The sequence below is a fragment of the Papaver somniferum genome, chromosome 2, assembly GCF_003573695.1.
Source record: "Papaver somniferum cultivar HN1 chromosome 2, ASM357369v1, whole genome shotgun sequence".
NCBI classification, from domain to species: domain Eukaryota; kingdom Viridiplantae; phylum Streptophyta; class Magnoliopsida; order Ranunculales; family Papaveraceae; genus Papaver; species Papaver somniferum.
Genome location: NC_039359.1, coordinates 18340074 through 18412162, shown reverse-complemented (window position 1 = coordinate 18412162; position 72089 = coordinate 18340074). Strand labels below are relative to the sequence as shown.

Below are 72089 nucleotides of genomic sequence, written 5' to 3'. Positions count from 1 at the left end.
GCCTAAAAATCCTTGTTCGCGATATGCATACATTCCTGATGGCAATTTGTGTTTGCCGCCAAAGAACCCAACTTATGGTACTCCAAGAGATGGATGGGAGGTATTGTTTGGATACAAAAACTCATGGGATGCCAAGATATTTGCGACAAAGGTATTGAATCTTAACTATCAAGATTTTTCAGTCATTTTATTACATTTTGACATATATTTATCACAAACTATTAGTATATAATATATGATGTTGTTTTGTAGGATCATAATAATACGGTTCGTGTTTTGAAACGTCAGAAGAACAAGATATGAGATATAGAGGACGAGTGTGACGAGGTCCGGTTGGAGAGGATTTATCCAGAGACGGATACCTTTCATCTACCGTTTGGCGACATGGCAATAACTTCGGATGATTGTCATCGAATCACAGACCGGCCAATTATGGGAACAAGTGTTCGTGAAGGCTATGATCCCTCGATAAATTATGAATTTCTTGAAAAGTTGGTCTAAAAGTGTCTAGGATGGGTCCAGGACAAGGCATAATGTGAGTTTATACGAACTGTTAAAGAGCCTAAGAAAGGTGATGAGTATAATGAGTTTGAGGAAGACCGCACGTTGAAGAAGAAGTTGAAAAAGTTCAAGATCAAAGTATTGAAAGAGGAGTTTGTAGGGACAAAAAAATTGGTTGCTCAAGGAAAGTTGGTGATGACACCGGAGAAGATTAATCACCATGTGACTGCTTATTTGTTATATCAACTAGGAACCATTTTCTTCCCCGACACTTCAGGTCACTTGGTAAATGCCCATCACCTGCAGCTATTGGACCCCCTTAATGAGGTGAACAACTACTCTTGGGGAACGACGGTTTTTTCGTTCGTTCAAGAGGAGCTCTGAAAAGATTCAAGGTTTAAGACTTGTCAAATTGGAGGCTTATACACCCTTATTCAGGTACCCCGTCAAATTATCCTTTGTGTGTTTCAAGATATATTTGCGAACAAAATGAACTTTGTTGTTGATAAGTGAATGAATGTGTATTGTTACTAATCATACTGCAAATGTACCATTTGTGGCTCCTTCTCATAGGTTTGGGTGTACGACCACTTCCCTAAACTGAAATTGTCTCATGCTAAGACTCATTGGCTTTATTGGAAGCCTACAGCTGGTAAATACGAATTTTTGAACTCACAAGATAAGGGTAAGCAAAAAAAAGGTATTGAAGTTGAGGGAGGCAGTGGATAATGCAACGCTTGAATATGTGGTTTTCCATCCATACACCATTCCATCGGATGAAGAGGAAGATGTTGAGGTTGTTGATTTCTCACCTATCGCGGGTTATAATGGACCGTTGTTTCATCCTGGCGGTTTTCCAATGTATAATCCTCGAAGAGTATTGAGACAACTTTCTTGTGTCCAAAGTGTCTCACAAGTGGAAAATTTCAAGGTGAAGAAGCGGGGAACTAAGAACACCGTCAAGTATTTTACCCCAAAATATGAACCTGCTCCATCAGTGGACCACTGGAACAACTTTGAGAATTATCTTCTTCCAGGCGAAGAGTGTAAAGACTCGTATGATGATCCAAACGCCGCTGACGAGGGATATACGGAAGGGTATGAAAATATTTCTCATCCTCGTGTAATAAACAGAGTCCAACAAGCCCCTGCTGAGAAAGCGAAAGCGAAGGCAGTGAAGAAAGAGCTCAGAAAATTCAGAAGCATATGCCTACCTGTGGTGATGAGGCCTTGAACTTATGGATTTCGGAGGTAAGATATTTACTATTATTTTTGCTTTTCAAATTGTTATAAAATATTAAAAAATAATAGTTATTTATGCTTTTGATTGAGAAAAGTTGAAGGCAAGTACTTAATTGTTGAAGAAAATGATGGAAAAAATTCGGAGTGGAGAACCGATGAACACAGGTGAACAAACAGACCTCTACAACCAATGGACTAAGGTTTTTTCAGCTAACATTGTTGATCCAAGCCATACCATGCCGGTGAAGAGGAGTCGCCGAGAAGGGGAAGGTTCAAGTCGGATGGTTGAACAACAAAGCAGTGGAGAGGACACTTCTAGTGACGAAGGACAAGCTAAATCTCCTAAACGCAAGAATAAAAGAATTTCTCGTTGTGGTCGTCGTGAATGAGTGATTGCAACAATTAATAGTTTGGTTTCTTATGTTTAGAAAAAAAAATTATTGCGGATTTGGTAGTTTGTTTCTTATATTCGTGTGTTTCCAATAATTATTTATGGTATTGTGGATTAATAAAGGAATTTGATAATTTGGTTTTTAATTTGTTAGGATTAGTTTGTCTATTAGACTAATTTGTATTTCATTACACTAATTTTTTTTAGATATAATAAGGTAGTTCGGTTAGTAGGCCAAATATCGTAAGCAACCGAACTCTGTAGTTTCATAGTTCAGTTTGTTCGCAAATTTGCGATACAACCAAACTCAATAATAACAAAAATCAGAAGTTACAGAGTGGTGTTCGGTTACCTGGTAAAAAGTGACAGGTAACCGAACTTAACAAACGAAAAAAAATTCAGAAGTTACAGAAAGATATTCGGTTACCTGGTAAAAAATGACAGGTAACCGAACTTATTTGTTCGGTTACCTGAAAAAAATGACAGGTAACCGAACCTTGGGGTTCCAAAACTAGTCCTAATTTATTAAAATTTCGGTTATCTGAGCAATTTTAGCAGGTAACCGAATGAACAAGACAGTTGATCTAAAATTGTTAAGTATAATGTTCGGTTGCCTTCCATTTTTTATCAGGTAAACGAATATCTCTCTATAACTTTTGATTTTTTGTTTGTTTGTAAAGTTCGGTTACATCCGAAATTTTTATGCAAACCGAACTTTTGGAAAATGAAGTTCGGTTACCTTAACAATTTTAGCAGGTAACCGAACTTTTAATTGCCAAAGATTTAGGCTGCTTGGAAACCAGGAGAAATAGATCCGTTAAGATTGATTTTTTTTTGAAATGCAACAAAGTTTGGATGCCACGAAAAATCACACTGCAAACCGAACTTTAGATGCATTGCACATTGTTAACACACCACAATTTTATTTTGAAAAAAATAGTCGTTCCCTGCCCTCCTCTGTTATATATACTGATAAACTTCCTCACTTTCCATATCAAACCTTTTAAAAATGGCAGTGTGACGTCCCAAATTTACTCTCGATAAAAATCTTTCTCTTTGTAGGAATTATGTAATGTACTATTCTAAGAGGGGTGAAAAACGACGAATGAATATGAGTCAGAGTTATTGGGGAAAGATTCATGAGAAATTCTGCTCCGAAACCGGAAACCCCCATAACCGTTATCGTGCATCCTTGTTTATTCAATTTGCAAAGATAAGAGATAGGGTCAAAGAATTCATTGGTTTAGTTCGAATTGTGAAGCGGTATCGACTTAAAGGTGAAACATAGAAATATCTCAAAACAAATGATGAAGAAGAAAAAGAAAAAATTTCAAATAAGAAGCTCATTTCTATGTTCTTAGGAAGTTTTTTTGTGTTCGTTTCGTATATTAAGTATGTTATGCTATCAATATTTATATTGAGTGTTGCATTTTAATGAATTTTCAATTAAAATTGTTTGGTCTTTATTGTTTTTCAATTTTAACTAAATTACAAAACTTTTAATGACCCAAAACTAGTGTAATTGCTTTGTCCAGCTAAAAGTTTGGCTGTTTGTCCAAGTTATAGATCACACCGAACAGCGAGTTCGGTACGTTCATAAAATAGCGGGCCTAACCGAACATAAAGTTCGCTACGTTTTCAAACCTGAGAATTTGTACCAGGTACCTGAACCGCGTTGAATGACAGTCCATCGCTTGGTTCGGCTACCTACGAATTTGTACCAGGTAACCGAACTAGGTTGAAAGACAGTACAGCCTGCGAATTTGTACCAGGTAACCGAACTTTGGGGTTCGGTTACTATGTAAACTTTTTTCCTAATCGAATATATCACTGTAAATACTAAAGTAAAAGCAAATTATACAACTACACTGTAATACACCCAAAAATAAGACCGAATTCCAAAAAACTGAATCTTTAATTCATGATATGGTGTTCAAAGCATATTTAGTTTAATTTATGGTACATTTAATCATCCTCAAGGACAATTTCACCTTCGTGTATAATTTCCTCCGACTTCTTCAAAGATTTCCATATCTCAGTGTTATGTTCATACATTAGACACCAACCCAACATTATCTCGGGGTTAAATCCATGCCAATAAGAGGTTGCACATATCGGAGGCAATGGACAATCGGGTTCTAACCGGAGGCCTATAAAGTGGTTGTTCTTAATCAATGCGATCACCAATATCCTACGTTTAAGTTGCTCGACACATATACAGTAAAACTTTTTTAAAATAATACTCGATAATATAATAGTCTCGCTAAAATAATAATTTTTTCTAGTCCCGACTCGGGCACTTAGTGGTAAAATAATAAATTCGATAAAATTATAATATAATACATTTCAAAAGTTCCCCTTAAACATTAACATGTCTCAAATATTATATAAAATAATAACTCCATTAGAAAGTAAAAAATAATTTTCATACGCATTAAATTTTCTCAAGATATGATTCAAAACATTTCTCAAGATATCCTAGTGATTTAGAAGCTTGTATTGTTTGTGTCTAAATTGAATTGTATGTTAAATACAAAAATTTTCTGTATAAAAATCTTTTTTCATGGAAATTAATAAGATTTATTACTTTAAAAACAAATGCATGTCGTTCTAAAAATATTTCCGTCAATGTTTTTTTTTATCTTTTTCTATATATTCCACTTTTAAAAATATTTCGTTATTTATCCTAAGATACTTTATTTTTATTTTTTAAATATGGAAATTCTCGTTTTTTCCAAAGAAGTGTTTTAAATTAAGAATTATTTTTTTAAATTAATATATAACTATAAGTATAAAATAATAAATTATTATTTTATCGATTAAGTAATATCTCTTTAAATTAATAGGATTTGGGTGGTCCCAAGCCTATTATTTTATAGATGTTTTACTGTAGTTGTTTTTGGGGTGTAGATGAAACTAGCATCTTTTGAGAAATAATGAACCACGCAATTGAATGCGTTGGCGATTAAGTTCCCACATATCTGAATTCCCATCCAATGGTCCCTTGTGATTGGTTTTCCGCCGTTAAGATGACTTTGATACCTAACAAATTGCTCGTTGAGACTACAATCCCTATCGGACAACATTGTTTTGTAAAATTGTGGGTTCTCCTTGAGCTTCCCAATAACCTTTGGCGAACATAGATGATTGCACACCCTTGATATAGCTTGGCACCTTGAGTGAAAGGCCCTAGTTGTTGTACGACAACGTGGAAACTGCAATTACCATCCGGAGGGACGTCGTCGGTGGATATGACGTACTTTCTAATGTAAGGAGGTAGCTCTTCCAAGTAGCTTTTATCAATAAGAGATGGTGTATCATCAATTGGTCGACTCCTTTCTTGGATACGTCACATTGGAGCCTTAAGCTTCACGTCTCGTTGAGTTGGTTGGCTAGGTTCTGATGGAGTAGGTTGAGTTGGTGGCGCGTGTAACATCGGTCCTTTTTTATTCGTATCCCGTTCACTCGTTTCGATCTTTTCCATAATACTCTTAGCCCTTTTCTTAGAATCTTCTTTGTACTTTGCCGCGGTATTCTCATGCGCCGAAGGATCTCTAATAAAAGCGTTCATTTCACTTTGCTTCTTAGCCAACACCATTCCATATTCTCTTACTTGTTCTTTTGTTTATTTGGTGCTTGGCCTACCTTTGCCCTTGCCTTTTTCCGGTTCTTGGATGTTCTCCGAAGTGTGCGGATAAACGATGGGCCACATTTCATCCCAAAAGATTTGCCTTTCGAGTTTGTTCATGTTCTGGTACATCTCGATAATGATTCTTCCCATTTCATTATCACCAAACTCTTCTCCGACATCACCCTTTGGAGGAGGGACAAAACTTAATTGTTGCCAATATGGATCTATATCGCTTAAAGGGATTATGCCATGTTCATAGTTAATTATCATATGGCGACAAGGGGGTCCCATAGACTTCATCATATTGCAAACACACACCTCGCCCGGCATGGTTCCCCATATGTCAATCATATTCACCTCTACCATTAACCTCTTAATGCAAGTATGTGAAAAATTATAATGGAGTCCCTTGAACAACCGGAGGTCCTCTAATTTCTTGATGTTACCATATTTTTGTACAATCTTTTTGTACTTCATGATGCGTCTTTTTTGAAAATTCTTTTTAATTCTAAATATCGCGGTTGAATTAATTCTCCGTTGCGTTAAACACAATCACAAAGTTATCGACACATCCAAAAAGATTTTTCTTCAACCGGTGGTGAGCCGATTCTACCAAACTTGTCGCTTGATTCCCAAAATGTTTATGTTGGTTGGTAAATGCGTAAACGAAGCGCTCTTTGTGTGGTTCCAACCATTGCTCAACCACATACGTTACAATATCCTCGGGATATTTGGGGCTAGACCAATGTTCGATAAATGCGGCAAGATTTAGATTATACTCTTCTTCGGTGAGAGACCAAGTCAATGACTTCCATTCACAGGAGAAAGCAACCCATTTAGCGCGATTTATAGTGTATTGTTTATCGAATTCCTCTTTTACATCCGCGTGTTCATCTTCCGGTATTTTACTAATATCTTCAAATGCTTTCCTCTTTGGTGGAAAATTTTTAGGCTTGCACCTATTCATCACATTACACCATATATGGAACATAGAAAGCATATTATGTGCTAATGGGAATACTCTCTCTATTGCGTTCATTAATTCTACTTCATTGTCCGTCACTATAACCCCGGGGATATCATCATCTCAGTAGATGGCCTTCAATTGTTGTAGCGCCCAAGTGTAACTTAGTTCTTGCTCATCCTTCAGAAAACAAAAAGCACGGTAAACGGTGACTTCGTCGAGGTACGACCAACAATGTTCAACAATGGCATCTCGTATTTGTTAGTATTGTAAGTGCAATCCATTATAAGAACTTCATGGAAGCATTGATCCAATTGAACACTCTTCAGATGCGCAATGAAGAGATGTGTTATTTCTTCTTCCGGACCTACCTTCTTTTGAACCGCGTAGCCTCTTTCTTGAGACAAAAAAACAATTATTGCATCATTTTTTTATCCTTCCCTTCGTTCATTTTAATTGTCTCAATTGTATTGTAAATGGTGGACGACGATGATACGTTATCCTTGTTATCATCCTTTAGTAAGCGAAGCATATTAAGTGGTGAAATACCCATTCTCCTATATTTAGCTATTTTCTTCATTTCTTGAGGAGTGAGCCTTGCGACCATTGAATGTCCTTCAAGATGCTCCGGATGAGGGGTTATGATGACCTTCCACAGCATCCATAGATAGAACCCATCTCTTCATTTTTTGCATTTCTTAAATACTATCTTGAACGAACATTTTATTTTCTTTGAGCATGTTATATTCTCCCTCGTCGTCTTTCCTTTATACACATAACCCTTCCTCTTGTGACTAACATGCGGATCTCCACTTCTCTCACAAACTAAATCAAAACGAGTTTTGCTTTCTTTTCTATTCAAAACTAATACACACATGGCTTCTTGGCATGTTTTCTAGCCTAATTCTTCGCATCAATAGGTTATCCAAATACCAAATCATTGACATAGTGATGGGATGTATCTTCGAACAACATATCAACCGGAGAAAGTTGACCATCCGTTGGTATAGGTTGGCATTCAATCTACAAGAAATGGAACAACATCAATTGAAATGACAGACAAGTTCGGCAACAAGATAATTTTATCACAATAACCGAACACAAAGTTCGGTTGGTAAAGCAGTTTGAACATGTAACCGAACGAACAAGATGGACTCAAAGAAATTGTGAAGTATAAAGTTCGGTTACCTGCCATTTTATACTAGGTAACCAAATATCTCTCTATAACTTTTGATTTTTTTGTTTGTTTGTTAAGTTCGGTTAGATATGCCGTTGGGTTGAAGTTTGCGAATCAAACGAACTTCTTACACTTGGTATAATCTTATTTTTACGTAAAGTTCGGTTAGATATTTGGTTTATATGAAGTTTGCGAGCCAACCGAACTGCTAGACCCTAAAATTCGGCGACATTGCGGGCAAACCGAACTTGGCTCTGTAAATCCTATAAAAAAATTCTGCAACATGTCTGTTAATCAGGAGGATAATTTAGGTATTAATATAAATATCTAGATAAGGAATGACCTAGATTTATTTCTTATGCCTTACTCAAAATAAAATAATGGTCCCAAAAAAAGGTCGGTCCCTACAAAATGATTCTTAAAATGACTGTCTGGACGAGGATGCAACTTATATAATCCAACAGGCTTTTGATTGGGTTGGGTGTTGTACAAATAATTGTTGGCACCCACACCTGTTATGAATGGTGTTCTTCTTGAATGCCTCACGACTATTTTCGATGAATGATGTTTTGGCTTAGTTGCCGGAGTTTGTGTACTTATAATTCATGTACACATAAGGTTGCTTGAAAAGTAGCTTGTTGGCATCATATACTGCTTACTGGTTTAACGATCTAAGTAACATTTCGGTATTACTGGAAAAACCATGTTACTGTCATTACCCATGTGTTGTACGAGAAGAGGCGTATTCTTAGTGCGCACGTAATCATACTTGGAATGGAAGTAATATGTGTCATTATAGGTTTATTCTGTCACATGGGAATTTAACACACTTTTTCCCCAACTTTATCTCTCTATATAATTACAACAAAAAAGCATTGAAAATAATACGTATCTAATCCGTTCATTCGCACATTCATCGGATACCAACTTGACATTTGTCATGAATTGGTTTAGATACAAATGGGCTAAAACGAACCAATCCAACCCAGTTCATGCAAAGACCTACCAGTTTGGGCAACCAGACCTGGATTCTTTAAATGGTTTTCTGGGCACCATTCTATTTTGGAGAGGGACCATGATTTTCTTTTAGTAGGTCATTTGGAAGTAAATCCCTTATCCATATACTTATTTTAATATCAAAATTATCCTTTCTAATTAAGTTAGCGTAGTGATTAGTGAGATTAAATTAATAAGTTGATTTTTTTTAAAAGAAAAAACTATTGAGAGGGGGAAGAAGAAGATGAAGAAAAGGGTTTTGGAAAAAAAAATTAGATCTTTTTATTTACGAGCCACAACCAGAGTATGATGTTTTGGATACTCACAGATAGTTCAAATTTAGTTAATGGTGCTTGAATTTGCCAAAATATTCCTAAAAATGATCAATTTACAAATTGATTTCGGTTTGGTTAAAAATGTTCGACTATGATAGCTAAAGAACCGGTAGCCGAACTTATCTATGGATGTAGTTCGGCTAGTTTTTCAGTTTACGCAGGTAGCCGAACTTAGCTTTAATGGAGCTTTCAACACCTCAGTATAGTCCAGGTACCTCTTCCGTCCCGAACTTTGGAAGATATTTGTTCTGCGTGTTCGCAAAATTGCCTATATATATATTTAGTAGACAAAATATCGACTTAACCGAACTCAATATTTGCTTATACATACAAGAGTTCGGTTAAGAAAAAAAAAATCGTGACTTAACCGAACCCAACATTTACCTATACAGGGAGGAGTTCGGTTAAAAAAAAAAGTTTGCGAGTCGTCTGAACTCATGATTTCGATTAGGAACAAAAAAAAATTCTTAACCGAAGTGTTCTTCGTGTTCTTCTTCTACGAAAATTCGGTTAGCAAAACTAGGATTTTCTAATAAGTCTCTTAACCGAACTACTACCTTATCTTCCATATTCACCCTATTCTGATGATTACTACTCAAATTTTACAATCAAAATTGAACTAACAGTAATGGGTTTGTGGGAAAAGGGAAGAAGATGAAGAAAAAAAAATATTCAAATTTAGAAAATTGGCGATGACGAACGATTGAAAGAGAGAAGAAGATGATAAATTTTTGTTTTCAAACTCAAAAATTCGGCTAGGAAACCCCTTATATGTGTAACCAAGACAGCCTTAGTAATCATGGTCCCCTCCAAAACGGAGTGGTCCCTAAAATTCCTTTATTATGGACCGAGCGGGGATCAGAAGCCCATAAATCATCTGTATCCCGATGGGCTTCACACAATACCCGAGGGAGTAGGCCCGCTAGTCGTTAAGATTAAACTTTATTGACCACATTTGCATGGGCGATTAGTATTTCGCTCCAACATCAACATACCATACGGGAAAAATGTGAAATCATGAAATCATATTCAGACTCCAAATCGTATTGCTGACGCTCCCATATTTGATGCTAGAAATTCAATAATCTCTTATTTATGTCATGTTCATTTCCAATTCCTGAAGGGAATGCTCATTCTAATCTTCTTTGAAATAATTCAAAGATATATCATATATATGTGGATCCTCTTTTAACTGTTTTTTGTCTTCGTAATTCAAAGTCGTCTTTTATTATTCTTAATTATTTTGTTTAATGAAAGGTGAAAGATAGAAGATCGAACCGCATATAATTGCAAATTTAATCCATTCATGCATTGAACTGGTCACACTATAGATACAGATAGATCTTCTCGAATATAAATTGATAACATTTTATGCCCTATATATTCCTTTAAATCCATAAAATCACCTTATTGTTAGTTGTATATACAGCCTTTAATAATGCAACAGTCTATACTTTTGATAAAGTACTAGTATTGCCTTGTATAAATATACCTATAAATATACCTAAACAATAAAGGAAAACATATCTAAAGGATAGTTGTCAAATCTAAGTTTAGATGATGACAATCATGAAGCAGATCCAAATGTTATCAATTTAATGTATGTATTTAGATTGAAAGATATGGTGATCATATAGGTATCAATACCTAAAACCCCTTTGTTGTACATCTCACGACTATCCAATCCTTAAGTAATTTGTATGCTAGTTCCCTGTACTATGTTCCGGTCTGCCATTTAGAAACATTAATAGTAACGGAATGAAACCTAAAACTTGATACCTGTCTTTTAACCAAAAAGGTCGTAAAATGTATATATTTTGTGTGCATGTGAAAAGTTCAGAAAATCACTATGAATAGTGTGGATAATGTTCACCTATGAAAGTTGATATGGATAAAGTTGATGTTATAGGATTTTTTTTAACTCTATTATTGGGCTCGAAAATGATTGGCTTTTCGGGGCTTAATATGATAGTGATACCCAAGGATAAGGGGACCTAATCTATGTAAAAGTTCAAAACTACCCTCAATAAATTAAATTTATTCCTCTTTTACCTTTCCATTAACTAATTAATCTAATAAAAAAAAACCTGAAAATCATTAAACCGACCCGTCTGTTTCTTTTCTTTTTCTTCTCTTCTTCGTTTGAGACGATTAATCGTTGATTCAAAAATAATTCATCCTCGATTAAATTGATTGTATAAGATGATGGTGAAGACAATGGAAAAGACAGGATCGTCGAAAAAACCTCCTCCTGAACCCGATAAATCAAGTTCTGAAAGTGAAGATGAAACTGAAATTAAAGAAGAAGTGAGTAAAGGAGATGAACTAGCCGCCGAGACTCCTGATATGATTGCAATAAAGTACGAATCGAAAAACACACTCTTTATTTATGCGTTAAATGATTATTCAGTTGGTTTCGAAAAATTTAGGTCTGAAAAACAGTTTTTGAAACTTCTTATGGCTGGGAGTTCTGGTTTCCCAGCCATAAATACCGGTTTCGGTTTGGATCACTATGAACTCCCAACCGTAACGTAGGCGATGCGGACAAGAATTGAGAAATCCTAACCGCAACAATTTGTTTACGACTAGGTTATTCCTAGCCGTATCTTCTTATTTGTTCGAAATTTAATTCAACGGTACTGTTTACGTCTAGCTTATTCCTATCTGTAATTTGTTTCCTAGCAGTAAATTTTATTTTCTACCCGTTTCGTGTGTAACGTCTTGGTCGATTACTCCAAGTCCCATACGTAGTTGTCACGTCTAGGTTATTCCTAGCCGTATCTTCTACTATGTTAAAAATTAATCCAGCGTTAACGTTTATGGCCCGAATTTTCCTATTGTTAGAGCACTGCTCGGTCGAACTCGCAAGCGTTGCTATCTCAAGCTTGTTTTTCAATTATAGTCGATCAAAACTATATACTTAATTTCTAGTCTACTTATAGATATGTCTCAGATAGAAGTGTGTAGTTGAGCTTTGGACTTCACGACGTTTACCAATTGAAGAAGAAGATCTACTGAAGAGCTTGGAGGAACTTCGACGATAAAAGGTATGTGGAGACTAAAACTTATCTATCACTCAGAAGTCTATTCAATCCTATCTTCTAATTAGACTAAGCCGTATAACTATATATACTTTGTGTTATACATATTTAAAACTTCTAGTGGAGTTTATCTCGTTTATATATTTCTCGAAATATAGGTTTGAAGATTTCTTAGCTTTGGCTTAACTTCATCATGTACTTGACAAGTTTAGTTGGAAATTAAATATTAAGTCAAGATGATCATGTGAAAATTACCTTGAAATCTTACATGATTTGTGAGATACAATCATTTGGTGTTAACTTGGAAGTTTCATATTGATCAATTAATCGTCTGAAAGTAACTTGAAGCGATTGGTATGTGTAAGAATACCGTTGTTGTCTTCTAAGGATGTTTCAATGATTGAATGAGACTTTTAGAACTACTACCAATGTCTGGTTACAACACAGTATGCGTACCTAGTATGTAAACTGTGAAGTACTAGTTCAGGTCCGAAACTCTTTTTTTGCAAACTGTGTTTGAGAACGAGTTTACCTGTGATAGTTCCGGAACTTCTATTTGTGAATAGTGTTTGTGAACAAAAAGATTAGGTAAGGTATGGAACTGTGGTTCGCGTATTATGTTTGCGAACACAGTGGTTGGGTTCTAAAATCGGTCAGTATGACAACCCATACTCATTAACTCAGATTTATTTGCGAACTAAAGTCCCTGGAACTTAAATGAATTAAGGTATGCGAACTTGTTTTTCAAACCATGTCATTATGTTCATTAGTCGGTTCTTGTATAAGTACTTTGTACAATTACAGACCAAACCGAATATGGTTCAAATTGTTCATGGATATTTCTATGAGATAGTGAACATTTGAAAAACTCTCTTAAAGGATATTTAGATTCATTTGATTATCTATCATGATTGATTGATTATCATATTTGATCTAGAAGTGTTAGATGAATATGGCTAAGTTAAATGTGTTCATATGGCTAACTTCGGTTAACTGTTATCGAGCCAAATTGTTATACACGTTTATGTACGGTTCAACCATATCTAAATACAGGTATATTTCATTTGTGTGTATCAAGCTAATGCCATCTAGCGGTGGAGATTGATTGCTTGTTTTCTAAGCAAACTTAGCTTGAATCTTAAATCAGGAGTTTATATTACGGTGAATATTAATTGCTTTGTTACTAAGCTATCTTAGCTTTGATTGTAAGCAACCATGATTTTAAAGGCTATATAAGGAGGTACTTTAGCATCTGGGAAACATAATCCCGACACTCTCGTGTGTATTAACGGTCGATTCTCCATTAACCTAGGTTTCCAGTTCTTCTGAAAACCATTACTAGGTTTAACGACTGGAAGACTTCATTTGGGATTCGTGAAGCCAGGTCCAACTATTTTCTCTGTAGTTGCGTATCCTGATCTTAGTTTTTCTATGTTATTGAGTTTAATATTCTCTAAGGTTTTATCGAGATTTATATCCGATAGGTAAGATATAAAAAGTAATCACAACAGTTTCTTCGTCTCAGACTCTTGTGATTCAACAATAACTTCTTTTGTTAATTAGTTAGGTTATTGTGAGATGAGTAATATTCCTAGGGTGCTCTTCGGGAGTACATGACCGGATTATTAGTTAAGTTTCATGTTCACCTTGATATTTATCTTAACATGGAAACAACAAATAGAATAGACTTATCTGTGGGAGACAAATTTGTTTAAAAGTCTTCGACTTTGGGTCGTGGAAACTTCTAGGCTTTAAAGGACGTCATCTAGGGAAATCAAGTGCGTAGGATCTTGCGAGATTCAAGATGCATAAGGAACGCGACTATACCTTAATCGTTGTGAGACTTGGTTAGGGCTCAATTACATTCCAGTCCAAAGTTTACTTATAGTAGGCTAGTGTCTGTAGCGGCGTAATACAATGTGGTGTTCAAGTCTGGACTAGGTCCCGGGGTTTTTCTGCATTTGCGATTTCCTCGTTAACAAAATTTCTGGTGTCTGTATTATTTCTTGTCCGTATTATATATTCTTTATATAATTGAAATATCACAGGTTGTACGTAGATCAATCATAGTTGCTAAATCTGACCTTGTTTGTTGGATAAGACTTGATTAACACTCGACATTGGTTTGTGGTACTATCCGAGTTATTCTCATAACAATCAGGTTCATGGATTTCTATCTGTTTAGTTTATTGATTGTGATGAGAAAGATATAAAGCTCTTTGATATATTTTCTGATTGAGACTCAATAAATTGGCGCTCTCAGAGTTATATTGGAATTTAGTCCATACATATTTCCAAATGAAATAGTTGGGTGTGGTTGTTGTACCCCCGCATTTTCAATTGGTATCAGAGCAGGAAAACACGCTAAGACCTTATAAGTCTGTGTTTGTAGTAATCTGATAATATAAACACAAGTGCTATCTCTATAAACGTACCGCCAGTCTTCGATGGCTCGAATTACTTATGGTGGAAAATTGCTATGCGTGCCTTTCTTCAAGCGCGTGATTTTTAGTCATGGGTTCGTGTTGTAAATGGCTATGATCCTTCAACAGTTACAGTAGACGGTATAACTATTGCAAAGGATATTGGTAGATATAATGAAGTCGAGATTAGTGCTGCAAAGCAAAATTCTGACGGATTAAATGCTATTATCCATGTCATTACCCCAGATCTTCAGCACCATGTGACTATTTGCACTAAGTCTAAAGATGCTTTGGATATATTAGCAACCGTATTTGAAGGGAATACCTCTGAAGAAGAATCTAGGCTTCAAAACCTAAATTCTGATTGGGAAAACTTTCGTACGGCTGATGAAGATTCATTTGATGAGTTTAACCACAAAGTGTCTGAAATTATTAATGCATCACTTGCATTGGGTAAGACTATTCCTAAAACATGCTATCTTTGAGGGAAATAATCTTGAAATAATTTCCAGAAATACTCTTGTTGGAAAGTTAAAGATCTTTGTTCACGAACATCTATGCAAAGATGGAAAAGATATTGTGTTCAAAGCACGAAAGAACACTAATTTACTTGATAAAAGTATAAGTGTTGGCAACTCCGTGAATGATCATATTGAGACTGAATCATCAGATGAATATCTTGACAACTCAGTTTCTATGATCACAAGACAATTTAGAGATCTTCTTTTGAAGAGAAGTAAACGCTTTACTAGAGACAAATCCATATTATCAGTTAAGCCACATGATCGCGTTCCTCCTAAAAACAGGGATAATGTCGACACTGATGATGAGGATATGCCACAATGCTTTAAGTGTAAAGGTTTTTGACATTTTTCTAAAGAGTGTCCAAATCGTAGAAAATACACTGGCAACAAGCGTCTTGCTGCAACTATGATCACTATGATTCTACAGAGGATGAAAAATTAAGTGTAGCACCTTGGTGAAAATATCAATTTTGATAATTATAGCAATACTCATATCAACTTTGACATTTTCCTTGTTGATACATCATCAACCGCATTTGAGGATGTAATCAATTTTTCTCCGTCTAATGAAAACTCTACCTCTTATGTTTCAGGTACTTCGCTTTCCGTAGCGGCATGTTCATCCATGGTGTCTGAACCATCCTCCACATTGACATGTTCTTAATGTACTATTAAGGGTCGTGAACTCTCCAATTGTTTCAAGTACAAACATAAAGTAAGGTATGTCAACAAACTGCAACAGAGAGCCAGTCAATTAGCATACAAGCACAAACTTGTTCCATAGTCAAATCCATCCGAGGTATGTAAATTTAACTCCTCTCCTAAGAAGTTGATTTCTAAGGAAAAGGTTAGATATTTACAGAAAAGAACTTGGTCTAAATGACCTATAAAGAGGGATGTTCATAAATTATTGCAGGAACCTTGTGATGAAAAAATTATAGTTCACCCCAACATAATCTAATTGTGTTGAAAGTGCATCTTGTCTCATGTGCCCGTATATTGAAAAGAGACAAGAATTGTGCACAAGCGGGATCTAGGGTCAGAAACTGTTCTAGTTTGTATCTTGAATATTATTACTTGAATTTCCATCTTTTCTATTCATAAATTTCTATTTTTCAAGTAATGGTATTGAAAAGATTTCACCCTATTTTCTACCCTCTTAGGGTTATCTGTGTTGATTGTACGTGAACCCTACTTATTCTGTAAATAGGTTCTGTAATCTTGCAGTCTTTTTCTTTCCTTGAAGCTCTTTTCATCAAAAGGTTGCTTGTAGAGTTGTTCTAGTTGTGTTTTCACAAACCCGTATTTCAAAATATGGAGACTCTAAGCACCACTACTTCTGATGGAAAAGATGTCAGTATGATTGTCAAATCTTCAATCATGAAGGAAAAATAGAAATCTCACTCCTCTAATACAACTTTGAAGAGAAAAAGGAAGAATATGAAGAAACCAAGAGTTAAAAACTCAAATCAATAAAAATTTTCTGTTGTTCTTGAAGAGTTAAAACAAACCAGGATGGAGATTCAGGAAATAAAAGCTATTGTACTAAGATCTCTGGAGATTCAAAAGGCCCTGATTCGACAATAGTCAATAAGGTTTGTTGGAATTGATTGCTTTCTTCATGAACCTTATGTTCCAATGTTTGTTGACGATAAGGAGTTCGGGGACGATAAAGAATTTTTCAAGAATCTTAATGTCTAGGAAACTTCGTGTGAGATTTTATTCTTATGTTTAAGAAGGATAACTAGGATTTGGTATAAAAAAATATTGTAACTACACATAGATATTTACAACGTTTTTTATCTTGCAATGTTTTTATATTTATTTATTTGAATTCTAAGGCATTGGAAGATGAACTTGCAGTATTTAATCTTATTGGTTTTATATATTGCGAATGTCTTATAAGATATATATGCCTTTACGTTCGTGAATTGTGCTATTATCTCATATATACTCAAAAGTTAAGTCTATTATGCCTTTATACATATATTGATGAAAGATAGAATGAACTTTTTGATAAATTCCGCGGTATTGATCTTTCCCTGATCTACTATTATGTGAAAGTACTGTATCTACTCCGTAAGTTTTCTTATGTTGAGTGATTTCCATCTAAATTAATCAATAATATCTTCTTGTGGTTAATTTACTAGAGGTTTACTGGATACAAATCTATGTAATTTATTAATGTCCAAAGAAATCCTTCTTTTCTCGTAAAAGTAAGGTCGCTGATGTTGTTCTCTTTGGAATGACATCAATGGGGAAGAGTTCTTTAATGAACTTGTGCTTAATCGCCATATCTTTGTGGGGAGAGCGGTTGTGGAATTTGAAGGGGTTAACTTGTATCTTAATAAACGCTGTTGATGGTGGTTTTTAGTTCAAGGGCTAAAATCGTAAACCCTATATTTAATGCGCTGTCATCCTACAAATGAACAAAAGCCATTCAAAAGCAATGAGTTCTTAAGCCTCTTCGCTCACATATGTATTGAGAAATTCAATATATCTGTATATATGAAATTTACTCAGAATGGTGCGTGCAACAAAAATCCAAAAATATTATGTGAATTTTATCTTTCACCAGCATTATTCACTAATGCATGACTTTCCTAATATTTTCCTATGCTATGTTCTCAGACGAACTCTCAATATTGACATGACATGATGATTAAATGTTCACTCTCAGCAGAGTAGCATGAGTCTCCCGAAGTGTCAATATTGAGATCTGCATGGAAGTATTCACACAGGCTGTATCACTCTCTGACAAAGAGAATTTTGTATCGACGCACTTTTAAGTTAGCTCGATCGAACACACTTAAATTCCTTAGGGAAATCTACACTGTTAATATCAGTCTCAAAAATGATCGCGGCCACACGATTTGTCCGCGCGATTCAGCAAGCCAAGACTATTCCTGGCGGAACTAGGCGATCGCTGTATTGACCATCGGCAAGCCCACCAATGCCCTAGTCAACCGAGTCCCATCTAGTTCATTCACAAGCGCTTCAAACGTTAACCCAAACATGGGTGATCGTGCTGTTTAAGAGGAGTACTCAAACGAACTAAGACCGGCAAAAACGGTCTCAAAACCCATCACATCCGTCCAACTTAGCCAGCCTAGTTGGACGGTGTAGATCGCATCTCGAACGGTCAAAGTAGTATTGGCGTGTTTATTGGCGGCTTAATTTCTCCCTTAGTCGATCGACCTGCCCACGGAAAGCCCCGGGAGCGTTAAAACGTTTTCCCAAACTAGAGTGAACGCGCTATTCCAAAACCCTAATATGGGTTGCGACATCATACAACTATCGCAAGTTGATCGTGTAAGACCATCTTCGCCAGCCTGGTCGGACGACCTAGATCTAGTTTCAGGTGGCCAATGAGGTGTCTTTGAGTTCACTGTCGACCCAACTCCACCCTTGGTCGATCAACTTGCTCATGGAAAGCCAAGAGCGTATATAATCGTTCACCAAAAGTAGTATGAACGCGCTTCTTTGAAACCCTAATTGGTGTTTGCGGCAGTATGTTACTGCCGCAAATCGATCACGACCATCCATCTTCGCTAGCCGAATCGAGTGGTTTGGATATGATTTTAGATGGCCAAGGAGATGTTAGCATATTCACCAACGCCTCGTCTTTGCACATAGCCAATCGGCCTGTTCGAATCAGCGTCCAGTGCTTTGATTCGACTATCCAAAACCAGGGTTGGCCGCATGGCCCCTAAAGTTAAATCAACGGCAGTACGCAACTGCCGACAATCATCTCCGCCATCCAACTTTGCCATACGAGTTGACCGACCTAGATTTGATTTTAGGTGACCAACAAGATGTAGTTCTGATCACCATCCACTCTTCTTTCATGAGGGACAATCGTCCAAGCAACAATTAGCTCATAGAATCCCAAATGATCTCCCAAAGGTAACTAGTTGTGCCGCTTGCATGTAATTCAACAACAGTCATTAACTTCTGAAAATCATCTCATCCACTCATCTTGACTAGACGATTTAAGCGGCCCAGATCTAAATTGGATTTACCGATAGGATTTTAGAATGGCTACCAGTCGCCACTCTCATATATGGCATGAACGGCCACTCCCTGGGATGCGTGCATAGCTCCTACTAAACTACCTGAAAGAGGACGATCACACTCCTTTTAAGACACTAAGCTCCACAACTAACTTAGACGATCTTGGAAACAACGATGCTTTATATACATCGATTATAAACAATGTTTCATGAATATAGTTTCTACAAATAATTTTGACTTAAAAGCACTATGTGCTGATTTTAGCGGCAAGTCTCATGACTTGAACCATTTACTCGAGACATGAAACATGTCAAACTGGGGGATGCTCACTGGGGTATTGGTCTGGCAATTTACAGCGTGCGGCGTGCAACGCGCCATTACGAGAACGTGTCAGGAGGAACGGACGGTTAACAACAATGAGATAGTGGGTGAAAGCGTGATCAACTTTCCCTCATAATGGAAACGTGGTGATCACCAGTTTTACACAACTCCACTCCTCCACTGCTCAATCATCCCACTTCCTACGAGATCAGAGGGTGTTCGAACATGACTTGTATAAATAGGTTTTCAACCTATTTCAAAAAGAGGACAAGTGTTATCAACACAAGTATCCAGAAAACACAAAGAACTGATAGCTTACGTTCTGCAAGCCAGTTCGACATTATGATACAAGTCATAAAACAACCACACCTTCATAATTCAACATTATGATCTCAAACACCTTCTTCGCTTCCCTCCCTAAGATCAACCCTTCTTCCCACTTTGTGACCGAATTGAATCTGGAACGGCCATTTCTTGGTTTAGGCCAGAGTCTTACAGATTGATATCTCGAACTCAAAAGTACTCATGTGCAGTACATTTGTTTAGGGTTTGAATTCGTTTATCATCAACACACCCAAATTTACCAAAATCTGCAGAATCAGTTTTTACCCTCAAACAATTGGCGACCATAGTGGGAGATCGAACTCTCGGTTGCAAGATCAATTTTCAATTTCATTTCAATCCTATCAATTTCAAGATGGTGGATCTTAGGTCTGGGTCAGTTATCAATCTTGATGTTGCTGGCGCTGATAATACTCCTGGCGTCACTATCTGACACCAATGTACCGCTCGCCAGCACACTCGATGCATCTCATGGTGTTACATCCTCTACCACCAGCACCAGCGGCGCAGGAAACGTTCATTCCATCATAACACCTCCTATCACCAGAGCCAAAGCCGCTTCCACCTTTCTCAATGTTTCTTCGAGCGTAACGCCCCCATTGTTACCAAATCTACTGCCACTCCTCCATCAGAACGAGAGGTTGGTGGAGCCAGAGGAAGCCAACCCCATATTACCATTGTTGATTTGATGGAAAGAAAAGAAGTTCTCGATGGAGCTGACAAGGAATACTTTTAATACCCCTGACGCAAGCACTTCAGGGGGATACATAGATGAAGATGATCGCATTGCTCCTAAACAACAGTTGGTGGAATCCTGCATTAACGCACCAGCATTGCTGGAAAGAACCAGACCCGCCAAGAATGAAGATGCACGCGAGACTCGAGGGAACAGGCGTCTCATCAACGAACAAAATAATACCTGGCCCTCTGTAAGCGTTGTTGGTGAAGAAGAAAGCTCCAGCTGCAGAACAACAACCCAAACATGCTACACCAGTGCAGAAGACAACTCAAACTTGGAAAGCTGAGGCTAAGACGCCTGCACAACGACAAGAAACTGGAGGAGACGCTCTAAGCTTCCCGTATCCGATTGAAGAGGTAATCAAACTCCTAGAAGCATGGATGCAAGATGATAACATCAAACTACCGCCTCTCAAACGTTCACCAACTGAAAAGGAAGTGGCAGATCCCAAATATTTCCATTACCATAGGTCTGTCAATCACCCAACCAGTGACTGCAACAAATTGAAGCGCATTTCCAAGGAGAAGGCGGATGCAGGAGAACTTCAATTAGGAAATGAAGGAGTTCACAAAGATCCTCCTCCCGTTAGGAGATGCATGATTTCTGCGGACTCCGTCCACAAAACCGCACAGTCCATTATGGAACATTTATGTGAGATTCTGTATTTCTCCAAGGCGCAGCGTCAAGAAATATTTGCAGTCCTCAACCTTGCTGTATCAGGCCAGCAACAACAGAAGAGCCTCTGCATGCAGGGAATCAGGAAGGAGCTTCTTCACAGGAAATAATAGAAGAAGAAATAAACTCACTTATGTGAGTTATATGAAAGGAAGAAACTCATCCTTTGAGACATAACCGCCGGCCGAAGCCTTTTAATATTCGTGGTTGTGGCTGTAGCATCACCGCCTATGCTCGTCTAAATCTCATGGACGTATCTACTACTACTTATACCTCTCCGCTCGTCCATGATTCACGGTCGTGGTTACCAAAGCCCATGACCACCATTACCACGCCTCTCCCTGCCTTGTCCATAATCACCATTCCTCCTGTCAAGGATCGTGACACTAGTCATCCAAGCTCCAGCCAACCTGTTTTGTTCCCATGAAAACGCAGTCTCTCATAGTTGCTGCCAAGAATCGTTGCTACTCGTTTGTTGACACCAGCCAGAGCTTCATCATAGAAACAACCACTACGAACAGAGGTAATCCGAACTTCTGCATATTTTAGTTTTCCATGGAGAAGTAATAGAGTCACCAGTACGGAGAAAATATGGTGATACCTTTATCATGGTCAACCCACCGACCATACAAGAAAGAACTGTGTAAACTACACTTGGGGACTGAAGCTCGACACGAAATCCCTTCATTATCAATGACATCTTCAAATCAGAAGATACGGCCACACAAGAAGTCATAACCATGACAAGTTCACCACTTTTCAAAGATGTAGCGTGAGGGCATCACCACCTCCCTGTCTGAAAGGCGCCTGACCAACAAGCAGTATTTGACTCAGCGTTGTTGATGAAAAATCAAAGAGGAAAGTCGCGCCTCAGCAAGACACACATACCAACCGCATCATGTCTGCCACATCACCTACTCAGGACTCAGTACCGCCTATCCAAGGTCTACACGAAGCTGCACATGAACAACCACGTCAGTTTGCAAAGTCAGATTTGGTGTTTCTATATTTCCAATTTCCTATGGAAGGGGTGCATGCGCTGCCAGATGTTTGGATACAATACAGGTCTATAAAATGCGACTCCCCCCATTGATTAACAAATGAGGAATCCAAAAGATTACCGATTTCTTCAATTCGTCAACCGCTTCACCAGCAATGCAATGGAAGTACGTCTTTTAATAGAAAGTAGGCTCGGGATAACTACACATGGGGACTGCCAGCACAGGATGCCTTCACGTCCCTCAACCAGGTTATTTCTGATATCAGCATCACCACTGTCAAATCTTTACGAGTCGCAGGAATTTCTCAACACGAAGACGTACACAACATCAAAGACTCCAAAAGTATGGCGCATAAATATTTTCACATATCCGGCCACGACATCCGATCTGAAGTGTAATCGGGGACTGATCATCGTATCACATTCCATACAACAATCCAAGATTAAGAAGATGGTTCAAAGGATGTTGCTTGAAACGAAGTCCTTGAAGACTTGATAGCGACACGTCGACAACGGAACGCTTCTCAGCTTGTCTACTCACTTAACGGCTCCGGAAGATTGTTCCCATACAAGCATCTCCTGCATATCATCATCGCAATCAGAAAGAGCAAGATGACTGAAGGAAATCATCTAGCAGCCAGTACATACTTCTTAGGGTAAACTTCATTCGTACCCTGAAGTGCAGCTGCTTCACTGACGAAACAACCTCTCAATCACCATCTCATTGTTCCTAGATTCCAGAAAGAAGTTTCGCCATCTGTAATTTCATATTTTGGAAAATCCCTTCACGGAATCAAGAAGCAGCGAGCTAGTGCACGTGGTACTCCTAGATTGCAATTACTTCTTCAGATATATCCAACCACATCACACGCGCTATTAATTGGAGATAGAGCCTCCGCACCTAACAAATACGACTCTTGGATCTCCTGTTCACGGAAGCACAACACACGTGATATAATAAATGGAAGTTACAGGTTCGTGGCCGAATCCTCAATTTTCATCATTTCATCCCCTATTTCAAGCTGTTGTTATTAGGGTTACACATAACAAGTATCATCGTGGAAGCGGTATCCGGTCACATGAAAGGAAAACACATCAACACTTGTGGGTGTTGCCTTCCCATCGGCCGCATCACCTCGATAGAATGAAGAGATTCTATCGTGACCCTACTGGAGAGTGCTACATCTTGAGTTTCAAGATACTGCAATCTTTACAAGAATTTGGATTTCTCAGTCGGGAGATTTCATTCATTCATCCAATTGGAAACATAAAATTATCAAAGCAGCATGAATGAGGGATTATAATTCGATTAAGACCTAGATCCAACCTCGTGAAACAAATACTACTAAACATCAAAGAAGTGTCGTCAATGTCAGGGCCAATGGCGCCTTCACTAGAGTCCTCTCAAGGAGCTGCTTTAACATCCTCCCCGGAAGCCGCTTCAACATCCTCTCGAGACGCTTCAACACCCTTCTCGAGATGCATCAACGTTCTCTTTTGGAGCTGCTTCAATTGCTTCAGCATCCTTTTAAGGATATTTCTCATGATAGGGTTCGTCCACATTAGAGTCGAGGATTATGTCGTCGTCATGAATAAGGTATTCATGTTTATCCAGGAGTTCATGTTATGCTCCACCCTCCTTCACTTTAGCCGTGCACCAAACATTTCAGCCCTAGCACTTGTTAGCTGAGATGCTTCACGCCTCCACTTTTCTTCCATGTTAGCCGAAGCTAGGAAAGCTTGGACACACTCTCGAACGATACTCAGATATACAAGGGACTTGGAATACAGTTCGAGATCCCAACCAATCGTATGCCTAATCTACCTGGGGCCAACCGACATCATGCTAGGGGAACACTCACCTGGACGCCTCTTGAACTTGACATGTTCCAAGGACAAGCCGACCCATCTCTTTTGGTAACATCTAACTTTGTCTCATAAGCTTACTCTTTATTTGTCACCATCTAGTGCTTACCCCGAAACAATGTCATTGTTACGTACTAAGCAGGGGACTTAATGTTGATGGTGGTTTTTAGTTCAGGGGCTAAAATCGTAAACCCTGTATTTAACGCACTGTCATCCTGCAAAGGTACAAAAGCCATTCAAAAGCAATGAGTGCTTAACCTTCTTCGCTCACATATGTATTGAGCAATTCAATATATCTGTATATATGAAATTTACTCAGAATGGTGCGTGCAACAACAATCCCAAAGTATTATGTGAATTTTATCTTTCACCAGCATTATTCACTAATGCATGACTTGCCTAGTATTTTCCTATGTTATGTTCCCAGCTGAACTCTCAATATTGACATGACATGACGATTAAATGTTCACTCTCAGCATAGTAGCATGAATCTCCCAAGTGTCAGTATTGAGATCTGCATGGAAGTACTCACACATGATGCATCACTCTCTGACAAAGAGAATTTTGTACCGACGCACTTTTAAGTTAGCTCGATCGAACACACTTAAATTCCTTAGGGAAATCTAGACTGCTAATATCAGTCTCAAAAATGATCACAGACACACGATTTGGCCGCGCGATTCAGCAAGCGTATACTATTCCTGGCGGAACTAGGCGATCACCCTACTGACCACCGGCGGGCCCACCAGTTCCCTAGTCAACCGAGTCCCATTTAGTTCATTCAGAAGCGCTTCAAACGTTAACCCAAATATGGGTGATCGTGCTGTTTAAAAGGAGTACTCAAACGAACTAAGACCGGCAAAAACGGTCTCAAAACCCATCACATCCGTCCAACTTACCCATCCTAGTTGGACGGAGTAGATCGCATCTCGAACGATCAAAGAAGTATTGGCGTGTTTATTGCGGCTTAATTTCTCCCTTAGTCGATCGACCTGCCCACGGCAAGTCCCGGGAGTGTTAAAACGTTTTCCCAAACTAGAGCGAACGCGCTATTCCAAAACCCTAATATGGGTTGCGACATCATACAACTGCCGCAAGTTGATCGTGTACGTCCATCTTCGCCAGCCTGATCGGACGACCTAGATCCAGTTTCAGGTGGCCAATGAGGTATCGTCGTGTTCACCGTCAACCCAACTCCACCCTTGGTCGATCGACTTGCTCATGGAAAGCCAATAGCGTATATAATATTCACCAAAAGTAGGATGAACGCTCTGCTTTGAAACCCTAATTGGTGTTTGCGGAAGTATGTTGCTGCCACAAATCGCTCACGACTATCCATCTTCTCCAGCCGAATCGAGTGGTTTGGATCTAATTTTAGATGGCCAAGGAGATGTTAGCATATTCACCAACGCCTCGTCTTTGCACATGGACAATCGGCCTGTTCGAATCAACGTCCAGTGATTTGATTCGACTAGCCAAAACTAGGGTTGGCCGCGCGGCCCCTAAACCCTAAAATTAAATCAACGGCAGTATGCAATTGCCGCAAATCATCTCCTCCTTCCAACTTCTCCAGACGAGTTGACCGTCCTAGATTTGATTTTAGGTGACCAACAAGATGTAGCTGTGATCACCATCCACTCTTCTTTCATGAGGGACAATCGTCCAAGCAACAACTAGCTCATAGGATCCCAAACGATCATCCAAAGGTAACTAGTTGTGCTGCTTGCATGTAATTCAACAACAGTCATTAACTGCCGCAAATCATCTCAGCCACTCAACTTGGATAGGCGATTTAAGCGTCCCAGATCTAAATTGGATTGACCGATAGGATTTTAGAATGACTACCAGTCACCACTCTCCTATATGGCCTGAATGGCCACTCTTTGGGATGCGTGCGTAACTCCTACCAACTCCTTGAAAGAGGACGATCATACTCATTTTAATACACTAAGCTCCGCAACTTACTTAGACGAGCTTGGAAACAACGATGCTTTATATACATCGATTATAAACAATGTTTTATGAATATAGTTTCTATAAATAATTTTGACCTAAAAGCACTATGTGCTGATTTTAGCGGCAAGCTCATGACTTGACCCATTTACTCGAGACATCAAAAATGTCAAACTGGGGAATGCTCACTGGGGTATTGGTCTGGTGGTTTACAGCGTGCGGCGTGCAACGCGCCCATTACGAGAACGTGTCAGGAATAACGGACGGTTAACAACAATGAGATAGTGGGTGAAAGCGTGATCAGCATTCCCTCATAATGGAAACGTGGTGATCAACACTTTTACACAACTCCACTCCTTTACTTCTCAATCATCTCCACTTCCTACGATATCAGAGGGTGTTCGAACATGACTTGTATAAATAGCTTTTCAACCTATTTCAAAAAGAGGACAAGTGTTATCAACACAAGTATCCAAAAAAAAAACAAGAACTGATAGCTTACATTCTGCAAGCCAGTTCCACATTCTGATACAAGTCATAAAACCGCCACACTTTCATAATTCAACATTCTGATCTCAAACACCTTCTTCTCTTACCTCCCTAAGATCAACCCTTCTCCTTGACTTTGTGACCGAATTGAATCTGGAACGACCATTTCTTGGTTTAGGCCAGACTCTTACAGATTGATCTCTCGAACTCAAAAGTACTCATGTGCAGTACATTTTTTTAGGGTTTGAATTCTTTCTCATCAACACACACAAATTTACCAAAATCTGCAGAATCAGTTTTCACCCTCAAACAAACTCCTTGATGATTACACTAAGTTTCGACTATGTGGAATTAAGGTATGCGAACTTGTTTTGAAAACCGTGGAATCATGTTCATGAATTGGTTCTTGTATAAGTATTTTGTACAGTTACAAACCAAAAATATGATTCAAGTTGTTCATGGATATTACTATGAGATAGTGAATATTTGAACAACTCTCTTAAAGCACATTCAGATTCATTTGATTATATATGATTGATTGATTATCATATTTGATCTAGAAGTGTTAGATGGATATGTCTAAGCTAAAAATGTCTGCATGGCTAACTTCGGTTAACTGTTTTTGAGCCAACTTGTTATACACGTTTAGGTACGGTTCACCCATATCTAAATATAGGTATATTTCATTTGTGTTTATCAAGCTAATACCATCTAATGATAGAGACTGATTGCTTATTTCTAAGCAAACTTAGCTTGAATCTTAAATCAGGAGTTCATCTAATGGTGGATATTAATCGCTTTGTTACTTAGCTATCTTAGCTTTGATTGTAAGTAACCCTGATTTAAAAGACTATATAAGGAGGTACTCTAGCATATGGGAAACCTAATCCTGACACTCTCGTGTATCCTAGTTGCAAACTAGAGTCGATTCTCCATTAACCTAAGTTTCAAGTTCTTCTGAAAACCATTGCTAAGTCTAAAGACTTGAAGACTTCATTTGGGATTCGTGAAGCCAGGTTCAACTATTTTCTCTGTAGTTGCATATCCCGATTTTACCTTTTGAATCGTATTGAGTTTAATCTTCTCTAAGGTTTTCTCGAGATTTATCTCCGATAGGTAAGATATAAAAAGTAATCACAACAGTTAATTTATTCGTCTCAGATTCTTGTGATGCCGCGATAACTTCTTTTGTTAATTAGTTAGGTTATTGTGAGGTGGCTAATATTTTTAGGCTGCTCTTCGAGAGTATAACACCGGATTATTAGTTGAGTTTCATGTTCACCTTGATCTTTATCTTAAGACGGAAATAATAAATAGAATAGACTTATCTGTGGGAGATAAATTTGTTTATAAGTCTTCGACTTTGGGTCGTAGCAACTTATAGGCTGTAAAGGACGTCAACTAAGGGAATTAAATGCGCAGGGTCTTGCGAGATTCAAGAGGCGTAAGCAACGCGATTATACCTTAATCGGTGTGAGACTTGGTTAGGAATCAACTACATTCCAGTCCGAAGTTAACTTGTGGCTAGTGTCTGTAGTGGCTTAATACAATGTGGTGTTCAAGTATGAACTAGGTCCCGGGGTTTTTTTATATTTGCGGTTTCCTCGTTAACAAAATTTCTGGTGTCTGTGTTATTTCTTTTTTGCATTATGTTTTCTTTATATAATTGAAATATCACAGGTTGTGCGTAGTTCAATCATAGTTGATAAATCCGACCTTGTCTGTTGGATATGACTTGATTGACACTCAGATATTGGTCTTTGGTTTCATCCGAGTTATTCTCAAAATTCCAAAATTCACAGCAATTGATAATTATGCCAAGAGAATATGGAGAATGAGAGTTATCTCAAGAATCCAGATGTTCACTTGGAATCTTAAAAACCAATTTCCTTCCCCTCAGTGCTTACATGTCTACCAGCATACCTCATATTGACTAATCTATTCTCTATATAAAAAATTCCTTGAAATCAGAGAGCATCTGTTTATGAAATGTAATTTCACCAAGCTGTCTGGCTAGGGTAACATAAATCTGGAAAGAGCCACTCTTTCTGCAACCAACATCACTGAATGGAGAAGTAAATGATTCATGAAGTAGAATTCCCAAAATCACAGGGGGTCTTGGCAGATATATGTGCAACTATATGTTGGTTTGTGTGGAAAACTAAATGTCAAGTAATATTCTAAAAAATGAAATGAAATCAAATTGATACATGAACCCAATTTATGAACCACCTAGACTCCTTTGTGAAGAGTAAAGAGGCTAATGAAAAGTATGTAAGCAGAAATATTATGCATCAGGGCCCAACCAACACACTTCTCTCCGCTATCACTATTTATGATAATATAACTTAGTTAATAAGGATTGGTTCATAAGAAGCTCCGCAATCGGAGCTCTTTCAGAGATGAAGGGGACAATTTTGCTGTTCTAGAAGTTCTATAGTGGGTTACTATTTTGAAGTGCAAGAGCATCAATCTGGAGGGTGCAAACAGACAGCTTGCGAAAACAATTCAAGGAAATGAAAGATTTACAGTTTGGCAAGCAAACCACACTATGGACAATATCTTATCTTTCATGAGTAATTTTAGCAATATATTGTAAGGATATCTTGTATTGTATCCAAGAATAAACATTAAATCACTAATTAGCTAGGCATATTTACTCTAATCATGACCAGTGTTACTGGTTGGATGAACTGCATGCGTCTTGTTGCTTACTTGTAATTGGGCTCTGCTTTTTCTTATTATCAAAAAAAGTGCAGTTGTCTTGTGAAAAACCAGAAGATTAATGGTTGGATTCCATGCTTTACAGGTTCCTTCCATCTTTTTTCCTTATCCGTTCGAAATCTTAACGTGGCAAAAAAAAAATTTAACCCTTATACTAGCTTGTACAAAGCTAGAAATACAATGAAATTATAAAATACTCATTCATATTGATTCTTTTTAACTCGAAAAAAATATAAGTTGCTAATTAAGAAAACTAGCAGATCCCATGACTTCAGAATCCTGACTAAATTTTTTTATTGAATTTTCCATCATCGGATACACGTGTATGGGCAATAAAGATCAGAATGAGATTTCACCAAACAGAGTTATAATCAACCATCCATATATTCGCATCTGATGGTAGAGAAACTACATAAAAACTTAAGTCAAGAATTTTAAATTAAAGGATATGTTCCAATCAAAAAATTAGTTTCATATAAAAAAAAATCGACTTTATAGATAACCTGAAAATGATTAGGAAATTACTGCCACATAAATACACATTGAACAAGTAATATTACAACATGCCCTTGTTTCCATTGATTGAAATATTTTAAGCATGGATTGAAGTTAGTGACGAATTAATACGGTAAGACAACTACTTCTTATTTGGGTCTACCTCTTGGTGATAAAAGCAAAGGTGTAGGTAAGTGGGATAAGGTGATTGAAAAGTCAATTGTTAGATTGGCTGGATCGAAAAAAAACCTTACTTAAAAGAGATGGCAAGATCACTCTCATAAACAGTGTCTTAGCTAGTTTCCTTGTCTATTATATGAGTTTGTTTGAGATGCCTGTTTCTTTTTGTCAAAAACTAGAAAAGTTAATGAGAGATTTCTTATGGCATGAAAATAATGGACGAAAAAATTATATCTGGTGAAGTGAAGGGTTTTATGCAGAAGGAAAAAGTTTGGAGGCTTAGGCATCAAATATATGAAAAATATGAATCAAGCCCTGCTTTATAAATGGTCTCGGAGATTTGCTCTAGAAAAGGATGTCTTAAGGAGAAAGATTGTTGCAGAAAAATATGGAACTGTTAATGTGGATTGGCTTGCTAAAATTCCAAAATGCTCTTATGGAAGGTCTGTTTAGAGGGCCATTATGAATCAAATGGCTTGAGGAGGGAGGAGCAAATACATCTTTCTTTCATACTTCTATAAAGATCAGAAAAGCTCACAACAACATAGTAAAACTGGAGGATGATAATGGAAGTATGGTGACTAATCAAGACCAAATAGCAGATATTTTAGTTAATCATTTCCAAAAAAAAATTGAGTATCAACCTATGAGCTTTGATGAATTTTTTTTTTGAGGTGATCCCAAAAATGATATCTGAAGAAGACAATACCTTTCTGGATGCAATTCCTTCTACTGCAGAAATCAAAGAGGTTGTATATGGAATGGATGCAAATAGCTCTCCAGGTCCAGATGGATTTCCTGGAGTATTGTTGGACAAGATTTGAGTAATACTATTCAATATTGTTGGAGGTGTAAGTTTATTCCTAGAGGTATGAACTCAAACTTTTTATTTCTTCTTAGTTCAAGGTGCAAAAAAGGCAGCACAATTCAAACCTATTGGTCTTGCTAACTTTAGTTTCAAGATCATAACAAGAATTATAACATCAAGAATTAGTACTTTGATTGGAAATATAGTATCTTGTCAGCAAGGATCTTTTATCAAAGGCAGAAATATTCATGAGAAAATTATTTTAGCTTCTGAAATGGTGAATGAGTTGGATGTAAAGAGAAGAGGAGGGAATATAGGATTGAAACCGGAAATTACACAGGCATATGACTCATTAGGTTTGAATTTTATCTTTGAGACATTAAGACATTTTGGCTTTTCTGAAGCAGGAATTGGATGGCTTAGAATATTGGCTGAGTCAGCAAAACTTTCAGTATTAGTGAATGGAGGTCCTTGTGGGTTCTTTAATGTGGGAAGAGGACTTAGATAAGGTGACTCATTGTCTCCAATCCTATTTGTGATAGCTGGAGAAGTTTTAAGTAGAAATATTTCTAAACTTATACATGAAAGGAAGATTGTTCCAATGATTAATAGGAATGGGTGTCAGCCTTCACATATGCTATTTGCAGATGACATTTTTGTTTTCTTTAATGGATAAAAAAAAATCATTGGAGAATTTAATGGGGATGTTAATGGATTACCAGAATGCTTCAGGCCAAGTAATAAACAAGATGAAAAGTAAATGTTTTGTTGGTGGAGTTACTGAAAGCAGAAAAAGATTAATAGCTGAGAGCTTACAAATGGAACTTTCAGAATTTCCTGACAAATATTTGGGAGTGATTTTATGTCCTGACAGAGTAAAAAGCTATCAAGTATGGGGTATGATGGTGATAATGCACAAAATGTTAGATGGCTGGATGGGAAAATTGTTATCTTTTGCTGATAAATTAACCTTGGTGAAATCTGTGTTATGCAGTGTACCTGTCTACAACATGTCTGTGTATAAGTGGCCTAAGAATGTCATAAAAGAATGTGAAAAAATAGTAAGAAACTTATTATGGTCTGGAGATCCTGCAGTTAAGAAGCTTATCACAGTGAAATTTGAATAAATTTGTGCTCCAATAACCGAAGGTGGATTGAGAATTAGAAGATTTGAATAATTAATAAAGCACTCCTCATGAAGTTACTATGGAAGATGAAAACAAAAGAGGTTGAGTGGACAAATTTCATGAATGCCAAGTATAAAGGTAGAAATGGTGAATAGGTAACAAATTATAGAAAATCCTCAATATGGCCAGATTAAAAATGGGTTGTGAATGAAGTACAAGAAGGAAGCAAGTGGCTGGTTGGAGATGGGAAATAAATTTCAGTGTGGAGGGATAAGTGGATTAAGGAGTATGCTCTAGATGAAATGTAACCAAATAATTCATTCATTACAGATCACAATGATATGAAAGTCAGGGAGTTGATTACCAATGGAGAATGGAATATACCTGCAGAAATGTTTAGTTTCTTTCAGCTAGAAGATTTACCAAGTACTGGTTATGGAAAAGACAAACTCATATGGACTAATGATTTGGTTGGAAAATTCTCAGTGAAAGGTGCAGTACAACTAATTAGAAAAAGATATCCTTGCGTTACTTGGGAAAAACATGTATGGAATTCTCCTATTCATCCTAAGATTTCAACTAATGTATGGAAAATTCTTAGAGGAGCATGTACAACTGAGGAGAATTATAGAAAAAAAGGATTCCACACTGTTTCAAAATGATACTTATGTGGAAATGGGCAAGATATAATTGACCATATTTTGTGGTACTGTGACTTTAGTGAAAGAATCTGACATTGGCTTGGGGGTATATTTAAATTTTTGAAACCTCTCAACTTTATGGATGTATTGAAGTGTGTTCAGAAGAAAAGCTCTGCGGTAAGGGAAATTTGGTTTATATGTTCTTTCACTGTAATGGTGGAACTCTGGTTTACCAGAAACAGAGTATGTTATGATGATGAAGTTCCAAACTTGGTACAATTCAAATTGAGGATAATGCAGTTTACAAAAGAGAACATTGTAAGAATGAAGGGTAAAATAAATGGATCCATGTATGATATGAGCATCATGACAACTTTTGGCATCAGAGGTGTGAAGGTTAAAACAATAGTGATAAAATAATGTATTTTCAAGTTACTGTACTAAATCAAGTGCTCATTTTATGTGATGGAGCATCAAAAGGTAATCCTGGAAGTTCTGGGTATGGTTTTGTTGGAAGGAGCAGCATTGGAGGTTATCTTGAGGCAGTGGCTGGTGGACTGGGAATAGCCACTAATTTCATAGCAGAAGTGATGGCCTTAATATGTGCAGATGAATGGGATATAAGAAGACAGTACTGGAATGTTTGTTTTAGCCTGGATTCAAAAGAAGTACTGCAAGATTTTATCTCAGGCAAAGTACCTTGGATAGTAAAAAACGGATGGAAAAGAATAATGGATAAACTACACAGCATTTCCTTTAGACACTCTTATAGAGAAGTGAACTTTTCTGCAGATAAAATGGCAAAGAGAGGTTCAGCTTTAAAAAGAGGAGGAGTAATGATTTATGAAGAGAAACCTATATTCTTGGGAGCTCTGGAATCTGAAAATCAAGTCTACTTTAGATTCTGCTAAAATTTGTTGGTTCTGCTAAAGTTTGTTGGGCTTATTGTAAGTTGGGCTAAATTGTATAATTTTTTCTTTTTGGCTGTTTTAAGTTTATTCTGTTGTGGGCCTGTCCAATCAGAATTTTTGTAAACCTTTCGTGTTGTTTTAATAATAAAATACATATGATTTAGAAAGAAAAAAAAACTGCAGCAAATTCTTTATGAAGCATGTTAGATTCAAAATCAATTCTGGTCATACTACAAGATTCTAGAAAGACTCCTGATTTTATGATTCCCCTATTAAAGATTGTTATCCACATTTATTTGTTGTTGCTAGATAAAAATACATGATAATTGTATATTTCGGATCAACTGAAGCTGACAGAGTTTGGGATTTGAAAACTCCTACAAGACTATTTGGTGCAGCTGCAACTGAAATTCATATTCTTACTTGTGACTTGGTCTCCTATTTTTTGCGTGGTGTGGATGATGAGATACAGTGGACTTTATCTTCTAAGAAAGTGTTTTCTGTTAAGTCTCTTTATGACTTCATTACTGTAATTGATGATCAACAGGTTAATGAATCTATTTTTTCTCATATCTGGAAGTGGAAATATCCACCCAAAATTGGTTTTTTCCTTTGGACTATTTCCCATGGAAACCTACCTACAAGAGACTCTCTTAGAAGAAAAGGTATTGATGTTCCAGCTGATTGTCTCTTCTGCAATGACAGTGAATCAACTACTCATTTATTTTTACACTACAACTTTGCCAAGAAAATACGAAAGACCTTTTTGGAGAAGTTGAATTAGTTCTTCTGAATGCCTGGGGATCCTGCAACAACTATTAAATCTTGGCATCTGAATCAATCCTCTTCAGCTTTAACTATACTCTGGAATCTTATTCCATCAGGTATATTATGGTGCATTGGGAAGGAAAGGAATACAAGAGTCTTCATTGATAAGGTTTGCAATGAAGTTGCAGTAGTCAACAAGATAATTTACTACATATATTGTTGGTCTTTACTACATATATTCCCGCCTGAAGCTGTAGTTGAGGTTTCTACACCAACCCTGTGTGTTGAGTTATTGAACACAATGTTTCTATCTCAGATACCCACCATCTCGAGCATTCCAGCTAATTTGCACGGACCTTCAAGGATGTTTTGCAGAGAGTAGTTGCTATGACTGGTGAACTGGCATCTTGGATTCAACTCCTTCTTTTTCCTGTTTGTACCCTTCACATTGCTGAATCTGGTCAAGAAGAGAAAACAGAAAACTATCACGTGAAATAAGCTACAGATTAAGTATGTTAACCGTGCTCTGCGTCTTTGGACCGATCCCAATGGTTGTACTATTTTGGTTCAGGAAGTTTTTAATATGAATGACGAGAGGAAGAAAGCGCTCGAAGAAATAAGGAAGAAGGCTAAAAAGGAGAACCAAGAGGCCACCAATTTGCGTTTGTGTAGAGATAAACTCAGAAATGGGTTATATGCAGCCGCAATACGCACCCTTACCTCTAGTGGAGTCGCACCAAATAATGCGGCTACCTTAGCTGAACTTCGATGCAAGCATCCCCTTGCTGGTTTGCCGGTGACTCCATCTACTCCACCTTCCCAAACTGCCATGGTAGCTTCGACGGAGTTGGTGTTCGGAAGATTGAAGAGTTTCCCTAAAAGGACCTCATGTGGAAGAGATGGATTTAGTATGCAACACCTCCTCGATGCTCTCAGCGGATCTGATGTTGTTTTATCAGATGAATTAATCGCATCTATTACGGATGTGGTTAACTTATGGTTGTCAGGCTCTTGTCCATCTGCTTTGGGGGCTTTTATGGCTAATGCTCCTCTCACTCCACTTACCAAGCCTGGTTTGCGTCTGATTGCAGTGGGCACAATTTGGAGAAGGCTTGTATCTAAGTGTGCTTCTTCCTTCGTTGGCCAAGAGATGAGCTCTTACCTGGGTGATTTCCAGTTTGGAGTTGGTGCTAAATGTGGTGGAGAGGCAATTTTACATGCTGTAAATCATGTGCTGGAAGAGAAATGGAATCAGGATATTCTTTCCATGTTGTTGGTGTACTTTTTTAATGCATTCAATCTCATTGATAGAACTGCAATGATTGCCGAGGTACGTAATTTATGTCCCTATATATCTTGTCTGGTTGAGTTTTGCTATGCTTCGCCAGCACGCCTATATTACATGGATCATGTACTTTCTTCAGCCCAAGGGGTACAACAAGGTGATCCTCTGGGACCGCTTTTATTTGCTCTTACTCTCCACCCTCTAATCTTGAGTATTGTCAAATGATGTGAGCTAGAACTGCAAGCCTGGTACCTTGACGATGGTACAGTGATTAGTGACACTTTGATGGTCGCAAAAGCTCTTCAGATCATTCAAGATGAAGGTCTTGCTCGGGGGCTTTTTCGGAACATCAGAAAAACAGAGTTATTCTGGCATTCTCCTGATCCCAGAGCATCCACAATAGGTGTTTTCCCGCCGGACATTAGTAGGCCATAGAAAGGGGTTAAGATGCTTGTTGTAAGTCTTGATGCCCGATTTAATGCCGATATGGTTGTGAAGAGAGTGCATAAAACAGTGGAACTTATTGATGCAGTTGAGAAACTTGAAGTTACACAGTGTGAAATTCTTTTATTTAGGAATTGTGATGGAGTTTCACGCCTATACTTTGCTCTTCGAACCACCATGCCAGACTACATGTATGAGGCTCAAGGTTTGTTTGACGCTCGACTTTATAAGTTTCTGCGCCATGTGATTACAGGAAATAGGCCTGGTTTTGGTCCCCAACAGAGGTTTTCTCCTAAGGTTTTATTCGATGCAAGACACCGTGCATTATTTATATTTGGCATCTTGTTTACAGACCCTTGAACTCCAGTATGTTATCTTGAGACACACTGGCATCAGTGGTTTCAACACCAACCTCATACGAGCTGCGGTTTCCTTCAACTCTGTATGTAGTCATGTTCTCCTATATGCATTGATAGCTCTGCCACTCATTCAATGAAAACCTTGGAGGTTGTTTATTTAGATGCAGTAAATAAGGACTTGACTACCAATTTCAAGTTGTCTGAACGTGATTTGATGCTTTGGCAGAGTAATCAAATGAAGCACGCTTTGGATTTTTTAATGGCCATCCTATTGTTGACTTAAATCAGTAAATTTGTGCAAGGCAGTTCAGTGCAGTGTTATGTTACAGACTTGGGATCCCCTTTTTTGAGTTAGACAACATGTTCCCCTTTTGCAAGAGAGAAATGGACATTTTTGGTGATCACGCTGTGCACTGTGCGAATGAGGTAGGTCTAAAATTTAGACATGATCTAGTGCGTGATACAATTGCAGACATATGCTATCGTGCTGGAGTTCCGGCACGTAAGGAGGTGGACTTGGGACTTCTTGCTAATAATGACACTTCTCTGAGACCGACAGACATGGTACATAATTGGGATAATGGTCGTGATGTTCGTTTGGATGTGACGATTGTCTCGCCCTTTGCAGGAAGTCGTACTTCGGAACTGGGACAAGCTGTCAAGGATGGTGTCATTAGTAAGAACACCAAGTATTTGGAAAAATTCACTTCTCATAGCTATGGGAATGAACACCAAGTATTTGGAAAAATTCACTTCGCAGAGCTATGGGTTTGAGGGTTTGGATTTTACTACTCTCAGTGAGCTTGGGGTTGAAATTATTAATTTCATTAAACGTCTTCGCAATTATATGGCCAGCTATGATGCTAATGTGTGCGTAGGGGACTTCCTTTTTCATGGGCTAAGTGTGGTAGTTCAAAAGGGGTTGGAGCCCAGCTTGTTGCTAGGCTCACGACTAGTTTCTTGTCGGATGAGAATCCTTTTGAATAATTTGTATTATTTCCATTAAATAAAAATAAAATTAAAAATATGTCTTTAGTTGAAAAAGAGTTCGAAAATATTTCTGATGGGGATGTAATGAAAAACCGGCATTTTGTTTTCTTTGAGTTTTCCTAGTTTTCTCTAGGAGGGTCTGTTTGTGGACCTTTCCTTTCTCTTGTTCTTGTTTTTTTCCTCCCTTTTTGTTCTTTAACTAGGTGATATAAATCTTTTATACCCTCTTTTTTTTGATCAATACATTCCTTCTTGGCTGATCCAAAATAAAATAAAAAATGAGGTCACATTTAGCAAGGCTGCTAATAGGGATATCAAATTGCTTGGGGGTGTACCAATCCAAAAACAATAGATATTTTATCTTTTGTGCATTTTGGTACGCCCCCAAACAATTTGGTACTCCTATTAGTAATCTTGACATTTAAAGGAGTAAGTAGTGTAGTAACTCCAATGTACGAGAATGAAGGGGCCCAAATTACATGATAGTGGAGTGAAAAGAAGGGTTTAAAGATGATCGGCAGTCCTCTTCCTCCCGATATATGCTGCTAGCTAGCCTAGATATACAATCCAAAAAATAAGAAAAAGTTTATAATGAGTACGGGGTTGGAATGGGAATACTAAGCTAGTCACTAGCCTTCCAAATGTTGCCTTTTTAATACGGAATTTTTTGTAAAAAGAAAAATAGTTCCAGCATCACACTTAAATAAGCGGAATTAGTGAAATTAGAGTGTGAATTCGTGCACATTCCTGAGTGTATATTTCATATTTCATTCTCTATCCTTGATTTAATTTAGGTAGTTATATAATGAAAATCATGATTCTAAGCATGAAGAGTAATATGGTTATCAGTTAAATAATCAATCGATTAGAAAAATATGTGAAATATACACTCGTTAGAGGAGTGTGAACAGATTTGAACTCGTAAAATCATTTTGATTACATAAATATTTATTCTTTCATGCATTATAAATACGGAATAATTTACAAATTACCATATATTTTGGTTAACTGATCAACTGATTGGTAGCTTGTTTTTATTTTCGTATTAAATCAAAGTTGGGTAATTTATGCCTTTTCTTTCATAAACCACCTCAAGAAAAATGTGAACCATTCAAATGAAAACGTACATAATGTAAAATGTTGGGACTGCTCTAGTAACCTAAATTATTGTCTTTTGTAAGACAAGGGCGAAGCTATGGCTTTCCGTCAATATGCTTAACTAGCTAATGGTGAAGCTCCTCAAGGGGTTTAGCAATGCGGAGTTGTACCCCATATATGAGCTAGCAAGCATCTGTTTGTAGTGCGCTTTACAAAGTCTCGATCTATGTAATCTTATACCAATTCTTCTGTAATCTATGGCTGTATCTTCTCAATTTATTTTCTAAACATGTGGTTTACCCATTTCAGGTGACCAATCATGACACAAGAAATTATTAAGTAAGGAGATTTTATTTGCTAACAAATAAACAGAAAATACCATGTAGTACACTTATAAAAGGGATGCATGGTGAGAAAACAAGTAAAGGAGTAGAGCTAAAGGGATCAATACATGCAACTCTAAGACAAACTTGTACAATCATTTTAAATATACCCCGTACATAAGCATATATACCCCGATGCAGATTCATCATTCATGCGTATAAGCATATGATGATGGTTCCTTACTCCTGTTGAACTTAATTCCGTATTTTCTTTTACTAAACACGTATCGATTATCCTCACTAGTCAGTATATTACGTTATACTCGAAAGGATTTATCTTCAGCATAATTCTTTTCCAAGGGACAGCTGGTTAATTTTCATGCATATCCCATATGTGGTGCCTAGCTCCACATATTTAGTACTAACATATACGCGAACGGGTTGAATCTCCAGCCAGTGAAACTGGAATTTGAATAAAGCTTGTATTACAACCGTAAATGGATAGAAGAAAAAGACGAAGAAAGCAGGGACGGACCTACCCTGGGCTAAAGGGGGTTAAAGTCCGGATGATCTTGCTAGTCCACATGTCTAAATTATTTATTTATTTTTGCTCGACCAAGTTTCTAGCCCGGAACTTAAAAGAAAATTTATACTTCCTGGGTCCGTCCCTGGAAGAAAGAGTCAGTTCCATGGATTTATTTGCCAGAGTTATTTAAAAGCGTTGCTGTTTCGCGTACTATATCCGTGGCGTTTCATGGATTTTCATTACATGAGTGTTTGTTCCTCACTGAAAATAGTGTTTGGATAACAAACTACAGTATCGAAAACAAACCTCAACAAACAGATATTACAGGCTTAGAAGCATCAAGAAAAACTATGTAGCTAATATTAATTACGCAATTAAATAGTTAATCACAAGCAGAGAACTAATTACAAACAAGCTTTATTGATTGATTGCACAAACATACAATTGCACGTAGGTACGTATTATTCTTCATTATTGTAATTCAAGTTAAACGACCTCGATCAGTAGAGAAACAAATATTACAATAAAACAAAACCCTAATAAATGGTGATTCATATATCCATGAGAGAGACTGCTAGTAAGTGATCGAATTGAATCCAGTCGACTTATGAATCAGCAGAATATAACTAGCTAGGCATGTTTTCACTTAGTTATAGACTGGTGCCACTGTATTATGTTCAGCATCTGAAACACGACTTTCATAGAATCTAGCAATGAAAGCAGTGGCCTTCCTATCAATATCAGGTTCAGCTACCCATCTCCCTCTATCATCATCGCTTGCACGAGCTCTCCTTACATTTACTGCGTCATCCCATCCCATATCGTAATCACATGATGATGTTCTCCTCGATGTTGTCTGCTTGAACATGTTGAACATCGAAAACATTGATGATGATGCTTTTCTCTGCCATTTGTTGTTACCCATTTTTCTATATTTCAAGAAAATATCTCTTCTCTCTGTACTTATTTCTAGTTCTACAACACAAATTGTTAACAAAAGAAGAAGCTAGAAGAAGCTGTGTTGTTTAGTGATGAGAAATGGAGAACTAGTGAGATCTTAATTTATAGTAGTTAGTAGGACACTTTCCCCCTAACACAACTGTGAAGAATATATCTTGCCAGTGTCTTAACCATTTGATCATATCTTTTTGAAGGGTTTGGATTGAATTAAATGATGATCGTATATATGCGCAAGTTGGGAGATGTATATGGTTTTAGTCCTTTAACTTTGAGTCTCAAACAGCCTGTGTGTGTTGCCCACAAGTACCACTTTCTAATCCCTAACCTCTCGCTTTCCTCTGAAAGTCCTTTTTATTTTTAATTTTTAGTTATCCTTTTACCAAAAGTTCTTTTTTTCTCGCTTTGAATTTTTTTCCTATTTGTAACTTTAGCATAAAACCTTGAACGAAGTACGGTCCATATACGATTATCTTACCACCCTTATTTCCAGTGCTAACAGAACATCTTTTATTTCTCAGAACACGAGTTATCTACAAATATCTTAACTTTAATTTAAAATCTAAATAATACTAACAATTTAAATTAATAAGAGAAGACAAAAAACGTAGAAACTTGATGCCGTTAAATGAGGATGATTAGCACCTAACACGTTTAGGATTTTTGTATATGTAAATTATACCTAATAAATCAAACTAATTATTTAATATATACAAGAGAGATATCATGTAAACTCTCAGGGTTTTGTAGATCAAAATTCATTGCAATACGTGAAATATACTTTCGTGATTCTAATTTGGGTCTAATTTGGTCCATAATCACTCATTAATCTCACAACCATTTCTAAGCTAAGTAAGAATCTTTATTGCTAGTTGGACCCTAGTTGTGGAAGTATAAATATTGGAAACAGAGAATGAACGATAATTAAACTTCCAAGCGAATGAGTAAAGAGAACTAGCTAGTGCTCATCAACTGTTCATTTCTTTGACCAAGACCCTAAAGCCATAGCAAATATCTAAAAGATGCTTAATTAGCAGGAATTGTCTTTCTAGGGTCTTAGGTATTGGCAATTTTAGTTTACTTCCAATCGAATCTTAAAGAACCACCAGCATTACAGCTATAATATACTGTGCTATTATTAGAAGTTGCTTACCTCTTAAGATTTATAACAACTATGTATTACAAGACCCCGAGGTCTTGCTATATATGACCATGCAGACTACTCTTTTACATTTGCCAGTGAGCTTATTCTTTCACTTATGCTTTTTTGTGATTATCTTCGATGAATAGGTTTGTATATATCCTTTGACACGTTCGCTTTCTCACGTAATTCATTCTACAATATCCTACATTGCCCAGCATGGGGGATTAAGTGCAGTTCCAAGTCATAGTACTCGACGCCTAGCTTAGTTTTTACAAAGCTCTTACAATACATATCCAAATCCTTAAATGCATCTCTTATTGTGGAGTTGATTCTACAATCTGTATCGAACAAAGTGAAAGTCTAGCTAGTCTAGTGATCAGAGATTCTATTTTTAGAATTAGAATTGATGTGTGTGGGTATTAAGTGCTGGTTAATAGTAATAAGGTTTACTTAGCGTTAGCTAGAGTGGTTTTGTTTGCTATATTCGCTCTACTTCTTTCCCGGCAAATTATGCAAGCTGTCTAGCTTTCTGGGCAACCCTATATTTCTTTTGTAGATCGAATCATACCAACATTTATACGTATACTTCTCTTTTTTGTCTTTTAGATAGATGAATGAATTACACCTTTCTAATCAATATATATTATTTCTTCTAACTCTTGCTAGTTGTAAATCACAATGGTTTTATTAGTAGATTATTTCCTCTTTCTTTTTCTTTTCTTGTATTTTTCTTATTTCTAGAGAAAAGGAATCTACCAAATGGAAAAGAAAAAGTTCCATTTATTTGTATATGGAAAAAGATGTCTTGGCTCATAGCAATACGTACATGTCCATAAGATATTGGTCGACTTTGATTAATCACCTCGCTAACTTGCATAAAAATAACACACTCATTTGGGGTTCTCTTCGGCATAAATAACAACAACCAAAGGAAGATTAGTTTCACATTTGTACGAAAAGGCAACAATCAAACAAAGATCATAATATAGAAGCTTAATTTTTTTTCTTTTGTGCAAGTACTACTTGTACTTTACTTGTATAATTATTGGCCGCTTAAACTCAAAATCACTACTTTTGTTGCTATTCATTTTCTCGTTTGTTTTGGACATTTTTTTCACTAAAAAAGTAAAAGCTGGACAAAAGTTGAATTAAAAAAAAAAACTTCTCTTTGAATCCAAGGAATTTTTGGGGGTTCATTTATGGATGTTAAGTTTGCTCATTAAATGTGTTTGCACCATCTGCTTGATTTCCTTTGTTGTATTTCCTAGAGTAACCTCAAATTGGAACTGAGGTTCAGATAAGAGTCATAACAAGTAAATAAATAACGTAAGTAAGTAATAATAAGTAATAATAAGTAATTAGCTAAATTATCAACACAACAGATTTACATGGTTCGGAAATCACTTGTGTCTATGGAGTATTGAGTATGAGTTTCACTATGAATTTAAGACAGTTCAATCTCCTTAAGCAAGATAAAAAGAAAGTGTTCATAATATTCTCACTCTTTCTTCCTGTACAAAGCATCCAACCCCTTCTCCAAATGAGTTTAGCTTCATATATATGTAGACTTGGATGCGGTGTCTTTGGGAGCTCCAGGCATATCCAACTTCAATGGTCTCTAGGATTTTCCCTGTGATTCTCCAACCGCTACGCAGATCCAGTTACATGATGTCACATAATTTGTTCATAATCTTCCTGTTGCATGCAGTGGTGAGTAGATTGCCTTCTCATGCATTCCCATCTTTGAAAAGAGAGACGCCTCTTGGTGGTGACGGCTACATCTATGAGCATTCACCTTAATTGTCTCGTGATGGGGTAAAGTGAGTGGTGGCGTGATCCAGTGTGATGTGCTTATCTTATATATCCTTCCCGCGAGTAGCCTAGCTCTAGTGTATTTGTGTTATTTGATTGCGCCCCGTGTATGGTGGTTATTTTGTATGCGCTTTTGTTTTCCAACTCACCTAAGGAAAAAATACAGACTTATATGTCAAGGTGTTTTCAATTCAAGACAGATAAAGACTTAGTGGAAGATGCAAGATCTTTGGTCCTCTCATGGATTGCTAGTTGCTACAATGGGATTCATTTAAATTTTGCGAAGACGGTTCAGAATTGGGACACTGTATTTATCTAATTGTTTCTGTATTTTTTGACTACCTCATGGTAGTTCTTCAGTATATTTTTCTATAATCTAATATATTCTCTCTTCCAAATTAATCTTTCTCTGATAAAAGTGGACATAGGCATGAAGTACATATATGGAGCACGGAGACCCAACAAATGCGCATTCGATGCATTCACGTTTCTAAAATATGCATGCACAGAGAAGGAGAAGAAGAAGAAGAAGTAAATCCTCAAGGAAAAAAGAAGAAGGGGAGAATAACATAGAAGAGTATGTGTAATACTACATTGCTTCAAGGACAAACTTTCTTTATATAAGCTAGAGAGTGATCAAAGTTTACAAATGCTCGTCTACATAAAACCCCATATGTAATTTATTTAATACTAATAAATGATCGAACTCGAACAAATTAAAACCAGCAACAACTGCGCTCAGACACAAATTTAGCTACTTCCCCTCTTTCCCAAGGACTGACTCTATCTAGTCTAGTCCGGTGGTGGTGCAGTGGAACTTGGCAATGAAATCAGTGGCTTTGTTATCAATATTAGGTTCAGCAACACCAAAAGGTCCACGGAGTTCGTAGCTTGAACGTATTCTTCTTCGTCGCACATTATTCAAACCTTCATCTCCTGATGATGTATCATAGTAACCTCCTGATCTCCTTCCCTTAGTGAAGAGGTTAAGCATGAAGAACAAACAGCTTGAGTACTTCTTCTTCATCTTTTCTAAGTTGCTCTCGTGATCAGCCATATTTATAACAATGATAGCTAGACTAGATTCTCAATGCTTAAAAAACTTATATATATATATATATATATATACCCCACCAAGGTTTTCTTATGTACCTTGCAGTACTGTCTCTTATATATACACTTACAGAACGATTTATAAGTCCATGTTACTTCTCTGTGAAGTATAACTCTTTTACGCACTGAGACACGGAAACCCTAAATATGTACGTGTAGATATGTTACAGCTAGCTAATAATACATCGGTGGTGAAGATTATCTCTCGTTCTAATCCCTTAGATTGATCACACATAGTTGAAGACTGATCGATCGATCGCACTCACCAGTTGGTAGTAGCTAGGTACAATACATAAAGAACTAAAGTTAGTTTGGCATGTGGTCCTTAATGCAAGAGTGTTCTTTGTTCTTTCTCTTTTTCAGAATGATCGGGCCAAAACGCATTACATTTTCGTAATTAATTTATTAAACCAGCTTAACAAACAAGATTGTAATTAGTTCAGAACTAATCTTGGATTCAGTGAAACTACATATGAAATTCAAGATTAATTAGGTTAAATCTTTTTGACCATGAATTGATTAGTATCTTTTGAACATGCTTTGTTTCTCTAAGATAAGCTTCTTAATTAATTATAAGTAATTTTAACTTAATCAGTAGGGAAGCTAATTAGATTAATAACATAAAATCAAAGATGTATAAAAGTTGAGAAGGAAGTGGAGTAAAAAAGGTGAAATTGTTGGGTTTTTGACCATCAATGATCTTCAATGTGCACATGTTCTAAGAACCTTCCTTATTTATACACTGAAAAAATTATTCCATAGGGATCTTATTAGAGAAGTAACAAAATTTTCATGTAGTTAACTGATTTATATATACTTCCACAAAGTTATCAACAATCATGGAGTTGATATATTTATTGTTGCCCGGAAAGAGCCAGGAAATTGTACTCTTTTTTGTACATCAACCACACTTTTATTCGTCTCACTCACACCACGTGTGAGCACGTGGATATGAGCGGGAAATCCTTAGTACGATCAACTTTACACCACAGTTGTTTTGTATTGTATATGTATCAGTTTTGAGCGTAACAAATTATATACGACGTTATACGTATGTTGAAAACTGTGGTTTAATGTTTGAACAGTTTAAACTTTAAAAATGTGGTTTTTCCAGTACTGAGGAGGAATAAATTCGACTGGAGAGATGGGTTATAGACTTAATATAGATTATTTAGATACAACATGAAGGGATAATTGGAAATCAAAGCTGGTGAATAAGAATTAAGTTTTCGGGGTTCTCATCGAAGTGTTTTCGGGGAAATCAGTGGTTTAGTCCAAGCTTGCAAGCTGTACTCAACATTTTTAAGCATCTAGCTTTTGTGTAAGATGTAGTCTATAAACTAATACAATTAGCTTTTAACCTATATTCTAGACACGCTTTCGTTAAAGGACAATTGTAGTGAATTGTTGAACTACTCAAACTTAGTTCTTGTGGTAATGCTATTGATCTTTGCCATGTTATGTGATGTAAGTTTTTGTTTGTTTACTTATACGTGCGATTCCATTTGGTTGGTACCCATTATAGATGTGAACGGTATAGCAATTACGCCAACCTACATCAATGGCCGTAACATTCAGTTACGTTACAGTGTCATGAGTCTTAAATATTCTATTTTTTTCTTTTTCTAAATTGTACAACTACGGTTCAACTTATAGTCTTATAATCCTACTGGTATATAAAACTTGTACCAATAACATATATAAATATACCCAATCTCATGTTGGGTGCAATAATCAAAAACAAAGAAAAATCAAATAAGAAAAAAGTTATTGATATTTAGCTCCTTTATAGTGGAAGTGATTGCTTTGACGAAATGAACAAGTTCCCCATATCTCCGAAACAGCAACAGGGCAAAACTTTGGAAAACAGAGTGAGTCGCGTGTTCAACACGCTGTCCTTAAGACATTAGCGCCCGGCTACACTCAAGAGTGATGCTATAGCCCTCACAGGACGGATATCTCCAGGATAAAACACCCTAATACACCTACTACTAGCATATGTAGTAGATGCTCAACTTGAGCTTGGCAACTCCGAAAAAACATTAAGGAAAATCGCGAATGCTAAAGAAAGCAATACAAAATATTTCCCTTGGGGGTCTCTCTAAAATATAGAGAAATCCCCAAGGGAAATATTTTGTGTTGCTTTCTTTAGCATTCGCGATTTTCCTTAATGTTTTTTCGGAGTTGCCAAGCTCAAGTTGAGCATCTACTACATATGCTAGTAGTAGGTGTATTAGGGTGTTTTATCCTGGAGATATCCGTCCTGTGAGGGCTATAGCATCACTCTTGAGTGTAGCCGGGCGCTAATGTCTTAAGGACAGCGTGTTGAACACGCGATTCACTCTGTTTTCCAAAGTTTTGCCCTGTTGCTGTTTCGGAGATATGGGGAGCTTGTTCATTTCGTCAAAGCAATCACTTCCACTATAAAGGAGCTAGGTATCAATAACTTTTTTCTTATTTGATTTTTCTTTGTTTTTGATTATTGCACCCAACAATCTTAAGACATTAGTTATTTGTAATAATCAAAAATGGTTGGTCTTGTAATCATGGATGATAATTGTGGAGTGAAAAACAAAAAACGAATTTTTGGTCAGCTGTAGAGTTTCGAATTTATCTCTCAACATAGAAGGAATTTCGATGACCCCTTTTGACACAACGTAGTAGACATCCTGATAGTTACCCGCTTAAAATTTCAGAATTTTTGGAGTTGTAAAAATATTTTTTTGATATTTTACAAAACAGAAAAACGTTTTATATTTATGATGCATGAACGTTTTATATCAACATTATGATGCATGAACGTTTTAGATCGACATTATGATGCATGAACGTTTTAAACCGTTTGAAAATTAATTCTAATTGTTTTAATGCGCGTTAATGAGACCTCTCTCGCTTACTATTTGAAAAGGAGATGGTACCAAGTACACCATCAATGTTATAATCAATAAAAAAGATCCTTGTGATGGTTGTAAACAAGTTTCTTGGACGATCTCAAAAATTAAGATCTAAGAAAAACCTAATATGTACTCAAAATATAAATAGACCAAATTCTAGAAAGAGGAAGTTTTGTAATCTATATTTCAAGACGCGAATTCACAAAAACAAGTTTTTTAAGTTTAACAAAGTCTGATATTAAAAAGCTGTCTAGGTTGTTTTGACGTACTACTTGTAGTATTTTTATTTTAGAGATAAACTATGAAATTTTGTTAATGAGAAAACTACAATCTTGTAGAAAACCCCCGGAACCTAGCCCAGTTTGAGCACTGTACTATAGTAAACCGCTACAAACACTCACCTACTATCAGACTTCGTACTGGAATTTAGTTGAGACCGGATCTCCCTCCAAGCAATTCAACTTCGTTTGTGCTCATCATATCATTAGATCCAATAATATCCTACACAAATTCATTTTTGCCCTAGGAGTTTTTTTAAGCCGAAGTGAGGACTTTTAACAATTCTGCCTCTAACAAATAGCTTATTGATGTCCTTTAGAAAGATATGCAGTCAAGGTAATGAAAATCTATTTTCTTATGAGTGATCTTCAAGGATAAAAAAAGATATCAAGCAAACCTCAACAATTTGGATAATTTACTCCCCTCAAAAGGTTATAGAGACGCCCAATCGATTGTACCTCACAAGATCAATCTAACAAATATGATACTTGTGGAATGACAAAGCATGGGATGGAGAGAACTTTGTAATTCTTGGACGACGGTATAACAAAAGAGACAGACCTTTGAATAGAAAAATAAATAATTAAGATGATCAAGATTTTAGATTCCGGATATCAAGAACTGTTAAAAGATAGTCTGACCTGGCTTCAGGAATCCCTTGGTAAAGACTTTACAAGTCATAACTTAACACTGTTTGTCTAGCAAAACCTAGGTCTTTAGAGAGGAAAACTCTAGATACAACTAGGATACATAAGTGGTAGGACTAATATTTTCGTTTGCAGAAGGTCCTCTTAGATAATGATGAACAATGCTAGGTAGCTTACAATCAAAATTGAGTTCATGAACTAGTTTTCATGTTTACAAATTACTTTGTTTTGATATATCAAGTAAGCTTAACTTCTCATTATAAATTGATCATGCAAGCATGAGAGACGTTTTCCTTGAATTACAAAATAAGAATATGCACTCGTGTATTTATCAATATTATCTCTATGCATCAAATGGTTAACCCAAGAACAATGGTTAAGTTGTCCGTGAACCTCCAAGCAATCATGAAGTTCAATAACTATCAAAGACTGAATCAGTTCGTGAACCGTCCAAAACAGTCTGTCAAAAAATTATCGTCTCGTAGTTTAGAAACTTTTGATATTCATAAGTTCGCGAACTGTCCAAATCAGTTCATGTACTTAAGTTGTAAAATTGTCTAGGAACTTCTTAAAATCAACTAGTTCGCGTACTGACCAAATCAGTTCATGTACTCAGGGATTCAAAAGTATACATGAACATCTCAAAATCAACCAGCTCGCAAATTGACCAAATCAGTTCGTGTACATGAGTTAAATAAGAGCTTTAATTCATCGAGTAATTATTTATAAGCTCCAAATTCGTGTACTGACCAAATCAGTTCGTATAATTGAAACTAATTTGATGCTTCGTACGAACTTCTTACGTAATTTCTATGTTGAACAATAAATTGTTCTCAACGTATTATGTAATAAGTTCTTATAGAACTTTCGTTGCTTGAATTATAATTTGAGATTTATCAGTACTTAGCTCGAACTCGAAATTTCTTCTTTTATCTCAGTAGATGGAATGATAGAACATATGAGTAAGTAGGATAGTCAGTCTTCACATACTTTTGTTGAGGAAGTCCTCGTAGGTTCCTCCGCTGTTTTTCAGTATTCAATCTTTAAGGTCGATTGGTTGATTCTGATACACAAATATACCATGTTTTGTTCCCAGTCCAAGATCGACTTTACTAGATTATAAACCACCATTTACACCATTCTAACACACAAATATACCATGTTTTGTTCCGAGTCCAAGGCTGAATTTAGTAGACTATAAATCACCATTTACACCATTCAGTTAAGAAATCATAAGCTAAAATATGTTAATTGAGTTTGTAAGAGATTCATCGCTAGTTAGGCGAGTTGAGTCCGGAGATATATAACCGACGCAAACATTTAGCTGAGTTGGTTCAACTAATTCCAACTATTTCAAAATTATTAATCAAACTTGTTCCAATTTCTTCTTCCTCCTCCAAATTATATAAATCCTAAAAAAATTCTATATTTTTTTTTGAATCAATCACTCGACCAACTCATTTTGAAGGTTTAATCAAAGACATCATGTGATGAGTTAAATTTTTTAAATCATCTTCAAAATCTCTCTTAAGGTAAGTCAAAATAAAATTTTGAGATTTTAAAACAAAAACCCTAATGATAAAATTGTTTTCATTTACTGAATTTTTGAGTTTTGCAACAACCAGGGTTATAAGGTTAAATTTTTTTTCTTCACATAAAAAAATAAAAAATGAATAAAATCTAAATAAATTTCTTAACGGGTCTCATTGAGTTATCGATTCCTCAACTAATTGTCTGATTTCTCAATGACCGACTAATCTAGTTTGTGGGATATGCATGCAATTGAAATTCCCCAACTAATTGTCTCATTTCTCAGTGACCAACTAATCTAGTCTGTGGGCTATGAATACAATAGAAAAAAGATCAAAACCCAAACTAAAAATTATAGCCATGATGGCCAAAATCAAATGGACCATGATTAATAAAAGCTTAACAAAAAGTCTCGGCAGACCGAGAGAAAAACCACACAAAAAAACCCGCCCCTCACAGCCCATCCCCTGCACGTCTCCCAAGGGGTAGGGCCCACAAAAAAAGAAGATGTGAGAGGCAGTTTTTACCTGGTATGTTTTCTCGGTCTATAGAGAACTACTGAAAGCATAAATAAACTATGGTGAAGAAGCCATGTTTCTTTGTGCGTACAGACGCAAGTAACATTGCAGACTATGCTAAGCATACGTTATCTAGTAGTGATAAAGAAAATAAGGAAAGCAACATTAAGATTTGTTTAATGGGTTACAACGTTCCAGGAAATTCCCATATGATACATTGTTGAGTCTCTAGATCTTAATTAGTAAAACTGATTATTTCAAAGTATTTTGTAATCTGTATCATACAATGGGATATTTGGACAGTGCTATTTTTATTTTGAAACACCTATGGGCAGCTGGCTTTCCAGATTTGCTAGATCTCAATTGCAGACAACTTACTCCACCTGATATTTTGTTTGTCTTTGCTTCGCCAGTGGAACCATTGTTCAACCAATCATTGCAAGTCATCATAGTACCCAAAAACCTCTTCACGAGAGTAGTGAAGGTGATTCCAAACAGTGCAATGAACAGATTCTCCATATACAGACATACTAGAACTAATTTGGTTTAGACTTTAGACGTTGTATAAGTATACTCTTTCCGTTCTTTTTTAATAGGCCAGTTTTTATAAATAAAGTTTCAAAAAAATAGACCAGTTTCCCAATTGGGAAAGTTAAATGTTATTTTAATTTTTTGGGACCACTTTTCTCTTAACTTCTTTTGATGACAAGTTTCATGTGGACCACTTCCCTTTACTTCTTTTACTAACAAGTGTCATGGGGACCATTTCATTTCACTTTTTTTATTGACAAGCGTCGTGAGGATCACTTTCAAAATGATTAATTTTCTTAATTTCTTTAAATTTCGCTAAAAACAAAACTGGCCTATTAGAAAAGAACGGAGCAAGTATTAATTACTGTTTACCGATATTTTAGCACTTCTTTTGATTTGTTTATCTCTTGGAGTCCAAGATTTGCACATATAATAATGAATAAACAATTAAGCATTTTCCAAAATAAAACTTTTAATAATACTTCTAGAATGTCAACTGTTTCACGTTTAGTGACAGAGGTTGCTAAATGTGTCTTCTGTATCTGTGATTTAACTTTAACATCTAGAACCCAGATTTTCAAACCCAAATTGATATTTTTTTAGTCAATTTGGTTTCCTATAGTTCTTTGTTATGCTTAAAGTCTGAGCGCAGATGCTGTCAACGGGATGGATTGCGTACCAATGCATCCGGCCGGAAAATGAAGTTGCAGAATGAGTTTTGATGGTTCTTGCCTTCATTTATAATGATCGAAAGTTTGAACAGACGGTGGACTCAATCCAGGATCTGATCTTGTGTTGGTATTGTGTCCTGTCTGAAATAGTTTTGAAAAGACGACGCAGTGCTGCTGATTTCCCTGTTTTTTGGGATTTTAATTGGTTTCCGGCATCCTGTTCTTGCAGTTGTTGTCTGAGGGTTTAAACTTCGTGAAGACAATAATAGAAGAAACAACTAAAGTGTTCCCGAGATGGAGTAAAATTGTGCGAACGGATCAGCGATGCCTGAAACACAAAATGATTCAGAGCAATCTAAAGGGGAAGAGGAGATCAAAACTGTTCCATTTTTCAAGTTATTCTGCTTTGCTGACAGTAAAGATAAAGTGATGATGATTGTCGGTACAATAGCAGCTCTTGCAAATGGTGGAACAATGCCTCTTATGACTGTTCTTTTAGGAAAAATGATCGATTCTTTTGGAAAAAACGCAGGCACCAAAGAGGTCGTAAAACAGGTTTCTGAGGTACACATCTGCTGCATAAGTTTGATGAATATTGCTATCCTTTCCAGTTTTTTTCTTGTTTTTATGTTTGTGTGACTGCGAGGTAATTTTTTTTAATACTAGGCTGCGGAATCAATTTCTGCTTGTGCAGTAGCATGTATGTTTAACTAGTCACAACTTCATTGACATGTTCAGGTGGCATTACAGTTTGTATACTTGGCTGTGTTTTCCCTAGTGGCTTCATTCTTACGTAAGTATTTGATGTCTTGTAAGCTACAGAAGGTCGAGATTCCTGCAATTTCCCTAATGCTATAGCTAGAGATAAAATGTACTGCTCAGCACTTAGATAAGCTATATAATTGTTGTTTGTCAGAGGTGTCTTGTATGATGGTCACTGGGGAGAGACAAGCTGCACGGATACGGAATTTATACTTGAAAAATATTTTGAGGCAAGATATTGCTTTCTTTGATAAAGAAACAAACACGGGAGAGGTTATCGGAAGGATGTCAGGTGACACTGTTCTCATTCAAGATGCCATGGGTGAGAAGGTATAGTTCTTCTGTTAAGCCACAACCATATGCCAAAAAATTTCAAGCTCAATATTTGATTCTAAACACATTTTCCCCATATTTTCCTCTTAAAAGGTAGGCAAATTTCTTCAGCAATTTGCAACATTTATAGGAGGTTTCGTAGTTGCATTCATCAAAGGGTGGCTTCTAACGCTTGTTATGTTATCCACAATTCCTCCTCTTGCAATCTCTGGTGCATCTATGGCCATTCTAATTGGTAAAATAGCAGGCAAACAGCTTATTCACAAGCTGGAATTGTTGTAGAACAAACACTTGGTGCAATACGAACAGTAAGTCATAGTTTGTGCTCTCAATTGGCATAAGGATTTTTTTTCGTGCCTATCGAAAGATAACTTAGATGGTTCTTATATAGGTTGCATCATTTACCGGGGAGAACCAAGCTATTGCCAAGTACAAGAAGTCATTAAAAGTTGCTTACAAAGCTGGTGTTCTTGAGGGCCTGTATGCTGGATTAGGTCTTGGTTCAGTTATGTTTGTCGCATTCTGTTCTTATTCCCTAGCTATATGGTATGGTTCAAAGCTTATACTTGATAAAGGATATACTGGAGGAGATGTCATTAATGTTATTGTTGCTGTGTTAACTGGATCCATGTAAGTTCCTTCCCTGTTTATTGATTTTTAGGTCCATAAGAATGTCACATGCAGAATGTAATATTAGACAATATGTTGCCAGTGTTCAGGTCACTAGGGCAGGCATCTCCATGCTTGGGTGCATTTGCTGCTGGAAAAGCCGCAGCCTACAAAATGTTTGAAACAATAAATAGGAAACCAGAGATTGACGCATATGACACTTCCAGCGGAAAAACGTTGGATGATATACGCGGAGATATCGAGTTAAAAGATGTATACTTTACGTATCTGGCAAGACCAGATGAACAAATTTTTACAGGATTCAGTCTACTCATACCAAGTGGCACGACCAATGCTTTAGTGGGACAAAGTGGAAGTGGAAAATCAACTGTTATAAGTTTGATAGAAAGATTTTACGACCCACAAGCGGGCGAAATTCTTATAGATGGTATAAATATCAAGGTGTTTCAACTGAAATGGCTCCGAGAGGAAAATCGGGCTCGTAAGCCAAGAACCTGTGCTATTCACTGCAAGCATCCATGATAACATCGCATACGGAAAGGATGGTGCAACTCTTGAAGAAATTAAGGTTGCTTCTGAGCTAGCCAATGCTGCCAAATTCATTGATAAACTACCTCAGGTTATTTCTGTTTTATTTTTTCGCACTCCACCCTTAGATTTTAACTCTCTGACGTATTGCTAAACATAAGAAGCCATTTGTTGTAATTAAACTGACTATTAAGTGAATATTGTCACCAGGGTCTAGATACCATGGTCGGCGAGCACGGAACCCAATTGTCAGGGGGACAGAAACAAAGAATTGCAATAGCTAGAGCAATTTTGAAAAATCCACGAATTCTGCTTCTAGATGAAGCGACTAGTGCACTTGACGCAGAGTCTGAAAGGGTTGTACAAGAGGCACTTGATAGGGTAATGGTTAATCGAACTACCGTCATTGTTGCCCATCGATTAACCACTGTAAGGAACGCTGATACAATTGCTGTCATTCATAGAGGAAAGATTGTTGAAAAAGGTTTGGTTGAAACAAAATTAATTCATTACTGTAATAATAGAAAGATTTTATTAATAAGTAGTATTGTTCTTTGTCTTCAAAACTGACCAGGCTCACACATGGAGCTTCTTAAAGATTCGGAAGGACCATACTGCCAGCTTATACGATTGCAAGAAGTAAACAAAGAATCAGGAAATGGTAAAATGAAATCAGAACTTCCTCTTCAACTAAGCAGAAATTTTAGTAGACACATGTCCATTGGACGATCCTTAAGTCGCGGGTCATCTGGAAGAGGAAACAGCAGCCACCATTCGTTCTCTGTAGAGTATGGTTTGCCAAGACCAAATGTTTTTTTTTTTTTTTTGTTCGTGAAAGGGGAATATATTGATTGAAGAAATAAGAATTGTTACAACCAGATTTTGAATAGCAAATTACAAATGGATACACCTTTCAATCGAAAGGGCAGAGATGACCAAGGAGATCAAAAGAAGAACCATGATATTGGGCATACCAAAAACTTTCAAGGCATACAAAGAACTAGTCCTAACTTGGGTGACCTTATAAGGGGTACTCTATGGGGTGGTTCAATTACCTATATGCCCTTAAATCCTTTAAATTACTACTAATCTATCCCTAACCTAATACAAAAATCTATAATCATAAACCTAAAATCAGTTTCAACCCCTTCTTCTTCCTCCTCATCCTCCACAGCCGAACCCACCTTCTCCTTTTTTTTTTCATCGTATCATCGCCGAAATTTAATCGTCGATTCGTGAAAATTTAGTCGACGATTAAACTCATCTATATAATGGTTCGCCGTAAGCCAGTATCTCGTTCTAATCGAGCGATTGAACAACCAATTGAAAAAGAAGAAGATTTAGAGAGTGAAGAAGAAACTCAAAATCAACCACAAAATCAACCGGAAGAAGAGATTGAAGAAGAACCAACTCCAGAAATGAGAATAAGAAGGTTAGTTTTACAAACCCATCTCGTATTTGATGTTTTTGATTGGTTTGATTGATTTAATTCGTCAAAATCATGTTTCTACGGCGGTTACAGGGTATGGTTCGGCGCAAAACAAATCTTAGATGTGCGCCGAGCTGTTCTTGAAACTGAACCCTGAAAGTGCATATGAACGGCTCGGCGTATATCTGAAATCCGTTTTGAGCCGAACTTAGTGACACAGAGACTTATATTTAGGATCGGCTTATTCGATGGTGTTAGTTTTGTGCCGAATATGTTTTGTGAATTTCAGAAATTTTGCATGTGCGTAGGATCGGCTTGTATGGTAGTTTTAGTTTTGTGTCGAATAATTGTTGTTTGAATTTCAGAATTTTTGCATGTGCTTAGGATCGGCTTGTATGGTTGTATTAGTTTTGCGCCGAATAAAGGTTTCGATTCATAAGTCTAGATTCGGCTTATTCGATAGTATTAGGGTTGCGCCGAATATCATTGTTAAAATTTCATAAATTTTACTAGTGTGTAGGATCGGCTTATTTATATGATATCATGTTGCGCCGAATACATGTTTGAGTTCATAATCATAGATTCGGCTTATTCGACGGTATCGGTTGTGAGCCGAATATTTAGGATCGGCTTATAATTGTTCTGTGGTATGAGCCGATCCACTCTCTGTGTAAGCTAATAAAAATTTCAAGACATGATTCGGCTCATATATGTTATTTAGGGTAAGCCGAGCCATCTTATTTTCTTACAAGTTTTTGGATTTCCAAATCTCTTTGTTGTTCGAATTAGTCTTATAACTTTCAAACTTGTGTCAGGACCAATGCAGCAAAGAGGAAGAAGATGGAGGTAACACCTTCTACTTCTAAAACTCTCGATCCTAGAGGAGGAGGTAATAAAAAATTGGGAGCGGGAGGTAGAGGAGGAGTTTTAGAAGAAGAAGATGAACAAGTAAGAATTGAAAGACAAGAAGAAGGAATAGCTGAAGATGAAGAAGTTGATGATAATCAAGAAGTTCATCAAGAAACACAACCCCAAGGAAAACCCAAGAAAGACAAGAAAGGTAAGAAGGTGGCAGAACCCGAGAAAGAGAAGAACGATGATGATCGACGGATCACTGGTTTACACATTCCTGATGAAGATGACGTAATTACACCTCGATCAGATGGTTTGCCTCATGGTCTTCCGGAAGATGGAGGAAATGTGTTGATTGGTTATGCCGATTCTTGGGCGAAGAAAATTTACGAGACTCCTGATCACAACCGTGCAGTCCGAGTATTGAGACACCAGAGGGAAGCGGAATGGAGTCTTGATTAAGAGGTTCCTGAGGTGATTGCTTACGTACAACGCAGTGCTTTATGGCCTATCATCAATTATGGACATAAGGAATATGATAGTGTGTCGGCCTCTGCATTTACCGAGCGCTTTTGTCCAGAAACTTACACATTTCAATTACCTTTTGGAGAGATGGCAATCACTCCTGATGAGGCTAGTAAGATTACAGGCCTTAAAGCAAGGGGTGTAAGTGTGGATGCTGGTTTTTATGACATGAGTTGGGATGATCTATATAATTTGTACCTGCAATGCCTTGGTTGGGGTTCAATGAAAACTGAGTTGGAGTTTTGTCGATCAGTTAAAGATGTCGATACCGTTTTCATACCAGGTGGCAGAAATAAGAAAAATAAGAAGATCAAGTTGACTAACTTGAAAAGGGAGTTTGAGAACACAAAGGAAAGAGTCACACAAGGTTTGTTGATAATGGATCCCGTCAAAGTGAATCAAACCGGAACTTCCTACTTGCTTTATACTCTTGGTAGAGACATCTTTCCCGACACTACCGGAAACAAGGTAAATGCTAATTATCTCCAATTGGTAAAGAATCTTGAAACTTGTAACAAGTTTGCTTGGGGAACGGCTACGCTCGCTTACCTGCTGGACCAACTTGCCACCGCGTCTAGGTTGACAAGTACAAACATCGGAGGGAACTTCACTTTGCTCCAGGTAACTTTTGGGAGTTCAGAGTATGGTTCGGCTTATAACCATAAAATCTTTTAAGACGAAGTTTTTACTTACTTGGTTCGGCTTATAATACTTGATCCATATAAGCCGAACAGTTCTCTGAGTTTGCAAACTTTAGTCTTACTTTGATGTTTCCAAGTAAAACTTGTTTCTATCAATTCAATTCCTTTGATTTTTTAATGTGGTTCTTTGGATGTAGGTGTGGATATATGACCATTTTCCAATTTTGAACTTGGCCAAAGTATTTGAGAAAGATGTCGATTATGTTGATACTGAGCCAACTGCAGCCCGGTACGCGTACGAGGACTCCAAGAAAAGGAACAAAAAGAAGTTGGTGGCAAGTTTGAGAGAGACGTTAGACTGTCTTGGTGTTGATGATGTCACTTTTCAACCATATGAGAAGGAAGATGAAGAAGATGAAGTTGTTGAAGATGAGGATATGCCGGTAGGTATGTATCATGGGCCATTGTGGTATCCCGGTGGTTATGTTATATACGATCCTAGGCGAGTACTCCGTCAATTAGGATGCGTCCAAAAGGTTCCTTTGTTTGACGAGAAATTCAGGTTGTTACCAAAGAGTGGTAAGGGAACTAAAAGCACCACTTCATCTTGGGAACCAAAGTATGATCCTGATCCCACCATTGAGTTTTGGAATAATTTAGACAATCACACATTAGATGTGTCCAAGTTAACACCTTTACTTGATGATCCATGTGAAGAGGATCGGGATATATGGATTGGTATAACCAAATTTCTCATCCCTTCATTATCAATAAAAAAAGGCAAAAGATAGCTGATAAGGGGAAGGCGAGGCCAATCAAGATCACCAACAAGTCTACTTACGAAGATGTAGTCAAGGCTTTCAAGATTATGGTAAGAATGACTTCACTTTATACTATTTTCATATATTAGTTATGGTAAAAATGTCTTCAACCTCATGGTTATAAGTTGTTGACAAATGAAAAAATAGGTTGCCGCGGGTAGGGAGATGTTGAAAAATATGAAGGCCAAACTTGGTTGCAAAACACCAATGACCGTGGAAGAACAAAAATACCTCATCAACAAGTGGGATGCAATCATCAACAAAGGACAAGGACCCGAGGAACCCGAACAAAGGCCTACCACTAAGAGGTCTCGACAAGTTGGTGAAGGTACAAGCCAAGGTGGTGCTACCGTCCAACCCGGTAATGATGCGTCGGAAGATGAAGACCAAGGTGGAAGAAGAGGTGGTCGTGCAACTAAGAAGAGGGGTCGTGGTTAAATGCCCTTTTATGTTCACTTTTATGGTACACTTTTATGGTACACTTTTTCTTAAGTTTTAAGTACACTTTTATGGTGTTGCAAACACCTTTGCTTTTAGTTCCTGAACTTTGTTTTTAATGGTGCTGGGATTGGGTTATGGACACCTTCAATTTCATGTTTTAATGAATATCTTAACAGTTATGCGCCGAATTTATAGAGTTCGGCTTATCCTCTAATGTTAGTTATGCGCCGAATCATTTGTCCTTCAGGTTCGGCGCATTCGATAATCACCTTATGTGCCGAACTATAAACATTTACAGGTTTCGGCTTATACGATATCCTCAATATGTGCCGAACCACGAACAATATTTTAACCCAAAAATTAACAAATTCATGTTCGGCTCAGACGATAATCATATTATGTGCCGAACCTTGAACATAAGAGGTTTCGGCTGATACGATATTCTCCATATGTGCCGAACCAGTAACAATATTTCAACCCAGAAATTAGAAAATTATGTTCGGCACATACGATTTTGGATATGTAAGCCGAATTAGTAATGATTCTATTCCGGGCTATTCAGGATGTTGTTCGGCTTACTATGAAACTTTCATATAAGCCGAACTAGTGTCTAGCAAAAGGGTTGGAATTGGAAATTATAGGTTCGGCGCATGCAGTAAACAGATTCAGTAAGCCGAACCGTTCATCAATTGGTAAATTCGGCTCATAGATGTGAGCCGAACCTCAACCTGTTTCGCCGAACCATGATTCAAAAAACCTAACTTTTGATAATTGAGAGCTATAGAAGTGAGATTAAGTATAGGATATAAGTGTACATGTGTATTACAAGCATTGGGTTCCTCATCAATGTCTTCATCATCAGGATTTGGCTCATAAAAATTATCATCTTGAGTTTGTGTTTGAGCTTGAGTTTGAGTGGGTGTAAAATCATTCTCATAATCTAAGAAATCAACCATTTGGGAATCATTGGTGTAGTTGATGTGTATTTTCCTAGGTTTTTTAGATGATATATGACCCTCCTCATCCTCCATTGAATCAAGAATTAGAATTTTCTCACTTTCTCCTTCTCTTTCTCTCCTTCTTAACCAAACCAAAACTTTGATTTTTTTTCCTCAAATTTTTCATCTAAACAACTCTTATAATTCTGAAAATTATTTTAATCACTAAAAAAAATATTTAATCACTAATCAAGATTATTAACACTAATACGTAAAGGGCAGATTTGCCATTAAAAAAATTTGGGTTAAGGGGTTATCTGATTTTGCTGTTTCACAACCTTTTTTGTCTTCATTCAGTATGCCTTGGAAGATTTTGGTATGCCCAATATTATGGTTCCAAAAGAATCCTTACAATTGCAAGCCGTAAGAAAACTAAGCCCAGGGGACACAAACTCATCGAAGCCCAAGACCAGTTCCAGATACCCGGATAGCAACTGCCCATGTAAAGTAGAAGTCCAGCGAAGATGAAACCCTAATCGTTACCAAAAACTTGCCGCCACCCTTTGCACCACCATTGCAAAAACTTGCCCTGAGTATGGACGAAACCACCACCATTAATGAGTACTAAGAACTGATGATGGAAGCCTTTTCTTCTTCAGAAACCAACACCATTGTTGATTTAGAACTGAAAATGAGGACTTTACCCTGAATATCAACAGAACCAGCACAATTAATGATTATTAAGAACTGATCCATGCCTTTTCTTCATCAGAATCCAACACTATTGTTGATTTAGAACTGAAAATGGGTGAAGGGATGTGTAGTGGATGGGTGAAGGAGATCTATGAGATGGGTGGTAGAAGCAATTTTTTGATGGAGCAAGATTTTTTGATGGAGCAAGATTTTATTACAAAGAAACGTTTGAAGGAGATTTGATTTAGGTTAAAATTAAGTGGTTTTTATGTATCAATTCTGATTAATGAAGATGATTACGGGGTTTCAGAGAATATATGGACGAGGTAAAGAAGTGGTAGGTAAATGTACCACCATTCTTCGAACTAAGATGAGGTGAGATGAGACTTGGGAAAAAGAAAAGGGGATCTTCTTCAATCCAGGGAAGAAGAGAGATACAGGAGAGAGAGAAGTCAAGTATCATGACTACCTGATTCTCTACAACAACCCGGGAATTTCCAACAAACAACTAAAGACTACATTAAACTAAAACGGATGTCTTGCTCTGATCTAGTCCGATTAGACTAAATCCTAGCAAGAAAGGAACGGCGATTGGTTTTGTTTTTTCGGTAGTAGTGTTTTTAGAGAGGATCAAATGTTGCCAAGACCAAATGTTGGAGCCAAGACCAAATGTTGGAGCCAGCTCATATGAAAACAAAAATAATGATCTTATACCTTCTACCCCAAAAGCTAAAAATGTTCCGATTAGCCGTCTTGCCTCCCTTAACAAGCCAGAGATACCGGTTCTTCTGCTAGGTGCTATAGCTGCAGCTATCAATGGAGTTATATTTCCGGCTTTCGCTTTAATGCTTTCTGGAATAATTAAGACGTTCTTTGAACCTCCAAGTGAGCTTAAGAAGGATTCAAGGTTTTGGGCATTGATGTGTATTGTCCTAGGTGTTGCATCACTGATAACATCACCAGCAAGAACATATTTCTTTGCTGTGGCAGGATGCAAGTTGATAAATCGTATACGGTCCATGTGTTTTGAAAAGATTGTTCATTTGGATATTGATTGGTTTGATGAGCCTGAGCACTCCAGTGGGGCGATTGGGGCTAGGCTCTCTGCAGATGCAGCAACAGTTCGCAGTCTTGTTGGAGACGCACTAGGATTGATGGTTCAGAACATAGCTACCCTTATTGCTGGTCTGGGTATCGCTTTTGAAGCAAACTGGAAGTTGGCTTTCATAATCCTTGTTTTCATACCTTTAGTAGGAGTAAATGGATGGGTTCAGATGAAATTCATGAAAGGATTTAGTGCAGATGCAAAGGTTTGTTCTACTTCGAACATGAACACAACTGAATTAAAGTCTAAACTCTCATTTGTGGTCTAATCATCTGAAATATCATGGTTGCAGATGAAGTACGAGGAAGCAAGTCAAGTTGCTAATGATGCTGTTGGGAGTATAAGGACTGTTGCATCATTTTGTGCTGAAGAGAAGGTTATGAAATTGTATGAAAGCAAGTGCGAAGGCCCGGAGAGGGCAGGGATTAGGCAAGGGGTGATCAGTGGACTAGCTTTCGGGGTTTCATTTTTCTTGTTATTTTGTGTCTATGCGGCTAGTTTCTACATTGGTGGAAGACTAGTTGAGGATGGTCAAACAACATTCCCAAAGGTTTTTCGTGTACGTATTCTTCTGATCTTTAGTTCTTAATTTCGTTTTTTCAAGATAATTCCTCATAGTTAATCTCATATTGTTATTGTGGTCCGCAGGTATTCTTCGCTCTGATTTTTACTGGAGTTGGTGTGGCTTCATCAAGCTCAATGTCATCAGATACCACTAAAGCCAAGTCTTCAGCTGCATCAGTATTTGCAATTCTTGACCAAATCCCAAAAATAAACTCGAGCAACGACTCTGGAATGATACTAGAAGATGTAGAGGGTCGAATTGAGTTTAAACATGTCAGTTTTAAGTACCCGATAAGGCCCGATGTCCAAATATTCCGTGATATTTGCTTGTCCATCCATGCAGGAAAGGTAATTAATTCGTTTGCTTTTATAAGCTTTTAATAGTGGTTCCTTCATTCGTTCTGATGATGGTCAGTCTCATTTACCAGACAGTAGCTCTGGTTGGAGAGAGTGGAAGCGGTAAATCAACTGTGATATCATTGTTGCAACGATTTTATGATCCTGATTCTGGTCAGATTACAGTAGATGGAGTCGAAATTCAAAAGTTTCAGGTGAGATGGTTGAGGCAACAAATGGGTTTGGTAAGTCAAGAACCCGTTTTATTCAATGATACAATTCGTGCCAACATTGCATATGGTAAGGAAGGTAATGCAAAAGAGACGGAAATATTAGCAGCAGCGGAGCAAGCGAATGCTCATAAGTTCATTAGTGGGATACAACAGGTTAGAAAACTCAAACCTGCAAATGTTAAAATCATGACCAACTTTATATGTTCAGGCCTGCAATCAGTGAATAAAACAACAGAAACTCTAACTGCGTCGTAATCGATTTTGTTTTTGTGTTTGTGAAGGGGTATGATACAATAGTAGGAGAGCGAGGAGTTCAATTATCAGGTGGGCAAAAGCAAAGAGTAGCAATAGCACGAGCTATAGTGAAGCGGCCAAAGGTATTACTATTAGATGAGGCAACAAGTGCACTTGATGCAGAATCGGAACGCATAGTTCAAGATGCTTTAGACCGAGTCATGGTCAACCGCACCACAATTGTGGTGGCTCACAGGTTAACGACGATTAGAAATGCTGATGCAATAGCAGTTGTCAAAAATGGAGTTATAGCTGAGAAAGGAAATCATGATACTTTGATGAATATCAAGAATGGAGCATATGCATCTCTTGTAGCACTGCATATGAGTGCTTCATAGTGGTATTTTCAAAATACCTTCTATATCCTTTTATTTCTTATCTTAACCATTCTTTTATTCTTTTTCCCCTTTGCTTTATTTTTTGTGTTTAGAATATAGCCTAAACTTTAGCTTTCTCTCGTAAGTTTTGTCTTTAAGGGTTTTTTTTTTTTTTTTTCTTGGCGTCCTCGTATTATTGAAAGAAATGAACCATAATGTCCATAGGTTCGATAAACCATTACATCTTGTCCATAAAACATTTCATGTCCAGACATGTTTAACAGCATACCTGTTACAAAAAAATTGCTAATTTAGTTGCCCAAATTATGTTTGATCCCATAACTAAAGTAAAAGATTGAACTGGAAAATTGATATCAAATTTGGTGTTGTCGTAGAAATTTCCTCCGACTTTGTACCTTGTTCTCTTTCTTATATACTTTCCTAGCTATAAGCAACAAAAGAGTAAGTCCCGAATCACTTCTGAAAGTGATGGTGTGTCCACTCCATTCTGCGGCCATTTGAAAGCTGCCTCCATTCCTTCCTTTTTAGTTTCTCTCTGGTTGTAGCTGTGGAATGTAACTCTCTTGCTTCTTTGATATGCCTTGTATAATCACATAATGTCATCCCAATTCCAAAATTAGCATTAAAATTCGTCATTGTTAGTGCTATATTAATCTTTATATCTTGTGTTCCTGTTTGTTCTTCCATCTATTGAGTTTTCACTTTCAGGGTTTCATCTTTGAGGGGATAATAGAACAGAGATTGCGTTATGATGTAATCACCTTTGTTCACTCCTAAGTAATTGTTTAAGTATTTTACAATTTATTAGCTATAGTGACATTGGTCTGGCCTTCCTTATTAAAAGTTATGTTACATCTCGCTTTCCAATATGCCATATAATAACACTACAAAGCACCTGCTAATCTAATCCATACCCACCTCCGTTCATGAAAGGAGTTTGTGCCATTAGTAATAAACTTCATGTCAAAAGTAAAGTGCATCCAAATATGAGTAGCAAAGTTACATTCCAGAAATTAATGGGATAAAGTATCATGACCGTTCTAATTACAAAGATTACAAGTGGTGTTTATATTTGGAATAATAGTTGCGACTCTCATAATATTAGGAAGTATAGAGTGAGCAACTTTCTATATGAAGATTTTCACCATTGGAGTAATTTTCACGCTCCAAATTTTGTTCCAGATTTGATTTGTGTTACTTGTATAGCTAATGTGATCATAAAGAGATTTCACCAAAAAGGAACCTGTTTTACTTAGGTTCTAACGAGGAGCATCCACTATGTCCACATTGGGAATGTTGATTTCCTTAATCTTTTCAAAAGTACATCTGTCAAAACATTTAATAAGCTTGTCTACATCTCACATCTTCATAGGAGTAAATAGATCACTAACTTTTGTAAGGTTTTCAGTTTCCAAAATAGGTTTATGATATGATAGTTTGATGTCTAGGATCCAAAAATCTTCTCATATGTTAATGTTTGTTCCGCTGCTAATCTCCTAGAAATATTTTACTTTTTATTTGGTTAACACCTGTTAGTAAACCTTCCCAAATCCAAGTATCGATCATTTCTGTTTACTTTCAAAGTTTACCCGAAGCCAAACCAAAATCTTTAAACAGTTTTACCAAGTTATGACAAGTTTTTTCATTTATCTACAAAACAGTAAACAATCGTCAACGAAAAGTAACTGGTTATTTGAATTTGCTTGATGAACAATCTTGATACCTTTTATCAAACGTTTGCTCTCGACATGCGTAACTATTCTGGAGAGAGCCTCCATACAAAACAAGTAGGGGGAGATTGGGTCCCCCTTCCTTAAACCCCTTGAAGGTTTGAAAAATTCAGTGATAGACCCATTGATGAGAACAAGTAACATAGTTGTTGAGATGCACTGGTGCACAAGGTTACACCATTTCTCATTGAATCCAAATTTAGTCATAATTTGTACGTATCAAGAAGTTCCATTCCACTCTGTCGAATACCTTCGACATATTGATTTTTAACCCCATAAAACCTGTTTTATTTAATAAGGGTTTTTCATATTATGAATTATTTCATGTGTTATCATAACGTTTCCAGATATCTTCATTCCAGGAATGAAGCCGGATTAATAAATAATTTTAGCTAGAAGACTTTTCATTCCTCCTGCCATAAGTTTTGAGATTACTTTATAAGTTATAATAGCCAAAGTTATTGGCATAAACTCCATTGGAGTGATAACGTTCAGAGTTTTCGGGATTAACGATATGAAAGATATTCTTCTCCTTAGAAACGTTTCAATAAATGAAAAAGGTTTGGATCATTTTGAAAAAGTAAGATGTACTGAATTCCAAATTTTGTTGGAAAAAATTCAGTGGGAATATATCGTTGCCACAAGGGATCGATCTTGGAGCAGATCTGTGCCACAAGTGATCGGTCCTCTCCATGGATCGTTCATACTAATAGGAATAGTTCTGAGATCGACCGTGAATCCTTTTTCAATTGCGAAACAAGTTTCACAAGTCTATTTCCTTTAATTATGTTTCTAAAATTTCTTTCAAACATAATTACCAAGTTATTGATTCATCCGCAAGTTCGACACACTAAATAATAACAAGTTACCAATTAGTGCAATATAGAGAACAAGAAGTCCATAGATAAAATATAATCATAACTCCTTATAATCAAGTTGTATAAGAAACTTTTCTTCGCTGTCTGACTCGGGTGAATTAAGTTTTGCGAATCGGTCAAACTCAGGTGATTGAATCAGACATTTAATTCTCAATAAATTTCATCGATTTCAGAGAATTCTTCATTAAATTCAAGGGGTTTTTAAGTAGATTTAATGATTGGTGATACAATAAATGCTGATTTTGATCGTTAAGTGATAAAATATATGTCGGAAACTACCGAAAATCGATTGGAAACAAAATCTGTTTCTGGATCAAAATTAAAAAATTATGGATCTTCTTTTAGGGTCGCTTCAATGGATACCTCGAGTCTTCTTGAGTGTGGTTAACATGGAAATTATCCACCACGTTTCATTTCTGATGATATTATTGATGAGAGTTTGGAGGAATGGAGATTTAGCTTGATTGGAGATTGGACTTCGTCAAATTGAAGCTGGATGTTGCAGAATCGGCTTTAAGGATACAATGGTCTATAAAAGGTACAGTTCAACTCATCCATTTAGGTAAAGGTTTTTCATAATCAAATTAGATAATGAAGATGATAGAAAACTTATCTGGGAAGGATATTGGACTGTTGAGTCATAAATTCTGAAACGCTGTGGGAGCCTAAATTTAATCTTGATACTCAAAAGTCTTCTTCAACTTTTATTTGAGCATAATTTCCTGGTTTGAGTATTAAATATTGGAAGGAAAACATTATTTTGCATATTGGTAAAGCAATGGGTAGACCAATTAAGGTTGATGAAACAACATAAAAAAGGAGATTGGTTATTATGCAAGTGTGTCAGTTGAAATTGATTTAGCAAAGGCTGTTGCTAATAAAGTTTAGATGGAATCTAAATATGGTGGGTTTGAGCAAGCTGTTCAGTTTCCTAAACTACCAAAAATTCTTTGACCATTAATTGTAAGGTTGTGGGTCATTTAGTTGCATAATGTAGGACTAAAAAGAAAGAACAACACCAACAAGAGGAAGTACCCTTTGTTCCTAAAGAAGTTACAAAAATTTTGAGGAGAGTTAATTTTAAGAATAAATCTGGTGGTTTTGATATTTGTTTCAATCCCTCTTATAAAGCTCAAATGATGGATAGTAATGACGAAGTAGTGGATTGTAATACCTCTAATCCAAAATGAAAGAATGGGTTCATCTCCAATAAATAGGGTGATTAGTTATAGTAAGTTTCAAGATTTACAGAATATGAATGATGATATTTCGAATTCACCTATTGATACGATACTTCGAATTCACCTATTGATTTCCAACATTGTCTATGTAAAAAGTTTTAAAAGCAATCTAGTGCACCTTATACTAATAAAATGATAAATATGATACCTCCACTTGGGTAAGGGGGTACAGTGATACAAGAACTCCATACTAAGCAGAATTTTGGTAAAAGTATGAGTATCATTATCACCAGGAAGCAGACGGCAAGTTTATAGCAGCAGATAATAGCAAAACGAAAATCTGATAAGAGACAATTCTTCTCAATCTCAAACTTCTAAATGAAAATTTTATTTTGAAATGTCAGAGGCCTAAGGAGACTAAATAGCAAAGACAAACTAAAAAGTTTAGTTCATTATTTTTGTCATTATTTAATAATTCTTGCAAGACCAAAAGTGAGATATTCTACAGAGTTTATAAAAAAATTGAAGTTGTCTGGAATACACTATGAAACTATTCATAAATCTAGTAATGAGAATAAATGACATATTTGGATGATGTAGAGTGCTTCAATAAAACCTCCAATAATAATCTCAAATACAAGACAAGAAATAACAGTGGAAATGGTGATACTTTAATAATTGGAGTGCATGCTGCTTCTATGACAGTAAATAGAAGAGAAATATGGATGGAAGTGGTAGAATTAAGTAAGTTGAATAAATCTTGGTCAATGATTGGTGATTTTAACACGATTACTAGTTTGGATGAAAAAATGGGTGGTTTAAAACCTTTGAGGATATCAATGCTTAAATTTTACAGATTGTTTAAATGGGTGTGGTTTAATTCAAGCATCAAAAGTTGGTTTAGAATTTTCATGGTGTAACAACAGAGCTGGGAGAAAAAGGATTATCTGCAATCTTGACATGGCATTGTTTAATGATAAATGGTTGGATATTATCAAAGTTTGGGGGTACAAAGTAGTAGTAAGAGGTGTGTCATATCATGGAGTTTTTATGGAGAAAATGCTGATATTCCAAGGCTAAGAATGTTCCATTCAGAGCTTTGAAGGTGTGGAAAAGTCATGCTACTTTTTAGCAAATATTTAAAGACTCTTGGAATTCAGATATAGAGTGAAATTATGGTTTTATCTTTATGAGCAAATTAAAAAGACTCAAAAGGGATATTCAGAAATTGAGTTGTACTATTTTTGGGGATGTGATAAACAAACTGAAACAAGCAGAGGAATCTGTAATGGAGGCTTCCTTATTGTAAGACAGAAATCCTATGGATCTAGCTAACTCTCTTGAATTGCTTAGTGGACATCAAGAGGAGTTTAAGATATATTATTGGAACTGAGAAATAACTTTCTTTAATTGCTTAGTGACATCAAGAGGAGTTTAAGATATATTATTGGAACTGAAAAAGCGGGGGTCTAACAACCACACCCAATATTTCATTTAGGAAATATGTATGGACTAACTCCAATATATTCCCAAGAGAATCAAATAGATAGTCAAACTCAATCAAGGAAAATACCTCCAAGAGTTATATCTCTGTTTCTCAATGTAATCAGCAAATTAAACAGATAGAGATCCACAAACTTGATTATTATGAGAAACAACTTGAACGGTATCAAAAACCAATGTTCAAGTGTCATTCAATTTATATCAATAACCAAAGGTTGGATTATCTAATTAATTGAACTAAACACAACCTGTGATATTTCAATTATATAGAAAATATAATGCGAAAAAGAAATAACACAGACACCGGAAATTTTGTTAACGAGGAAACCGCAAATGCAGAAAAACCTCGGGACCTAGTCCAGATTTGAACACCACACTGTATTAAGCTGCTACAGACTCTAGCCTACTACAATTTAAATTTGTACTAGAATGTAGTTGATCCCTAACCAATCTCACACTGATTAAGGTACAATCGCGTTCCTTACGCCTATGAATCCCAGCAGGACTCTATGCACTTGATTCCCTTTGATGATCTCACCCACAATTAAGAGTTGCTACGACCCAAAGTCGAAGACTTGATAAAAAAATCTGTCCCACACAGAAAAGTTTATTGAATAGATAAATCTGTCTCCCGCATAAATACCTACGAGTTTTTGTTCCGTCTTTTGATAAATCAAGGTGAACATGAACCAATTGATACACCTGACTTATATTCCCAAAGAACATCCTAGTAATATCAATCACCTCACAATTATCTTAACCGTATGGTAGCGGAACAAGATATTATGGAATTACAAAGAATGAGACGAAGAGCTTTGTGATTACTTTTTATCTTACCCATCAGAGATTAAATTTCGAGCAAATCTTAGAGAAGATAGTACTCAATACGATAGAACAAAGTAAGAACAGAACATGCAACTGCAGAGAAAAATAGTTGGGTCTGGCTTCAGAATCCCAATGAATTCTTTAAGTCATTAACCTATAACGGTCTTAGAAAAACCTAGGTTAAAGGAGAATCAACTCTAGTTGCAATTAGTATCACACATGAGGTGTGGGAATTAAGTATCCTAGTTTCTAGAGTACTCCCTTATATAGTATTCAAATCAGGATTTGCAATCAATATTACCTTGGTAAAAAAGCATTCAATATTCACTGTTAGATGAAAACCTGATTAGATTCAAGCTAATAACTTTCAACCGTTAGACTGTCTTAGCTTGTTACACACAAATGAAATGTACCTATATTTAGATATGGGTAATCGTACCTAAACGTGTACACTTAGTTGGCTCAATAATAGTTAACCGACTTTATCCAAATGAACACTTCATATCAACCTTGTTCATCTTAATCACAACTAATTCAAATGACTGAAATGAAACTAGTTATAGAGTTGTTCAATTGAAGCAAAATCGATTTTAATTCACACGAATCAATTCATGAACATTACAGTCACGGTTTGCAAAGATTTCATTCCTTATTATATAAATGTATTTGTTCACGAAAAACCGATTTTAGAACTTAACTCACTCAGGTAAGCAAACAGGTATGCATACGTAGAGTTCCCGGACCTGGTCTGTTCGCCAGTATGCAAACGGGTACGCATATTGTCGTTCACGACCGAACTCAGTTGAAATCAGTACTCATACGGGTATGCATACTATGGTTCCCGGACTTCAACTGTTGAATTAGTACACATACGGGTATGCATACTAAATTCCCGGACTTGGAATATACCTGCAACAGTTAGCATACAAGTATGCATACTGTGTTATATCCAATCATGGTTAATTATTCTAAACTCCCATTTTAATCATTGAAACATTCTTAGAAGACGCAAATATAGTTGTCTCACACAAACTATTAGCATCAAAGTAATTTTCAAGTGATCAAATGATCAATAAGAAACATTCGGAGTCTACATCAAATGACTGTCTCACACAAATCATGTAAGATATTACCAGGCGATTTTCACACGATCATCTTTTGACTTTCGTCAAGAATAAAAGATGAACTTGGTTAAAGCGAAAGCTTACCAACACATATTTCGATATATATGTAAGCGAGTTAAACTCAGCTCGAAATATCAGATGTGTATAAAGTAAAGTTTATATAGCTATACGACTTTTTTCTCAATAGGATATACTTCTAAGTGATAGATGAGTTCAAGTCTCCACATACCTTTTGTTGATGAAGTTCCACAAGCTCCCCTTAGTAGTTCTTCGTGTTCAATTGATGAATGGCGTGAAGTCTAAAGCTCAACTACACATTTTATCATAATCCGAGACATAGCTATAAGCAGACTAGAAATCAAGACTTATAATCTTGGCAATTAAAATTGACAAACAAGCTTGAGATATCAACGCTTGCGAGTTCGACCGAGCAATGCTCTAACAATCTCCCCCTTTGTCAATTTTTGTGATAAAACTATCAATACATATGAATTACAAAATAAATAAACTTTGTAGCTTCTCATCCAAATGCTTGATTTCCTTGGTTCTTCTACATTACTCGAAATCTTCGTCACTTCCAAGTACTCCAGTGATTCTGAACGTGTTCAACTCAGCATCATAGTTATTGAAGATCCGTAGCCATAACAATAAGAAAAAAGTTGTTCTCAATCATTATATACAGTGTCATAGTATTATTACACAACGTTAAAGTTCAATTATATCACAACTTTGACAATAATACTATGGTGATATGTATCACTCCCCCTTAGTCAATACTTCATCTCACAATGAAACCCACCCCCCTATATAATGATTTGTAAACCATATGTATTTGTAGTGTGAAGTACACAATAATTCTCCCCTTTTTTGTCAATATAAATTGGGAAAAGTACGAAAACTAACGGGATCATAATGAAATTCTCATAGAGATACTTCATGACTAAAAGATAACATATCGACCTTGTTTCGATGATTTCACATAGTCGAAACTTAGTGTATTCATGAAGGAGTTTATAAATATACAAGATAACTCCTACAATATTCCACAACCACACTCCCCACAAAGATTTGGAAATTAAGCACAAGTTCAATTAAGAACTCTCCCCCATAAAATGTCATTCTCGAAAGAACAATAGGAGCGACCTTACTTTACAAGAAAAGAAGGATTTCTTTGGACATTAACAAATTACATGAAAAATGAATTTGTATCTAGAAAACTCAATTAAATTAACCACAAGAGAGCCTCAATGATTAATTTCTTCGGAAATTCCCAACATAAGAAAACTTACGGAGCCATACAGTATTTTCACATAGAAGTGGATCATGGAAAGATCAATACTGCGGAAGATTCAAAGACTCATTCTATTTTTCATAAATATTTGCATAATGATACAATAGACTTAATCTTTGACATCAAAAGTTCATTCTATTTTCCATCAATATTTGCATAATGAAATAATAGACTTGACTTTTGACATATATGGGACAGTCATAGTTCACGAACGCAAACACACATATCCTATAACATTTTTTGCAATATATAAAACCAATAAAGATTAATACTGAAAAATCATCTTCCAAATAAACTTTAGAATTTAAATAAATAAATCTAAAAATATTGAAAGATGAAAATCGTTGGCAATAGCTATGTGTAGTCACAATAATTCCTATTCCAAACCCTAGTTATCCTTCTTAAAACACAAGAATAAATTCTCATAAGAAGTTTCCTAAACATTAAGACCTCTGAAAAATTATTTATCGTTCCCGAACTCCTTGTCGTCAACAACCATTGGAACATAAGGTTCGTGAAGAAATGAGTCAATTCCAACAAACCTTCTTGACTGATGCCGAACCATGGCCATCTAAATTTCAAGAGTCTTTAAAACAATAGTTTTTATTTGTTGAATCTCCTTCCTTGTTTCCTTCAACTCTTCAAGAACAACAGAAAACTTCTGAAGATTTGAGGGGATAACCCTTGGTTTATTC

At 36.6% G+C, this 72089-nt stretch overlaps 3 protein-coding genes and 1 pseudogene across 3 annotated transcripts; all 4 read left to right on the top strand.

Annotated features, from left to right (window-relative positions):
- Window positions 1-31445: 31445 nt before the first annotated feature.
- LOC113350706 lies at window positions 31446-31958 on the top strand. The gene has a single exon (XM_026594836.1). It carries the CDS (start codon window positions 31446-31448, stop codon window positions 31956-31958), a length of 513 nt encoding a protein of 170 aa, XP_026450621.1.
- A 1060-nt stretch (window positions 31959-33018) lies between these two features.
- Window positions 33019-33510, top strand: LOC113350705 (ribonuclease H-like). The gene has a single exon (XM_026594835.1). It carries the CDS (start codon window positions 33019-33021, stop codon window positions 33508-33510), a length of 492 nt encoding a protein of 163 aa, XP_026450620.1.
- A 17794-nt stretch (window positions 33511-51304) lies between these two features.
- On the top strand, window positions 51305-54507 carry LOC113350704 (annotated as a pseudogene).
- Window positions 54508-60764: 6257 nt separating this feature from the next.
- Window positions 60765-62923, top strand: LOC113347062 (ABC transporter B family member 21-like). The gene is made up of 5 exons (XM_026590648.1): window positions 60765-61302; window positions 61390-61656; window positions 61746-62009; window positions 62090-62383; window positions 62512-62923. Exons 1-5 carry the CDS (start codon window positions 60838-60840, stop codon window positions 62860-62862), a joined length of 1641 nt encoding a protein of 546 aa, XP_026446433.1. The 5' UTR covers window positions 60765-60837; the 3' UTR covers window positions 62863-62923.
- The last annotated feature ends 9166 nt before the right edge of the window (window positions 62924-72089 follow it).

Excerpts from the sequence above, each read along its gene's own strand:
- LOC113350705 (XM_026594835.1), top strand. The coding sequence starts at position 33,019 with ATGTATTTTCAAGTTACTGTACTAAATCAAGTGCTCATTTTATGTGAT.
- LOC113347062 (XM_026590648.1), top strand. The coding sequence starts at position 60,838 with ATGCTTTCTGGAATAATTAAGACGTTCTTTGAACCTCCAAGTGAGCTT. Across the intron at positions 62,010-62,089 it reads TGTCCATCCATGCAGGAAAG|ACAGTAGCTCTGGTTGGAGA; the intron begins GTAATTAATTCG and ends CTCATTTACCAG. Across the intron at positions 62,384-62,511 it reads TCATTAGTGGGATACAACAG|GGGTATGATACAATAGTAGG; the intron begins GTTAGAAAACTC and ends GTGTTTGTGAAG.
- LOC113350706 (XM_026594836.1), top strand. The coding sequence starts at position 31,446 with ATGGGTGTCAGCCTTCACATATGCTATTTGCAGATGACATTTTTGTTT.